At 43.8% G+C, this 72,089-nt stretch overlaps 3 protein-coding genes across 3 annotated transcripts in view; 1 reads left to right on the forward strand and 2 right to left on the reverse strand.

The window, feature by feature from the left end:
- Positions 1-7,203: 7,203 nt before the first annotated feature.
- On the reverse strand, positions 7,204-10,507 carry RPL37A (ribosomal protein L37a). Its single transcript, XM_027678888.1, has 4 exons — positions 10,407-10,507; positions 9,315-9,443; positions 7,990-8,072; positions 7,204-7,347 (listed from the first exon to the last, which is right to left on the reverse strand). The coding sequence occupies exons 1-4, from the start codon at positions 10,407-10,409 to the stop codon at positions 7,284-7,286; spliced, it is 279 nt and encodes a 92-aa protein (XP_027534689.1). The 5' UTR covers positions 10,410-10,507; the 3' UTR covers positions 7,204-7,283.
- A 4,734-nt stretch (positions 10,508-15,241) lies between these two features.
- SMARCAL1 (SWI/SNF related, matrix associated, actin dependent regulator of chromatin, subfamily a like 1) lies at positions 15,242-52,362 on the reverse strand. The gene is made up of 16 exons (XM_027678889.1): positions 51,429-52,362; positions 50,685-50,735; positions 47,788-48,048; positions 46,546-46,596; positions 41,767-41,947; positions 40,684-40,834; positions 37,732-37,890; positions 35,939-36,004; positions 28,116-28,256; positions 22,454-22,672; positions 21,621-21,691; positions 19,348-19,450; positions 18,102-18,284; positions 17,514-17,614; positions 15,882-15,978; positions 15,242-15,492 (listed from the first exon to the last, which is right to left on the reverse strand). Exons 1-16 carry the CDS (start codon positions 52,297-52,299, stop codon positions 15,286-15,288), a joined length of 2,913 nt encoding a protein of 970 aa, XP_027534690.1. The 5' UTR covers positions 52,300-52,362; the 3' UTR covers positions 15,242-15,285.
- An 18,713-nt stretch (positions 52,363-71,075) lies between these two features.
- Positions 71,076-72,089, forward strand: part of MARCH4 (membrane associated ring-CH-type finger 4) — a 103,581-nt gene continuing 102,567 nt past the window's right edge. The window contains exon 1 of the mRNA XM_027678890.1: positions 71,076-72,089. This exon is cut by the window's right edge and continues 825 nt beyond it. The gene's annotated coding sequence lies outside the window, so the exon portion shown is untranslated.

The raw sequence follows: 72,089 nt of genomic DNA on the forward strand, positions 1-72,089 counted from the left end.
TGGCCTTGACTTTCCAACCCTCTGCTTATTCCAGGCTGTAATGTGATGCACTCAGGCTCTCTGGCCCCACAACTCAGTTTCCTCTGTGGCACCTTCCCTGCATCCCCTGCTGAGCTCTTTCCATGAAGAGCAGGCAGGACTTTGAGCACAGGAAGGGGAATCTTAACATCCCAACCAGAACACAAATGCTTGTTCCCAAGGTGGGTCCATAAGATGACTGAAGGCCAGGACAGCAAGTCAGAGGCAGAGCTCTCCACATGCTTATGGCAAGATTGTCTCTGGTGAGGCTCAAGGGAGGTTTGTAACCTGACATACTGATGGATGCCAGACTCCTAGGATAAGGTTTAGGGACACATTGGGGTTTCAGCGGTGCTGCACTGGCTTCTCCCTGCTTTCTTTGCTGGCAGATACCAGAGCAGCACTGCCCTTTCCCTGGGGGAGGGAGAGCTGCAGCCCAGGCCTGAAGCTCTAATCTGTGAGTCCCTGCCTGCGGCAGGCACCACCCTCCAGGGCTGCTTCTGCACCAGTATAAGCGCTGGGGAGGAAACAAAAGGGGAGCAGGGCAGCCTCATTCACTTGCTAATAGGATACTGAAAGAAAGACATCAAATCTACGATTGCCATGCAAGAACACAGTCCAACTTGCCAAAAACAGAGGAAAAAGCAAGACTAGGCAAGGGACAAGAGGAAACAGATTCGTTTTTTCAGAAGCACCCCAAAATCCACACTTTCTACTCAACAGGAGCCCCGGGAGATTGAACAGGCAGTGACACCAAACTGTTGAACACCAAACAAGTACTTTTTTTCAGCTCTGGTTAGAAAAATCCTTTCTTGCAGAGCTGCCATACTTCATATGCTTAGAGCAACAGTGTACAAAAAGCAGGGTTGGGATTTTTTGGGAAAGAAGGTGGAAAAAAAAAGAGCACAAACCCTGCACTGGGAAAGCCACACCGATGAGCTTGTTAACATTTGAAGAGACTGCTTGGCATGATTCCTTACACAGATTCCTGCCAAGAATTTGCAAGAGGAAAGTATATTTAGCAATCCAAGGCATGCCAAAGCCTTGTCAAGAGAAAAAAAACTTTTTGAATATGTGGAATAGCAATTAGACATTTTCTAAGCAGCCATTTTCAAAATGCATTCAGGCATCTAATAAGGGCACCTGAGGCATATCCACAACTCTGCCACACTCCATGCTTCAAAAGACATCCGCTAAGATCAAATACTCAGAGGAAGGATATGTTACCGATGGCAACTGCCCACTTCCAGAGCACTGGGGCCAGTTTCAAGCAGGCAGTTCCCTGTCACCTTGAGCCGCTGGAAATACACAGTCTCATGCCACTGCAAATCATTCAGTAGCATCCTTTAAGGAACCATTTCTCTGAGAAAAGCTGTGAGCCCTGCTGCTCAGCTGGGTAGCAGAGAGATGTTGCCTGCCCACTTCTTTCACAGGAGCTGGACTAGCTCTGTAATGCAATGTTTCCCCAAGTGGAGCTGCTGAAAATACAGGTGAGATGAGAAGTAGGTGGAAGCTTGGACAATACATAAAATCAGATGGTGACTTGCAGCCCGTTAAAGTGGTGGTCACATCAGTCCCCGACTCTGGCTGCTTCTCTTGTTGTCCAACATTCTGAGCTGCGTGCAAAGTCAGCAATAAACTTCATCACTGAATCTCCTTTCTTTCTAGAGAGAGACCTAGCAAATTGTCCTTGGACAGGGTATATTGACACCAGAAAGGTGACTCATCTGCATCAGTCACTCTTGTTTCTGAAGTGCCATTGGAAATCTCCCTGGGATGCAGCATGGAGGAAGAGGCATGAAGTAGCTCAGAAAGGCAATGGGCAGCCCTTGGTTGTGTTCAAGGATGAGGGCAGATGACCATAGAGTAATGGCAAGAAATTTGCTGTTCATAAAAGTTAGAAAACACACTGGGATATGCTCCTCAAAACATGGTGCCCATTGCTTATAACAGTCAAATGCCTAAGAAAGGATTTGAGCACCTGCACACAGCCTGAGTTCACACCACCTTTAAGTCAGGACACAGAGAAGGGGCAACCAACACCTATGGCTGATGTTTCTCATCCCTGTGAGCCCCAGACCCCAACAGTCTTTAATATGTGGCATTTTACAAACACCAATGGTGCCCCATGATCCAACCAAACAGGCTGTCAGTGAGCAGGAGGGAGCAGGAAGCACAAATGGGGTAAAGCCAAAGCAATTATTTTCTTTTGGAAACAAGTAAGTGCTTAACAGAAATCAGAATGAGGAGAGTTGAACTGTGCTTGTTCAGTTTTTTATTTCCAAGTTCCTTTGGGCTCCTGACATACCTTTGGGCACCTGAAATGCCACCCCAATTACAGCTACCATCCTTGATCCTGAAAGAAAAATCCCACGGGACTGACAAATTGCTCTGAGAAAGAGGTCCCCTTCCCACCTGATCTTCAAAAGCAACCAAAATCAACACACCTGCACAGCCACACCTATAGAACATTCAGTCAGATTTAAAGTCACCATTTCTATCAAACTGTTCTCCAATTCCCAGAGCTGTAGCAATCCAGATGGGTCAGACGCTGCCATAAGCTCACACCTTCCAGGACAGGTGCCAGCATCTAAGATAACTCTATCCAAATTCCTGATTAAGGCTCAACAGCAAATGTATGGAAAGCAGTAAGCAAAATTGCTTAGAATTTCTGTTTTCACCCTAGATTCCCAGAGGAAACAAAAAATTTGTAGGATCAACTGGCCAAATCACGTAGTTGTCAAAAGAAAAATTTCTCCTACAATATATACAGCATTTAGACAGAGACCTGACACAAATTCAGTTCTGTTAGAGGTGATAAATGACAGACAAAATCCTTATCTCCAACCTCCCCATTCCTATTTTTACCTCCTGATGTCTTTTGTCACAGATTCCCGTTTCAGTCTAAACTCAATACCGTGGCCTGTTTGGGGAGGGGGGTTGGTTAGCATGAAGAGCTGAGCTGAGAAGCTACAGTGGGCGTAGAGGTGAGCAGAGCCCCTCTCCCGAGTGGAAGGGAAGGCGAGAGGATGCAGCAGCCTCGCAGCACCGCGCAGCAGAGCGGCAGTGTCGCCCGCTGGCCGCTCGCAGCATTGCCGGTGCTCTGACCGCAGCATCCTTACTCCTCCCGGCCCCTCCACCTTCCTTCCTGCTCTCACTTTGGGGAAACCGGTGGAATTGGCAGCCCTGAAGATTTCCCAACACAAAACGCCTTTGCTGAGGATCAGGCCAGAGCACCATGGCACAACAAGCCCAGGAGGTCTGAGGGCACAGCCCATCCATGCAGAGTATGGATGGATGCAGCCTACCCATCCAGGATGCAGGTAGAACCACACAATCCAGATCAAAAAGATCATCTCATATCCTTACCTTCTCTTCCTATTTCCACCCTGCCCAGCTTCTGCCCTCTGCAAATATAAATCGAAAGGGTAATTAACAACTTCCTCAGTAGGAATAGAAGTCACCTTAGATAAGATACCTGTGCAATCACCCTGGGATATCAACATAGCAAAACATCCTCTGCACCTGTCAATGAATGGCTACTTCAGAGCAGTTGAGCTTTATCAGAAACCTGTACTTCAGTTATGACCTCTGCATCGATGAAGAAAGCATAGTTGTGTGCAGAGTCACATCTCTGCATGTGAAAATGTGACCCAAGCACTCCGAATCAAGAAAAAAAAGCAATGAGCAGAACAACACTGTCCTGCTCCTCGGAGAGGAAATGGAGGGGCAGGCACTGAACTCTTCTCTCTGGTGACCAGTGATAGGACCCAAAGGAATGGCCTGAAGTTGTGTCAGGGGAGGTTTAGGTTGGATATAAGGAAAAGGTTTTTCACCCAGAGAGTGGTTAGACACTGCAGCTGGCTTCCCAGGGAAGGGGTTACAGCACAAATCCTGTTAGGAGGTGACATGAGGATATGCAGATTGGTAGGAATGACACCAGATACCTGAATACATGCATTTACTTTAGTAAGGGAAGTTTGAAGCACTGAATTAAAAGGAAAAAAAAAGTTTAGGAAACACGTTCAGAGACGCTGCAGTCAAACTTCTGAGCCACAGACTTTTGGCAGCTTGGGAAAAAGTTCCTACTTAGGTCCAGTTTTGAATTGATCTTTCGAAGATGTCAGGCTCATTAACGAATTATTAATGCTGTAGCTCATCACCACCCAAATCTATTTAAAGCTTAAGCTGGAGCAAGAGCAAGTGATCCCTCTGCTACCTCCTTACTATTTTTCCTCCAGCAGCTACCAGGGTTATTAACAAGACTTGTGTTTCCTGACCTGTATTGTTAAGGACAGGAGATGTCCTGCAGTCACCAAAAAACCCAGACAAAACCAAACCTTAAACCAAACAGACAAATAGATCATGAAAGATGTTCCAGCATCTTGACAGTCCAAATGGATGATTTGGAGGCAATTATTAACTAAAACATCAGCTTTTTGTCCAAGACTGAATGTCCCAAGAATTGGCTCAAAATGAAAATTTATTGTTGCAACTCAGTATGGATTAGGCAACTCAAACATACAGATGTGGGAACCTGCTACCAGACCAAGGGAGAGTGAGCCATAGAGAGCAAAGCGTTCAGGTGGACTAACCACAAGATCTGCACGTGACAGAACACACTACAGGCCATAGTACACAATTATAGGTGGTCGGCGCTGGAAGCACAGGTCAGCAGCTCAGGTTCATCCTCAGCAGAGGATGAGCTGCTCTTTTACCATTCCAGTCTCCACCAAGCCATTCATACTGCTCTTTTTCTCTCCACCTTGCAGCTCATGGCCTAGTTTCCCCAGCCTTCCTCAGAGGCAAATGGGAAGAGGCAGAATAATGTTTTATGTGTTCTCTCCTCCCTCCTTAGATCTGTCCATTCCTCCACTCATGGAGCTCTATGCTATTCCTCAAGGCACAGACATGAAAGACATACCAAGGTGAGCCAGGCTTCTTCAAGTTATTTAGTTTTCTTCAGATTCATCTCAGAGCATTCAAGCAATGAAGTGTGCAATTAACTGGAAAGGAAAAGTGGGTTTTAATGGCTTCACTAGTAAAAAGAGCCACTTAACTACTGGACAGCACTACTAACATCTCCATAGTTATACCTATAATTCCAGTAGTGTACTGAGTTTGCATGGCAAGGGTTTGGTAGCAGGGTGGCTACAGTGGTGGCCTCTGTGAGAAGCTGCCAGAAGCTTGCCCTGTGTCCAACAGAGCCAACGTCAGCTGGCTCCAGCATGGACCCACTGCTGGCCAAGGCTGAGCCCATAGGCAATGGTGGTAGTGCCTCTGGGATTTTGGATTTAAAAAGGGGAAAAAAAACCCCTGCAACAGCAACTGCAGCTGGGGAGAGGAGAGTATGTGAGAGGAACAGCTCTGCAGGTACTCAGGTCAGTGCAGAAGGGGAGAGAGGAAGTGGTCTGTGAGAGACTGAAATTTTAAAGGTTAACGAGCAGCGGGTGCTTTGCTGACAATGTGCAAGGTAACAGCCCAGGTGCAGAGGGGGTGCATGCACACCACCACCAGAGGATAACCACGACAAATGAACTTCTGTTTAGCAAAACACTGTTTTTTGAGCAAGATAAGGGAGAAGGCTGGTAAGAAGCAGATCCTGTGGAGCTGGGATAATGCTTTTTATCAAGCCAATGTCCTTCCTTACACAGCTGGCTCAGGTGTAAAACTCCTTCCACCCACACACCACCAGCTCTCACCACCCCTCGCCTCAACTTCCCCCCAGAAGGTATTGGGATATTCAAATTAACACGTAGGCCTGAAGGTGTTCATCCCTTCTGATGGGGCATAACTGGCCTGAGAGGCAGCTGTCATGTCTTAGAAGGTGTCATAAACTATCAACAACTTACTTCTGGGGCCTTCCACCCGAGACCAAGACCGCACATCATCCACCCTGTTACACCGGACAGTGTAAACCCCACCCCCATCTCTAGGGGAGGTACCTGGGTGTTCCCACCTGAACTCAAACATCAATTAACCCATTGAACTTTGTGTTGTACAGATTCCCCCCAACCCCCACGGATCAAGACCGTGACCTGTCACCTTGATCAACATCTAAACTGCATCAAGCCTCATTACTGGATCAACAGCTGGTTGCATCTTTCCTCTCCACTATCTACTCTTATGTATTTTCATAAGTAGTATCTTTATACTTTTATATTCATTTCTATAGATAGTAACCAAACCAGCTAAATAGCCCCTTTCCATTGCAACCAAATTGTTTTAAAATAAACCGTATATATACATATATATATATATATATATATATTTATAAACACCATTCAGTGTTGTTCCACTCTAAGCCACCCCAAGGGATCTATTAAGAAGATCTATTAACAAGAACTTTGGTTACCCTACCTTCAGGGATGGGTCCTGACAATGCCAGACCAGGTTCCCCAGCACCATGGTGAAGCAGCTGTCACCCTGCAGTCCATGGAGGTCCACAGCGGAGCAGAGATCCACCTGCAGCCTGTGGAGCACCCCATTCTGGAGCAGGGGTATGTCCAAAGGTGGCTGTGACACTGTAGGAAGCTCACACTGGAGCAGGCTCCAGGCAGGACCTGTGCCCCCATGAAGAGGAGTCCATGCTGGAGCAGGTCTGCTCACAGCACTTGTGACCCCATGGCCGACCCACACTGGAGCAGCCTGTTCCTGAGGGACTCCGTCCCCTGGAAGGGACCCACAATGGAGCCATCTGTTTGTGAAGGACTGCACCTTGTGGAAGGGACCCTATGCTGGAGCAGAGGAAGTGTGAGGAACCCTCTCCCTGAAAAAGATGGAGCAGTGTAGTCAGCATGTGATGAACTGACTGTGGCTCCCATTCCTTGTCCATGTGCTGCTGGTGGGGGGGGAGGGAGAGAAAAATCAAAAATTGAGCCTGGGAAGAAGGTAGGGTTGAGTGGAATCAACATTTGGTTTTCTCACTTTATTTCTCATTATCATATGATATGATTGGTAATAAATTAAAGTAATTTACCCAAGTCAGGTCTGTAATGGTAACTAGGTAACTAGATCTCTCCCTGCCCTTATCTCAACCCACAAACCTTTTCCTTGTATTTTCTCTTCCCTGTCCAGCTGAGGAGGGAAGCAATGAAGCAGCTTTGGTGGGCACCTGGCATCCAGCCAGGATCCACACGTAACACAACAGACAGAACTTCCTGCAGAAAAGACAAACATGATTGTACTCCATTATCACCTTTTTATTGGTAAAAGGACAGATCTTGACAATGGGAAAAAAAAGATGTTTCACATGGAAGTAGCTTCTACTGGTCTTTCAATTCCTTCAGTCTTCTGATGGCAGATTTGACTGTCACTGCAGAGGTGGTACTGGAGGAAGAAACAGAGTCATTTGCATGCGGCAGCAGAACAACTGTGCCACTGTTATCTTTTTTTAAAGAAAGCACAACTCATTTCGAATAGTTATCATCTGATTGCGCTGTCAACAGGAGTCTAATTCCACTTCTATTTTCATGACAACAAAGCGTAGGCCTTGGCCTACAGAAGCACATGCAGCTTCACAGGCTACATCTTAACCCAAACTACCCAGTCATGCACCCACCACATGCACATGGTGTGGGCTCAGCTGGCTCATGACTGTTACATGTGGAGCAACAGTGTCTTCTATCAAGATTGTGGGGGAAGGAGAGTAAAGGAGTAGGAAAGAGGACCTGCACAATAAGGGCTGTCATGATTCAGTGCTTTTACAACAAAAGGAAAACATGGTAATAATTTTTTTTTGGAGTAAATTTGGTTTTGCCTATTGCAAAGAATAGCAATCAAATACAATTTGATCCACTGCAATCAAATTTCAACAAAGCAGGCAACACCTCCCATGTCACTAACTCAAGACAGATCTACTTAATGGTTAGTAGATTAAAATTAAAAAAAAAAAAGATAAAAAATCAAAAGTTGTATTATGCCTCAGCTACACAAGAATAAATGTTGATAGGAGCTTCTTCATTTCCTTACTTGTAGGTCCAGGCACCACCAGCTACTGTCTTCATGCAGGATCCGCAGTGCCAGATACCCACAGCCTTCCTCTTCATTTTGGTCTGGAATAAAAGAAAAGAGGGAGAAAAAAAGTCACTCTCCATCAGCTGAAAAAGCCAAACAACCAACTTCAGGCGAGGACTTCAGCATCACACCACAGCATTCCTATAAGCCTAGTTAAGACAGGCAAGGATCAGGGAATCTTTTTACTCTGTTTCTGCAGAACAGGGGAAGTCCACCTGAAACACTTTTTCATTCAAAGTGCATCTTTTCTAAACGGATCATCAAAAATTCAGCTCTTTTTGAAGGAGAAAAATAGCAAGGAGATACCTTGGTCATAGTAACTGATACTCTGACCTGGATTTGGTGACTAATGTGACACCACTGTTCCCAGTACTCCCTGGACAACCCAAGATTGTTGTAAACCAGATACCCTTCAAACAGCATCTAAAGAGTGAATGGTGGGTCTTGAACTCCTCTCTCCTGGGCAAGTATCCCTCACCTTGCAAAGGTGTCAACAGGTTTGCCTAGATCTATGCCTGATTTAGGCAGCTCTGCAAAGGTGGTTATCAACATTCTCACTTCACATGACAAAGATACCAAGTTAAAAAAAAAAAACACAGAAAAACAATAACAAACCAACACAACCCTCCAAAAAACTGATGAAAATACTTTTAAATTCCCAGCCACTTAAAGATACCTACTCTACAGATAACAATAAAAAAATATCTGGACAAAGCACAAGCTGATGAGCCTCTTAAACTGTTGAAAACCAGATTTAACAGTGAATTTTGATTATGTACATGAGCAGGTAAGATTACTGCTTATCACAAATTCTTCCCCCTCCACAGTTATGCAGCACACAAAAGTATGCAACTGCCATCAAGAGTTTTAAGTGGGAAAAAGCAAGCTCTCTTCCTCCTCCAGGTATGCTGTAAAGCTACTGAAGGAAAAAAAAGGCCCAAATCATGTGTTAATTATCAAGATAACAAGTGTGATGCTTTAATTCTGTCAGATCTATTTTATTAGAGATGTAATGGCAGCGCTGCTCAATCTTTTGCATAATGAAACATAATTTATGTTTGTTTTCATTTAACTACGACTAAACATGCATGTGAAATGTGTATTATTGTCTTTTTCATGGATTCTGACAGTAGGCCAAAGCTCACTATACACTAATCACTGTCTCAAAACTAGTCATGTTATCCCTTTTGTATAAAAATTCCTGAAGCATCAAATTGCCTTTCTAGCACCAGAAACAATGTGATTCTTAAAGATTTTTTCGGGGTAAGGAGATCTCTCACCTTGCCACAGAAGGAGCAGGTATACTTGGCATGCTGGCTAATTTCAATCTTCTTCACCATTTTCCTAAGGGATGCACCGTAACGGGTCCCATATTTACCCACAATCCCGACCTTCTTGGTGCGCTTGGCCTGTTGGGAGGCAAACCACAGTAAGCTTCAACTGTACAGAGACTGCCATCTCCTCAGCTGCTTCCTTCTCCTGTCACAGCAGTGACCTAAACTGGGGCTGCTGCCTCCCGCCCCCATTGTAAAAACTGAGTGTTCACAGAATGGGTCAGGTTGGAAGGGACCACAGTGGATCATCTGGTCCAACCTCCCTGCTCAAGCAGGGTCATCCCAGAGCACATGGCACAGGACTGTGTCCAGATCGTTCCTGTGTATCTCCAGTGAGGGAGACTCCACGCCCTGTACTGGGCAACCTGTTCCAGCGCTCAGTCGCCCGCACGGAAGTTCTTCCACGTATTCAGGTGGAACTTCCTGCGCATTAGTTTCTGCCCGTTGCCTCCTGTCTATTGCTCGGCATCACCGAGCTCCATCCTACACCCTGGCTCCATCCTCTTGGCACCGCCCCTTTAGATATCCATACACATTAACGAGAATCCCTCCCAGCCATCTCTCCTCGAGGCTGAACAGGCCCAACTCCCCTCAGCCTGTCCCCGTAAGGGAAATGTTCCAGTCTCCCAGTCACCCTCTCTGCCCTCCACTGGAGCACTAGTTACGAAATGACGCCAGGCTGCCGCAGCCTCAGCCTCCCTCACGGCTTCTGCCGGGGCCCTTCGGGCGGCGGTGTAGCCGCCAGGCCCGAGCACAGCCCGGCTCTCTCAGGAGCGCTGTGCCCCCGCGCCCCTCACAGTGCAGCCGCTGCGCCCCCGGGGCCGGCTTATCCCCGCCGCCCCCCTGGTCGCCCTTCCCCGCTCCCTGGCCGCCTTCCCGCGACCGCCCAAGCGCAGCGCGCCGCTGTGGCAGCCCAGCACGGGGCCGGGGCCCGCTGGGGGACACGGCGCAGAGCCGGGCCCGGCCTCGCGGGCTCAGCGCGGCCGCCCCGGGGCGGATGGCGGGGGATGGCGGCGGACGCGCCCCGGCCGCACTCACCATCTTGCGCCGGCGCCGACGGGGAGAAGGAGCCCCGTGCGCAGGTCCGGGCGGAAGTGACGCGGTGGGGCCGGGCCGGGGTGGGTCCCGCTGTCCCTCCGGGAGACACCCCCTGCCCGGGAGAGTCCCCCTGAACAAGAGGGGGGAGCGCTCCCTGGAACAGAGTTCCCGGAGCGGTTGTGGAGTCTTCCTCACTGGCCCTACACGAGAACCGTCTAGATGCAGTCCTGTGCTTTGGGATGACCCTGCTTGAGCAGCGAGGTTGGACCAGATGATGCCTCGTGGGCCGTTCTGTGACACTATGGAACCCAATGTGAGCGCCAAGCGGTATATGAGCCATGAGCCCCAGCACTGCCGGAGGGAGATGCAGCGCGGGGGCTCAGAGTCCTGGGCTTCCAACCAGGGAGGTCCCACCAGGATAGGAGATGGGGCAGTTACATTCACTGACTTCGTTTTTAAAGAGAAAGTAGGAGGTAGATGTCAGAATTAAAACAGGAACAGAAAACCTGACTGGAACTGCAGAAAGATGATGATGATGATTAATCAGTGAGTACAAATTCTCATCTTGGAACATTCCAGCCCTAAACCAAATGGTTTCAAGATAACCTGACGTGATGGAACCAAAGCAACTTCCTGATTTCCTCAGGGTTATCTACTGTTGAGACAACCAGCCCTGAAAGCCTTTGTGTGTTGATGCACAGGTGACTGTCAGCACCCAGACAGTACCCTCAGGTGTTTGGGGAACTGGAGGCGTCTCCACCACCAGCACCAAAATGTGGGGTCAGCAAAACGAACCAATGCCAGTGAGCTGCAATGCTCATATGAGGATTAGCAACCCATTAACCTCCATTAAGAAATGTAATTAGTTAGCCCAAGAGCTTTTTAATGTAAGATCCAGCTACAGCTCATCCCCTCCTGCCAGGAAAGAGCCAGAGCTTCCCAGTCCACCTGGAGAAACCATCTCCAGGTACTTCTTGCAGGTGCTTTTCTTCTCTTCCTGACAGCTCCATACCCACCCTGGCTGCCTTGATCCATGACAGCCCTCCTCTTCACTTGCAGTCTATTTAGTTAGTAAAGAATTAATGAATCAAGTGTACCCTGCCACTGTGTTAGTCTTTCCCTGGCTGGGGACTGTCCTTTCAGAGATGCTCACAGACAGATGCTGCATCCCCTCTTGGCTCTTGCTTTGAGGGTTTGAACACTCATAGTTTTAATTTTCATGCTGGGCTCCCCATTCCCTGATCATCCCTGCAAGCTCTTCTCCTGGGAGCTGGTAGGCCAGAGCCATGTTCCAGAGGGCTCAGCAGGGCTTTAGGCAACGGTATTTATATCTCCCTGTGTTGAGTCAAAATCTCATTTGATATATCCTAGGAATATATTTGCCCTTTTCAGATCCTCATCATAATGATGACTCACAGGATACAGCTTTGATACCGACGTATTAGAAGATTAAAAAAAAAGGGGGGGGGGGAGAAAGTAAAATGTTCCTTTGGCTGCTTAGGGATGATATGGTTAAAAAAATATAAAGTGTCAGACAACACATCCAGGACAGAGAATCTACTGCTATTCTCCGGTCTGTATCTACAGAGTTAAAAGTTTTCTGTGAGAGTATAGTGCATGGTCATACCCTTCATCTACCAGTGTTACAGACAGCTCTAGCAACAACTAAACACAGCCCCCTCGGATAACAGCCATTCCCAGCACTGCCAGAGTAAACACAGTTTCCAAGTGACTGAGAAGATAATGGATGCAGACAGGCCAGCTCAGCTTTACTTTGATAGTCCACTGCCTTGAACTCTTCCGCACATGAAGATGGCCAGCCTGGGACATGCAGGAGATTTAGTTTGAACTGCTCCAGCTTATTGTTCAGGTATTTTTACCTGTTGTTCCTGGTTTGGCATCCTTCTTGAAAACGCACCTTTCTCCAGTGTGGGTGGGAGCACTGATGCAGATGTACAAGCAGGCGTCCAGCCACAGCAACATGCTCCAAGGTCCAGTAAGATGGGTCCTTCCCTTTCCTCTACTAGGCTTTAGATAATGCCAAAAAGCTGTGTCATCTTCAGTGGGCAGGTGCAAGAGTCCCCAAGAGTGCTGCATATTCCCAAGTCTGCCTGTGGGTCTGTCAGCCTGCACATTACCTTGTACGAGGTCTCTTCAGCAAGCCTTGGAGATCCTGTCTGAGCCTGCTGGCAGCTGCCCAGCCACCTCCTCACCATATTAATGATGGACTAATGGTGCAATTGGGATAAGGCTTGCACAGTCTCTCCAATTCCTTGAAGTAATCACTAAAAGCACTTTCCTGCAAGATTCTTCTTCCCTTTTTCATCTAGTAAGGATAAAGTGAATCTCAAGTGTACTTCAAAAAAACCTCTGTATCTCTGCAGCAAACCAGCTGAGATTTTATAGGTCCTAGCAAAGGAAGAGTACACCTAGCATTCCTCTAACAGGCTGGGATTTATCAACATATGGACGAGATAAATAGAGTTCATGAAAAGCAGAATTCTCCAAGGGTACCTACAGCCTATTTCAGAAAAATACTGTTTTGAAATAGTTGTAGCTTTACAAAAAGGAAAAGAACTACTCCTATAGGAGAAAACAATATGGGTATACAAATAATGTCTTCCATATTTTTTTTTTCAGTCAGCAGACAGCAGCATTTCTCACCCCTTACTCACAACAACCCACTTTGCAAGTAGAAAGATCACTTGTCCTACAGACAGATTGAATACTCTGTGTTCAAGATGACAGGCATTTAAAAATGTCAGAAAGTGTGTCTTTATCTCCTGGCCAGCTGTTGAAGCAAGAGCAGTGATGTTTAGCTCTCAGTCTCAAACCCAGAGATAAAGCATTTCCTCCAGTAGCCCAGTCACACAACCCTCACTGCTGCTCTCACACCCCAAAGCACCTTCTGCAGTCATGAATGAAAAGCAATTCTCCACCCAGCACAACTGCATACGCAGCCTGTGGGGCATTTCCATGACGACAATTGCTGCAAATGGAATAATCAAAGCCTTCAATGCAGGAAAAAATATCTACTATTACCAGGTTGATCTTGCAGCACAAACATTCTTCTCCTCTGCCGTGGAAGAGAGATCTTTCTGTCAGTGTCTGGTATCTGCACAGAGCCAAGCATGCCACCTGCACAGCACATTAGCTCCTGGCCTCCAGGAGTTAAGTGTAAGCCTTCAGTTTGCTTTTTCCCCATACTTCTCTAGAGATTATGGCTGTAAAACACAGATAACTGATACATTTGTGAAATTATATCTTCTCCTGTACTCCTGGTCACATTGGCTTAACACTAGCCCATTTCCAAGTATCTTCTAGGACTAAGACCAGAAGCATGAAAGACATTAATCACACTACACCACCCTGGCAATAATACACAAAAAAAAACCCCAAACCATGCAGAGATGCCTGAGAAGACCAGTTGTGATAAACAAAGCCACTTGCTTTTACATCGAGCCCACATCAAAAGTGGCCTCTAGAGTTTTTGCAGAGGCATCACCTCTGTGAAGTGGAATCAGGCCATGCCCAAGAGACAGCAACTGTGTCACAAGCTCCTGAAAGGAACCAAAGACCAGGTTTGCTCAGGTGCTATTGAGGCTGGGAGGTCAGGCATCCCAGTTCACAGGGCTGAGAGCATGGTAGAGACTATCACAGATCAAAAAAAGGCATTTTAATCACTGCATCAAACAACAGTGCTGCTTTTGGCATTCTTAGTGTAACCTGCACAAAGCTGTAATGGGAGCAAATAACAGGTCCTTAACAGGTACTTATGGAAGTAACTGTTGATTCACCTATAAGCAAAGTATTATGGGAGTTTCCCATTTGAAAGTTGATGTGTTTTAGAAAGCACAAAAAGGACATATCTTTCAGACATTGTAAGTACTTTTTAAAAAAAGTTAATATTTCCACTGCATCACATACTTCTCAAGCTTAGGGTCCAAATGGGAGATGAAATGCTAAGACAGAAAAGTATCAAAAGCTTGGGAACCACAATTTAAAAAAACTTTTTATTTGAACAGTTTAGTCCAGAATCAGCGTCTTACAAAACAAGAGCAAAACTCTGCACATGTCCCCCTCTCCTCACTCACCTGTAGAAATTAGTCTTGAGTCTTCAAGAAAACACCCCTCCCCTCCCTGAGAAGCCAGACTTAATCCCTGGCAGTTAGCACAAGCTTTACTCTCTACTGACACAAGAAGCACATGCCATGGAGCAGCTCTTAAGATTGAGCGGATGAGATCAGAGATGAGAGTGCTCAGGCAGATGAGCCTATCAGGCAATGCACACTTCCTGGCACAAAGTTACACTGCTTAGTTTCAAGGTACCGACTGCTCTTTTCCCTTGTCTTCCCCACGTCCACAAAACATCAAGATCTGTCTGGATCTTTTCTCCTCATGGCCAAACGGAATATCAGAAAGCCAGTTTGTGAGTGACCCAAGTAGGAACGAAGTTTGCCGGTGAACCAACTCATATAAACACATCTCCATCTTGGAGATGGAAGACTGATTGTCAAAAGCACTCTGCAGCTGCTGAGGAGTTGGTTTTCACAACTGTTGTGCCTTGTGGACAGACAACTATTACCTGCTTTTTAAACCAAACAACTGTGGAAGCCAACATGCTGAAACACAGCAGCATGCTACTTGCCCCTGGCCATTCAGTCATCAGCAAACCCGAACTGCAAAACCTGCAGGCTGCCAGGTGTGCACTGCACATCTGTCAGACTGCCTTCTCATTGTTTGAGATGAAACATGCTAGAGATACAGAAAACTTAAAGTCTTTTATTTTTGAAAACTGAAAAATAAAACTTGATTGGTTTTGTTTTTTCTTTTTCAATTAAAAAAGATCTCTTAGTTGCCATCTCTTTTGCTGTCACCATTACACTTGAAAAAACTCCTCAATACGCCGCTTTTTTTTGGGACTCACTGAACATGTTTTTGCTTCTTTATCTTGCAAGACACTGTCAGAGTCAAACTCACAGCCAGCATCAGCTGCCTCTAAAAGCAAAGCATCATCAGCATCATCTCTGCTCTCAGAGAAGGTCCTCTGGAAAAGGTCATAGATGGTCTGCTGCTTTGGATCAGGCTGAGAAAACAGAACAGACAGAGTCTGAATGGACACTGTCATATAAAACCTAGTGAGCAACAATCACAGGATGCTCCCCCCGAGACAGTGCATTTTTGTGTACAGATCGTACTATGTATGATACACACACACACATATCTCATACATATATATACACTCAAAGACATACAAATGATATGGAGGCTAACACGTCTCCTTGCAAGCAGCAGGTTTGGAACATCTCTGTGGAGGGTCCAAGTCAAGACATAGATCCTGGGAGGTGCTAGAGAATCTGGTCCATGGCATTAAAGGCAGAACAGGTGTAAGGTCAGCCTGCCAATCTAGATTACACAAGCCAAAACCCGTTCAGCCTCTCCCAGGGACCACCAATATTCTTTCAGGTCAATTACCTTAGGACAGTAATTAGTGGACTCAGCTGTTTCAGAGAAATTGGTTTCTGAAAGACCAGCTTCGCCCAGCACTTTGATCTTCTCTTGAATCATTGGCCTAGGAGAGATAAATGAATTATTATTGAAAGGAAAAAAGCATCATCAAGGACACTGTCATTTACTATGTGTAGATGAAAAAAAGATATAACCAGGTCTGAAGATGTTTTTTCTACCAATGCCTGTTGATTCCTTAACCTGTCCTGCTCCTGTTTATGATGACTGTATGCTGTCTTGGGGTATCAGTCAATCCAGTTTAAACAAGTATCAGTCAATTGTAAGTAACAAGAAGAGGATTTAGGGCTATAAATATTTGGAGAACACACATATCCAACAGGGAAACTAGTTGACTAAGGCAACACCAATGGTATGAAGCCAGAACAAGAAGGTGCAGCTAAAGGGACTCTCAATAGCCTGTGTGTTCAGTCTCCAAGGCAAGCAGTGGTAATCCCCAACAACAGACACATCAGCATTTCAAGGATAACTCCCAATGTACAGCAGGAGGAAGAATCCATCACTGGCCCAAGAGGCAGAGGTCCCAGCTGCACCTGCAGACTGGACACTTTGAAAGGCACAAAGGCCATGGCACAATTAATGCATTAACCAAATAGCCTTGTCGTCTTGATCTTTTTCTCATCTTTAAAAAGAACGCCACTGTCCTTTCAAGAGCCATATTTCCTTCCCATTAAGCACTAATGACTGCACAGACAGCATTTCACAAATAAAGGCAGAATTACTGTCATTAACTTTCCATGAAATTTAGGCAATGCATCAGTTTCCAGATCCCTGCATTGTAGGGTTATAATTATTTGCCATCATGATATTCTGGGAACTGCACAAGTTCACTGAGTTCATTTGTTCCTTTAAACAAGGTAATAAAGATGTAATTTTGGACTTTAAATGAACCAGCTGGTGGGTAATTTCTTTTCATCGTTTGCAGGTCAGTTCCCTTGCAGCACTCAAGATTCCTCAGATCCTCCTCACCCCCAGATGTCAGCTTCCCCAGCCCTAAGGACTTGTGTCCACTGATGACCCTCATGGCAGCCAAAAGGACTCATACCACAACTATCCAGAGGTGGGTCAGTAGCACTTTTTTAATTCATCTGAAGGGCTCACCGAAGAGCAAGAGGACAGCAACAGTACAGTCCTCCTTCACAGCTCCCTGTCCAAGTACTCAGAAGCCAGGTTGCTCCTCAGACTGAATTTACAATACACTGAACCATTTCCAGTGTCTGCTGAGTCGCTTGAAAATACTCAGCACTTTACAGTACCCTAGCATAGTAATGTTATCTAAGACAACTCCTCCTTATACAGAGGCTGTAATGGTTTTAGATGCATCAGCTCCTCCAGATTTTCTCTTAAGGGCCTATTCTTTGTCGGGTAGCTACTTTTATTCCTTCTGCTTGTCAGCCACTTAGTCATGTCCACTGCAACCAGGCCATGTCACCAGCTCACAGTGGACCCGACTGGCACTTTTTGCTCCTCCCCTCACAGGCTGTGGAAATCAGCACTAACATTAAGCACCTCAGATCACATATGTGACAAACAGTGGAAAGCAGGTGGCAGGAGAACCAAAGCATCTTTCTCACTTCTTACCATAAGTAGTCATCTGCTGTGCCTCTAGCAACCAGGTAGTGAACATTAACGGAGCTGGTCTGTCCAATTCGATGTGCCCGATCTTCTGCTTGGATCAAAATCTTAACGTAAAAACATGACAAATACAAAGTGAGAACTGCAGCATCTAAGAAATAGTGTAAGCACCAGGGGACGGGAAGATCTCATTTCTTGTGCTTCGCAACTGTTTCTTATCTGGATCCTGTTAACACCTGTATCCTCAAACACAGACTAAGCCAAGAACCTGGTACACCAGGTTCCCAGCATCTTTCAAAAATAGAGGGTCAGCACTGAGGATGGACCCTTTCAGGTCTTGGTTTGGCCAGCTGAGAAGAGCTCTGTCAAATTAAGAAAGCATGTTTCCCTTTCATGTTATCTTCTCCAAGCCAGCAAGCTGTGTAACCAGCTTCACTGGTTTAAGCCCAGGCACCTGAGGTTGCAGAGATAGGAGACATCAGAGAAAGCAAGAGAAAAACCCTAGAGAAAGTCCCCTGCCCATTATATCTCCTAACCAGCAACATTTCTGCTCTCTAGGGAGCATCCAACCCCTGTCCCCTCCAGGACACTTACCCCTGGGTTCCAGAAGAGCTCTGCAAACACCACCAGGTCTGCAGCAGACAACGTAAGGCCCATGTTTGCAGCAGTGAGGGAAAGGACAGCCACAACCTGCTTCTCTGAGAACTGGAACTTTTGGCACAGAGACTGCCGCTCGACTGAAGATGTGGAGCCGTCGATGCGAATGTACTCAACGTGCTGTGAAAAGGCACAAGGTACTGTTCAGAGACCTTCTGTCCCCTTTCCTGTATATTCCTTCCATGTCTTAGTGGATACCATTTCCCTTCCCCATGGCAGAATCAGAAAAGTAAAAAGGCAAGTTATATTTTTAAGACTTTTCCTCATCTTTCAGGCAGAATACAACATACAGCTCAGTATACAACATACCTCCCCCTCTGTCCAGTGTGTGACTTGCTCCCATGCCCATTCTTCTCCCAGAGTCCAGCACAACAGGAAGGACAGCAACAAGCTCAGTTACAGTGGAAAGGCAATTAGCTTAATACAAAGCTAACCACTGTCTCTGTACTGAAGTTACAGCTGGTACAACCTCCCCGGCCTCCCTAAGTATTCCCCCATTTGCAGTGGGAGGGGATGTGAAGACATCTCAGTTGCTCTGTGGCAGGCTCAGGACAGGCATGGCAAACCTGTGTGATGCAGGGCCGTAACTCTTCAGTGTCCAATGCTGTCATAGAGCAAAGTCACCACTGCCACTGTGGTTTACAGGTTGGAATATTATCTTAAACCATTCTTCACACTGCCCCAGCAGGACCCACAACTCTTTAGGAGCATCCATGGAAGTCTCAAATGAAAAATTAGCCAAACAACTTTGGAGTCAAGAGAGATGATTTGCAGGTCTGCTGAGTCTCCCTACAGTGTTCCAGTTCAAAAACATAAGAGCACCACAGAGGTAAAGGCAGGCAGCCATAGTGGGCTTGGGTTGCCGCATTCTGCCTTCTGAGGAAAGCCTGGAGGACAAAGCAGAGACTGCCACACAGGGTAATAGTCCTCCAGGAATTCACAAGGTCCAGGAAAGATGATGGAGATTAAAGAACATTAATACAAAGTGCATTCTGTGAGGTATTCACCCTGACAGCTCAGCTCCCTTGGTGAAGGGCACATTCAGAAGCACACCAAGTAGAAATTATCTCTGCCACTAACTTTCATAAACTATCTGACCAGCCATAACTCCAGGGAGCTCTTAAACAGCTCTGAGGCTGGAACAGTGACAAAATTAAGGCAACTCAGTCAGTCAGTCACTTACTTTCTTCTCCAGCTCTGCAACAACTGCATCCAGCATTATCTTGTGATGAGCGAACACCAGGAATTTATTATTCCCACTTTCCAGTAACTCCAAGATGTATTCTCTACATGAAAGAGGAAAAATATGAAAACTCTATAAAATTATGTGCTGAGACAATACAGACTTGGCTCACAACAAATTTTGAAGACACTGCTCATCTACACTCAGGCACTAGGAAATTGGCTAGCATAAAGAAAGCTGCAGTAAAGTGCAAGTAGCAAGTCAAATCTCCTATAGATTAAAAATGACATTGAAGGGAAATTCACTCATTTTTTGATCACCACACCTGAACAGCTGCCTACTTTTATACTTGGGGATTAATGAAAATTAGTTTATTATATCCTACTTGAAACACGACATCCCAAACCAATCAACTGAAGGTCATCTATACTTAATGACAATCTCACCCATCCATATTTTTAACTTTTAAACAATCACAATACAGTAAAATATGCTGTATGCAATTATACTTTCTGCATTTAGTTAGGATTGTTTTTATTTTAGAAGAAAAGATCTCTAAACACATAGATCAGAATATCCTAAAAGTACCCTTCTCGCAAGGGTTCACATTGACAATTTACTCCAGTTTAACAATCTAAATACATCAGCTATTTCTAGGAGTTATCCATATGCATACAGGCTAATGGCCAATGAAAGGCAACAAGTCTCCTTTTAAATGCAGTTAAGAACTGTTAATTAAATGAAAACATCTGGCTTTTCCCATGGACTAATAGCAAAGCTACAGAACCCATGTAGTAACCTGTGTTACAATCAGGTCAGCTGGAGCCTATACAGACGACACAAATGTCATCTTTTCTTTGGAATAGCAAAATTGTTACGAAGATCAGGAATACCAAGTTCTTTGCTAAATACAACATAATTTAAGTCAGCAGCAACTGTCAGAAAACACCAAGCAGGATTTCCAGTGCTGTGTTAAGATTTATCAGTTCTTTGCAGACAACCCCCAGGGTTCATGATGTTCAGATCCCAGTTAATGAGAGTATCATTTAACAAAGAAATCTGGGAGGGAAGTGGGACTGCTGGATTTTAAAACAAACATCAAAGCAAACATTCAGTGTAGTAAGCAGGTGCCAACCAACACATCACAATTATTTTATACCTCATTCCCATATTCCATTTAACAAATGGCAAGTCATTTCAATGGAAGCAATGGAAGACCTGTCAACAAGGGTAAAATATGGGAAGTGCTGATGATCATGGGACAGTACCTAATTTCCTAGATGGTACTGTACTTTAGCAGCTTATAGTAAGTGATATTTTAAATGCTCCTAAACCCTAGGAAAAAAATGGACAAGTTCCTACCAGAGAGTCAAGTAAACAACACTTCATGGTTTTACATTCAGTTCATATTTGCAACTGAAATAAAAACAAGAAAGTCTTCCAACTGCTCACTAACATAAAAGGAAGAAACTCTTCTACAGAAATGAGCACTGGGACACTGAAGTGCAGTTCTGTGCCAAACAGGCAAATTTTGCAATAAGGTCTGAGACTGTGAAACCACACAGTGCACATCAGCTGGTCCTTACATTTAGAGAGCTGTGGAAAGTAAACTGTTTTCATGTTATTATCATACTGCTTATTAGAAAGTTACGCTAAATGACCTAAAGCAACTCCTTTGCAGCCCCAGCAGAAAGGCTAAGGATGAATGGGCACAGAAAGTCACAGAAGGAAATTACTCCTAGGGAAGAGAGTTAAAAGCACACCTATGGTACAAAACTCACTACTGAGGTCCCAAGTGAGCCCTGTGGAACAGCCAAGAATTTCAGTAAGGGCTGTGAGATTCTTCGAGCACATTCCAACTAAAGTTCAGTCTATCTCAGAAGCTTTTTGATTCAGCATTCCTGCTGCAGCAGGACTACAGGATTTGTTTCCTCAAATTCTGTTGGTACTTGTAAGTTTCATTGCTCCCTCCCTCCTTAAACTGAAATAGGGTCCAGATCAGGGAACTTGGTCCAAGTCCCAAACATCAAGTAATTTTAGATGGTTCAAATGACAGTTTAGATCCATATCTGGAATGAAATCAGAAGACTTATTCAGCCTAGGAACTCTGAGAGGAGAAAACGTTTAGTGCATTGTAATTAACATCAATTTTTTCTAGGCTGACTTCAGGCTATGCTTCATGTCCCTGCACTGTTATCTCTAAGGCACTGTTTCCTGTTCTCAGCAGACAAACATTTCACGAGGCAGGAATGGAGCAGTGACACACAGCTTACATGACTGAGCGGATTTTAGCTTCTGCTGTTCTGCTGAAGAAGACGAGAAGAGCTTCCTTCTCCTGTTGTTTCTGTAAAGAGAAAGACAAACGAATTTGAGTCTCAAAAATGCCTTTTCTCCTTCTTGCTCACAGATCTGGGATATCTGCTGCTGCCAATAAACATTTTGCTAGGAAAAAAAACCAACATAAAATGCACAATAGAAGCCTGGAGGGGGAAGTCTCCTACTCACCTCTGGGTATGGCAGATACTCACACATTCCTGACACCTCCCTTTCTACCTCCTACTCAAACTCCTACAAGTTGGATGACAAGTATATCACAAATGCAGCTTTAGTTGAGAAACAGCAAGGAAAAACTCCCAAGTTCTTACAGAACTGTATTAGCAACCTAGGAGCCTAGAACATGCATTTACCATCCATACATGGAAAACAAACAAGAGAAGTAAAGGCACACTTCACATTTTTGGCTACTGTTCTGTTCACAACACAGCTTAAACAAGGCTGTGTTTTGATAGGCTGAATGAGATTACAGGGCTAGACAGAAGAGTAGATACAGAGGCAAGAGGTCTGAAACACAATTAGAAATTATTAACACGAGAGAAAAAAAGAGAGGAAATGGTATTTCACACAAAGGGACAAAGCAGACCACTTACATCAAAAGCAAAACAAGATGAGCAGTTTTGATTGTGCTGTACATTCACTTGAAACTGTGTCTTCACATAAGGTGTGGTTCTGACCTTCTTTGGAACTCAGGTACTGTTTTTAGCTGATGTTTTTGAATAAAGGTACCTGAAATAGCAATGGCTCATCACAAAAATAGTTTCTGACTTACACTTTTATATCCTTTGGCCATCCTTTTTGCTTCAGCTTCCAAGACAGCTTTGGTCTTTGCGTTAATGCCTTCAGGAGCCACCACAACCATTTTGCGTTGCTTTGCTGGAAGCTGGGAAAGCACATCTGATTTCAGACGTCGGATCATGATGGACTCTTCCAGCAAAATTTTCAGTTCAGTTAAGTTGGATGATCCAGAGTAGTCCCAACCCCACGGCATCTGGGAAAGATCAAAGCAGTTATCAGTGACAAACTTACAAGAGACTGGTCTGCAGGCAATCCAAAAGCAGAATAAATGTCCCAAGAAACTGGACAAGGTAAGAACTTAAGGGTCAGGAGGAAGAGATATTTCATAAAAATGGCCGTAAGATAAAAACATACAAACTAATCCACCCAAGGTGAAAAGGTTACTTACAAATTCCCCTATCTACAAGTGCTCAGGGAGGTGCAGGGAAGGGGACTATGCAGAAAGGTGGCAGGGATCCCTACTGCAGCACTACGCTCTGGTATTCATCCTCACACAGCAAGGTGCTGCTCTCCACTTGCAGCTTTGAGCAGGCCAAGAGAACTCACTGGTTTCTGTGCATGCACATTTATCTCAACTTTAAGCAGAGAGACACACAAAAATCTTCTCTAACAGCATGAGGACAAACATCCTTAACCAAGATGCCTTCATAGAGTTGTTACACTTGTCTGACATGGCAGGTCAAAATTGCCTGTATTCCACTATGATCTGACTCTTGATCCACTTCCTGACATACTCTGTTTCTGCCATTACATGTTTGGTTCAAGCTCAAGCAAACCATAAATAAACTGTGGCCCAAAATACATCACTCCAAACACTGTCTCTTCAAAGTATCATCATTTCAAAGCTCCTTTGAACAAGCCCTTCATTTACTCCTTGAAATGCTCCCCTCTGAACCCTATCCTCTAAGATCCTGTCTGCAGGCAATACACATCTGTTCAATTAATCTCAGCTCATCACTTCTCCTACTTGTAATTCCACAGCCTATCATTTGTTCTCTGAGAAAGAACAACTAAGCTGACACACAGTGGCATCAAAATTGGTACATTCCCCAAAAGAAGCATCTGTAAACAACCTTCTTTTGGAGAAGAGACCCATAAGGTTTTAATGCTGAAGCAAAGGCAAAAGAAAAACCTTTCTGCTGAAATTTCACAAATAAGGGCAGGAAATATAGCTACGGTAATACTAAAAACCAAGGTGGGGAGGGAGGTGAAATCTTCCTCACAGCTCTAATTCCAAGTCATATTGGCAGTGTCCAAAAACACAACCTCTGGTCTTGGAATAACAATCCAAAGTAAACCACTGCATATGGATGCAAATTCACTCCTGAAATGCATACAATGGAGGTGTGGGGAGCCTCAGCACCAACCCCTTTGATCTACTGCTCTACTCTTATTGTGCCACATTATTTGCTAAAATAGATTTAACCTTAAAGATCTATATCTCCTTTATTTGTCTTCCCCAAGAGAAACCTGCTGCAACACAGAAATGGAAGTAAAATAGAAAAAAGCTCCAAAGTATTCACTGCACCCTCCATCCTCTCACAGAATGCATAAGACAAAAACCAAATCATACTAACCATGGGGTTAGTCACATTTCTGACTGTATTAAGAGGTGGTGCTTTGATGAAACAGGGATGAGAACATGCTGTGGGACAGGAAGAAGAGCAATCAAACAGCTTATAGGCAAGATATCTTTGATATCAAAGATATCTGGAAGTGAACATTCCTACTTCAGGTTGAGATAAAACAGGACAATCTGCAGTTCTATTGCCATGTTGTACTGATGTGAACCATTAACTGACTTCAGATTCTGGAACTTATGGCCACCATTAAAACTCATTTGACTTAATCTATTCCTACATAATTATGGTACCATCTGATTAGCTACAGTTGGTTCATTAAAGCAAGAAACAATTCAAACCCTAGACACAAAGCCGTTTTAAATCTTGTAGAATTAAAACTTTGGCTCTGACAACAGCACACTGGTGTACAGCTAGAGGTAATAAGCCCACCTGGATCTCAGCCAACCCCTCAAAAAGCCAACATGGGTATCACTGCTCTGCTTCCCTGAAACCAGAAGTGCAAGATACATCCCTCAGGTCTGTGAAGAGCCAGCTCAAGTCTAGCTGGGCTTATTAGCTTTAGGCACTCTGCAGGAAAGCTGACAATGCTAAGCCACAGTCTTTGTGCTCCCTTTCTGCATTACTTCAGGCTCCATGGGCCCAGCAGAGCAGCTGTACAGAACCAAGGAGGAACCACTGGGCTGTGCCCAGCCTCCTAAGCCCACTGCCCACACTGCTCAGTGCACTGGTAGCTACACTGTAGAGATAACTCAGATTAGGCTACTCAGCGAGACCTACTGTGGGGTCTGGACACTCCTCAGGCTGCCTCATTCTACTTATGGAGCCCATGTTTGTCCACTTTCCACTTCCATAACAAGCAAGTAATACATATGCTTTGTGTCCATGTAGCCCAATTAATTTCAGAAGAGCAACATCATCATCAGAGAAAGAACAAGGCACACAGAGAGCCAATATACCATCTACTGAGATATTGTAAGCTCATACAGGCAGAGTCCCTACAGTACATTCAGATTATATATTTCTTTCATGGTGCTGGAACAATTTGCAAACAAGGAAACATGCTAGCTCTGTGTTGCACCTAGTGATAAAAAGATAATTATTTTTGGAATTATTAGAATTAAGTTTAGTATACCCTATTGTGGAAAAGAGAAAAAAAGAGGGACATTTATTTTGCCAAAATACACATCTGGCTTTGATCCATAACATTCCAGAACACATGCTTCCAACTGTGATTTTCTTACCAAACTGTTACAGCATCTTACATGAGTCAGTAAACTTATTACAGTGTTAGCAGAAGCTGCCAAACTCTTACAAATTCAGAGCATGTGCTCAGATAGAAATTATTTAATATTTGCCAACATCACCCAGTTCAAAAAATGAATTCACAGCATGTATTTTGGGAAACAGACTTGAGATAGTCTGTAAATAACAGGTAACATTTCACTTGTTGTATTTTTAAGAATACAGATGCTAGGAGGTTGAATTACAAAATTATAAACTTTAATATCTTTTCTAATAAAATCTGCCAGATATTTGTAATTTTCTGTCACAAAATCTATTATCTTGAAACAGAAACGAGTCAGGCTTTAGTTTTAGGTTGAATGGTTTGGGTTTGCCAATTTTTCTTTAATCTTATAATGCAATCAGATTTATTATTAATACCAAAACATTTTTACATAGCACCTTTCATCCTGACAGATCTTCAAAAGCCTTGCAAAACCTCTCTGGTTCTGTGCAATTCCATCTCCACTCATAAAGCTGCTATTTTCAGGACAGAAAGAAGGACATATTTAAGTAATGACAGCAGAAATACCACAACAGTTCCACAGAGAGGATGTAACTCCTAACACAGTTTCAGGTTAGAGCTGCAAAAAGGAACATGAGGAACAGTCTACAGTCATGAAAGAACAACTACAATCATCAAAACACCTTTTAAATTTATTCATTGCTGAGTGGATCTATGGCAATCCAATATTCAGCAGTCCCATTTTTTCCTCTAATACTATGCACATCTCTTCATTTCCACCAGCCCCACTTCTCCAAATAATCAAATTCTTTCAAGGTTCACTCTATCACTGACATTAACTGCAGCAAAATATCTCAGGTGAGCATGGAGAAGACCAGCAACGTTCAACTGTTTAGTAGAGACAGGTCAAACAGAGAAAAAAAATTGTACTAGAAACCCTGCTAAGGTTTTGAAGGGAAGCTGATACAGACTGTGACCTCCATGCTGAGTTTCACTGCAGGTTGAAAACTCATTTACACAGAGTACACTGTTACAACCTGGACCATGTAAGACTATTTTATTTCTTATATCCAATATCCTACCCGAGGTCTGTGTGCCTCATAACTGAAGCAACGGGTAGTCATGCAGAACTTTACCCCTAAAGGGTTTATGAAACTTCAAACCTATTTGGACTCACATGCTGCAAATCAACTTTCCTTTTTACTGCAGAAAACCAACAAGATTGAACTGTATCTCTTTATTTTTCTCTAGGAAGCATTCTGAACACTACTCAGAAAGGAATCTTTCAAAAAAGACAATGAAGCTCAGCAGAAGATGTGACCCTTTCCCTCCATATGATTACCTACTATGGATGGAGTCTAGGACTCCAGCTCTGTATCCATGATTCTGCATGCTAATGGCCTTAATCTAATCAACGGCATCAGCACACGAGTACCAAAGCCAATTAATTGCTCCTCTGGGTTGCACATTTGAACATACATAGAACAACACTACACTGGCTATGAAAGCAAAAGTGGGTATTCAGACCTAGGAAAAAAGGAACTCGAGAATTTTATGTAAGACTGCAATAAGAATCTTCTTGAGGAAAACCTGGTATATGTTGGCTACCCCAAACAGAAAAGAAAACAAACACAAAAGCCCAACAAATAGCTGTAACTATTTTCATGGCATACAGTGATGATGTTCAGTTCTTCCGTAAATATTTTTGAACGTGAAATGGTCATTTAGTGTTTCCAACCACTCTGCTGCAAATAGTTTCCCAGTCTTACAGACAATGAGGCACAAGAAGTTAAATGGATTACTCAAGAACAAAGCAGAGTGTACAAGTTTGTGCTACAGGTGCATCCTCACACTGCCAAGCCATTCTGTGCCACGTGCTAACTACTACATGCTTGTCCTGGAGGAACTGGAGGGCAAGACAAATTAGAGGGGTCTTATTCCAAACCAGAAGTCAGGGGAACTTTGGTTTCCCCTTTTGTGTCTATGCAACCAGCACAGAAGATCCCTGAGCCTCCTTGTAAAACAAGCAGCAGCAAAAGCTGTTCTTTTAGCAGTGTGTGTTCCAATATACACAGCAGCCCTAGAGATGGCAAATCCAAGCACAGCTGAGTTGCCCATACATTGGCAGCAAGGCAGACACCTGCCATCATGGCTGCAAATGCTGGCTTCCTGCAAAACCAACATCTTGCAGTGGTTGGATTCAATGACTCTATGGAAACTACTGCTGAGCAACTGGTTTCAAGATATGCTGGGGATCACATCCATTTCCTGAATTAGAAGAGTGGAATACAAAGATGGACTATAATCCTCATTTTTACTTACCTGGAGGTATAAAATCCAAAATCCCAAGCAACATAGGCCTTTATCAAAGTGACTAAAGCAGACTAGAAACTGGATTTTTGGTTTTGTGATTTGTAATCAATTAGCCCAAAACTGCAGCTGCTTAAAGCCCCCATATTACTCTGCCCATTTAAAACACTCTGGGGGGAAGATTTTATCAGAATAGGCTCCTTTCACCAGTTATGGCCATATTTGTTTCTTTTTTCCAAGCTTTTATTTCTATGACTTCCATGGCAGATTTTGACAAGAAACATTACCACCTCCATGTTTCAGGCCCACCACTGCAGGACCCAGATCTTCTCAGCTTAAGAGCTTTCAAAATGTTACTCTGCAGAGAGACTTTCACACAAGAAAAGATGTAACATCAGACAGAAAGAAGAAGGAAGAAAAGAAAAAGCCTCCACATTTTGAATAAAATACAATGCTGTTTGCAGAGTCCCAGTCTGCCACTTTCCCCACTGAAGTACCTTTCTGGCATCACAGTAGCGTAGCCCAAAGGAGTGGAATTGTGGGAAAAAAGATGGCTGGACAGCCGCGATCTGCGTGTAGAGCTCCACAGGCCGTGACATGGCAGGGGTTCCTGAAAGCAGGATCACTCTCTTGGCAGCCTGGGAAAGCAAAACAGCATCATTATCATACAGCTTACAATATAAGAAAAACCTAAGTAATCACCCCAGTCCCAAAAAACCCCCAGGCCCCTGTTCAAGTACCCTAAATGGAAGAGTATTTCACCTTCCACAGATACTTTCAGCCATCACTATCTGCAGACACTCAAGGACAGTACTTAAAACTTCTAGGGAGCAGGACAAACCCTACAGTTCCTTATTAAACATCCACATGCTTTTAGGGAATGGGGCATCCATCTTTATTACAGTACTTTCTGAACTGGCATTTACCCACTAAACACATTAATATCTTAAGCCTGGCTGAACATTTCATTTGGCATCAGATGTCATAGGAACATGACACACCCTCTCAGGTACGTCCCCACCTCCAAAATAAATTCTCTCATAATAAAGTTGCCACAACAAGCCATAAGCAGACTGTCTTTCTAACAAAAGCAGAAGAACTAGGATTTTTTTTCTTACTTCTTTTTTCATTTTTTTTTTACATTCTACTACAAGGAGGAAAAGATGAAGCTGTCTGAAGCAGGACCAGAAGATCTGACAGCCATGGTGAGTCCAGGCACAGTTGGCTGGATGCTAGAACATGACTCAATAAACACAAATCATGCAAGAAGACTGTAAAACATGCTGTAGGGGAGACAGGAAGAGGGTGGGAAACCTGTACATAAAGTAGGTGCTCCTAAAAAGTGAAGGAAAAAATTACACTATAGACATGAAAGTCTCCAAGATGCACTTCTACTTTCATACTTTCACTATTAACTAATTCTATTATTAGGTGAGAGCTACGAATTTCTACTGCTATAAATTCACATATAATACTTAAATTACACATGCCTTGCGATTTCCTGCATGGTTTAACGCAGGTTCATTAAAATAACAAAGAAATTCTTGAGTGACATCTGTACCAACAGCTCATTCACATTTAAATGAAAAGGAAAATGAAATTCTTTTATCACTTCACTGAGATCAACAAGCCACCCAGCTCTATTCAGCTGTTTCATGCACTCGCCAACCAAATCTGGTGGAAAAAGAGTTCACAGATCAGCTACCGGAAATTAATTTCAGAACTCTATCAACTATTTATATACAGGTTGTGATCAGTGTGGGACTTGCCTTTTCTAGTCATCCCTATTAAATGGATCAGAAAGAAATGTGACCACCACTAGGATCAGACAATTCCCATGAACATTAAAAAAAGCAGTATGTTTCTTGAACTGAGTAAGAGAGTTCCTTTGGACATGTCAGAAGGTAAGAGTTAGTTTGCCCAAGACAGAGGTCCCTATGCTACTCAAAGGAGGAAGGAGTCACAGAGACTAAAGATATCAGATGCCATGAGGAAACAAAGTGATCAGGCATAGGTCAGCTTTTAAAATTAAGGTAACACTGGAGAACAACTGAGCAGAACCTAGACAATATCTGATGCCTTGCAGAAGCCTTTGAAGAGCAAACTGACACCACCCTGAGAAATCTGCTGAAACACAAGACAAGCCAGTCCCATGAGTACAAGAAACCTCCATATTAAAGTTGTTCCTCCTAGGCCAACAGAAGGCCATCACCAGAAAGAAAGAAAACATAGAGGTCATGCAATTGCAGACATCTCATTTAAAATAACTGTGGATCAAGCTAAAGAAAGGAAAGCACACTCAAAACAGACCAGGGACATAATAAATGCAACATAAACCCAACTGTGTTGAAAGGTTTTATGCCATTCTCAAGGCTCTTCCTCTTTAGAGGGTTTCCCTGGGAGCTACATGAGATGAGGTTGGAAGACTAATTCCCCAGTAGTCAGGGGAATTAGTCAGGCTCCTTCCCCAATCCCTAAATAGGTGTCAAAAGAGAAAATTATGAAGTTACAGGTTACTTGAATTCTAAACTTTTCCAGCTGCTGTTTTGCTGTGTGTCACCTATTTCTGAGCAGACAGGGTATCTATCCAACCACTGCAAGCTCGTACTAAGGGCTGTGACACATCTTCTGATTAACCATTTTAAACAAACTGAAAAGTAAAAAACCCCGACAATAACAAAAAAAATGAACAAAAACCCCAAAAGACAGTGACTCTACAAGAGCTGGGAAGAACTTCAGAAATTAATTCCAGAAAACTGTGCAACATAGGTGGACTAACTCATTATCCCAAAGGTCCCTTTCAGTTTTAAAACCCATGACAGATGAAGCTCAAGAAAGAACAGAAGAAAAGAAATCCTAAGAAGACAAATTTCCAAGTGCTAAAGGCTGACTTAAATTCTGGATGAAAGAAATGGGTTTGATTCCCATTTTTTTTCTAGTGGGAACTCATTTTGAATAGATGCCAATAAAGATTTGCTCCTGCAGAGATGTCTCTGCTGATCACTGCTTAATTCTTGTTTCCTGCTGAACCTTCTGTGCTGCCAAGAGTGAGAGCTTAGCCTCTTCCTTCTCAGGTCTGTAAGAATAATATGGAACAGCACCACAGAAAGTAAGATTGCAGGGACCAGAAAGGACTTTCTAGCAAAATCAGATCTGTAAGCAACTGATATATATTTCCACATAGAAGAACTAACATTAGCTGCTCAGTTGAATTGAGGTATGGAATTCACGGAGCTACTGGAGACCTGGTTTGCAGTTCTCATTTACTAAGTAAGGTGAGACAAATATGGCTTTGTAGCATTTCACAATACACCAGCAAGAATTAATTCCACAGGTGTGAGAACATTTACAAAAGTCACTTTTGAAAGTCAAAGAATAATTTGTAAAATGATGGCACTTACTTCAGAGGTCAAAACGCAGCAATCAACCAATTTGAACGGAATAGGTGAGGAGGAGGGGTTATGCGACAAACAAATAATTGAACATGCAAAGAGCCTCATTAACATACAATGACTGTCTCTGTGTTAAATGAATTTCACAGCATGAGCTCTGCCATATGCTAACAGACTTGACATACTTTTTTAAGTAAGTGTGGCTGGTTCTGGCTGTACAATTACTTGTGTCCCCAGTTTTTGCTTACTGTGCCATTTTGAACTACTTAGCATAAGAATAGCTTATCCTCTGAAATGAAATATCTGAGGGGGGCCATAATGTAATAATCACCTGATGAAGTAAAAGATTTGATAAAGGGAAAGAGTAGCAGCTGTTTTGAGGAATCTGTTTCTATAGGGCTGTGGATTTCATAAGATGATCCTACAGTAGTTATTCCAAAAAATATAAATACCTTTCCCTACTCTTAAGTGACATCTAGACAGACAATGTGTGTCAAACAGCAGTGATAAGCTATGACTGAAGCAAATTACACTACCTTCTTATTCCAAGAAGGAAGGGAAATTGCAGGGTAAGAGCAGATCTGAAGATGCAGCCCTGAGGGCTTCTTCAGTTTCAAGATGAAGTTCCTTCTCTCAGCAGGTGACAAGGAAAGGCTTATTTATCTAATCCATACAGATCTGTAAGACTTAAAGACAACTGCTGTTTATTTCCCACTGGAAAGGGAAATTTGTGTTTTCTCCTCACCTTCTACCTTCAGCATTGACCTGTTTCCCTTCATTATTTTTAAGTTGCTCTATTAAAACAAGAACAAAGGGTGTATTTTACTCCCCTAACAAAACCAAGGACCTTTAACCCAAACATCAGGATGTGCATCATGCTGTTAACTGGAATAGCAGCTCAATGGGAACAGTCACATTATTAATATTACTCAAATGTTGGAGAACAATGCCCATCGAGAGCACAAAGGGAATAAGAATATTTAATGCCACTGGAATTTTTTATTAGATATTACCTTTTATTTCTCAATTTATAACCCAGTTCTTCACTAGTTACTGTCATGCTTCCAAAAAACTCATCCATTTTCCATTGGGACCTTCCCTAGTTTCCACTGCATTGCAGTACTCCATGCAACTACAGAAGAATAAAGACCATGCAGCACTTTGACTGGTCAAAAGAGGTAGAATCCTTTTCAATCTGGTCCCTAAGAGATCCCACTACAGATCAATGAAAAACTTCTGTTTTGCCGTTTCTTCTCCATCTACATTGTTGAGGCTTTGCTGTTTTAAGATACTGGTAGCATGTATGCTCCCTCTCCTATGTTTATGTCTCTGGGTCAGTCTAATCTTTGAAGGAAAAAACAAAATACTTATAATAGGTGTAACACCATTGGCACTCTCTGCCTCTAAGGGAGGCAGATGCACGGCAGAGGTGAAGGGTGCAACCAGTATTATCAGTACATCCAGGAGAATTTAGTCACACAAACATGACACTACAGAAAACAGCAGGTGACAAGTAGGTCCTAATACCAATTGCCATAGCTTTCAATTAAGGGTAAGGACAATCCAGGCCTAAACAGGACAAATCAGGCCTAACCACTCAATCAAAGCCCAACAGGATGAAGCCATTCTCACTTTGATGTCCATGGAAACAAGACAAAAGGACCACTTTGAGCACAGCAACTTCTAGCCCTCTTGAGTACTGTGAGAGGTGCTGCAGCTGGGGACAGATTCACGCAGCTGCTGGCACAGACCAGCCAGTGTGAAAGCTGGCTGACCTTGGAAGCAGGGGTTTTGCCACTCCATCAAACATCAAAGGACTTTTTTCTACTACAACTTTCAAACCATCCTGCTTCATAATTTTGTAGGGATGCACACAGACTGTGTACAAACTCTGCCACCTGCTTCCACGCAGGCGGATAAAGCATTCTCCTCCATGTACAAGTCTGCACACCCACAAGTTTGCACATCCACTGGGAACATGAAGGGAGTAAGAAATCTGGCCTAAACATCTTGCTGCTGCTGCCATTTCACCTTCTTACTGTTTGTGCAATTACAAGTTCCTCTCAAAGTTCTGTCCAGTAACAATAAATTGGGCACAACATGTCTATATACTTACTCTAAGCTAATGACAACCTGGGGCAGGCTGAGGCAGCAAGCACAGCCACTGCATACATCCAGTCATTATAAAAGTTCTTCTGGTCACAGCTCCCACTGTCTCAAGCAAAACTTTTCTAAATCTCTGTCAGGGTAGCAGCCAAGTATGTCAGAAAAGATACAGAGTACTGCATACACAGAGTTTGTGGCTTTTGTTAGTATTAAAAATATGTCCAGAATTCCCAACTGACAAACTTAGGTCACATGTTTAATACATCGCTTTCCTTGAGAATTCCATACCACACTTGTACTGCAATATATACAAGAGAGCAGGAAAAGATGAATTATTATTATTGAGTGGCTAAAAATACCATTTCATTTTGAAAACTGGTCAATGTCAGATATTAAAACTATAATGAGGCTTTAAATGCCGTAACCGTGGGTTAAATATTTCAGACGTGGAGATTCAGTTTGGCTGTCTAACAAGAGAGATTTAAAATTAATATCCAAGGTAAGTCATCTTTATTATGAATGTACTGATTTAATCTGGTTACTGTGAAGTTCTGTATGAACACTTGCAACAATTTATGTATTTTATTTATTATTCAAATGGAGAAGTCACAAGAGCAAATTCTATCAGGATAACAAGTTTGGATGGAAGTGACAGACATATTCCTGGCTCAAAAACATTTTAACTGAGATCTGTCCAGTGTCATTATGGACTCATAAATCTTTGTAGCATGTAAGGACCAAGGGCGGGGTTTTTTTATGTCTCTAAAAGTTCAAGGCTAAGCTTTCATGCCTTAGGATGTTGGGAACCTCATAGGAATATAAGCAACTATGGCAATTTCAGGCAGTTTGAAGTAGTATAATGCTAATAACAGTTAAAAGTAGCAATGCTTAAAAGGCAGACAGCCAAGGCAGGAGATAGCTCCAGGGGCTCTGGATACAGCACTGGCATGGCTTCACATTGAGACCTTAAGGTAGGGATGAGGTGCTAGAAGCAGTTTATCAAGGACTTCCCTATAGATATCCCTTTTTTTGGTCTCTTCTAAGAGCCCCAGTACTGCTCTAATCCTTTTAACATAAAGAAGGCAAGCAAGAATATTATCCACAGCAGCATGTTTATCAATGCCTCTTTTTCAATAATTTCAAAGTATCATGTAAAATACTGAAAATACTCCCTGTTAACCCATTGACTGTTAACTGTAAAAATGACAATACAGTTGTTAAATCTAGTATTCAAGTGATGAAAGCTCCTGATATTTTGGCAGTTCTTTATATACAAAAGCATTGGTGTGAAGTGCTGTGCCAGTAGCGAACACAGCATCGCTCACTAGGAGCTGAAGGCAAAGCTGCCAAAGGGGCTAGTTTTAGAGCAAAATGCCTATGTTGGAAATGAAGGAGGGCAGAAAAGTGCCTATTAGAGCAAATACTCAGGTCAGAAGTATTTGCTTGTCAGCAAGCAGAAGAATAATATTTACCTGAACATCTAACACAAAATAGCTGGCACTGCATGCTGAGTGCAGGTGAGATAATGCACGAACATGAAACTCTTAATGCTGGAATTCAGTTTCAGAAGCATCAGTTCTCAATTCTTTAAGACCAGTGATGTGACAGCATAAAACTGTAAATTCTCAGTAAGTGCATACAGGCAATTAACCTCTGCCTAACAGCTACCATCTTTCATTCTCATATCTTGTAGCCTGCAAATAATTCTGACAAGCTGATCCTAACAAAGCTTCATGTAGGAAAGGATAAGGCTGCTTTTTGAGCATTTTGCAATGAGGTAAATTTGTTATTTTCCACCGCTTTCAGACAGATACCCTAATTATTGTATTTCAAACTACTCTTAAAATTGGACCTCCTACTTGGTTTCCAAACATTAAAAGTCTTGAAGTGATTTGAAAACCAAGAGAAGACAAGAGTCAGGCCTTTAAGGAGAACAACGAAATTATTCAAGGACAACCACTTTCAGTTTGCCATTAAGAATCTTGTTTATGAAAGTTGGTTGCTATAAAGCCATCACACATCGAATCTTCTCTTTATACATACTTGCTGATTAATTGCTGAAGAGGAACTGCATGTACCTTCTTCTAATGTACAGACTCTGCAGTGTCTAGAAACTACCCATAACTTTAATCTGTATCTGTTAGAGGCCAGCAAGGAGAGTTCGATTCTTTGATCCCAGGATAACAGGAAAACATTAGAATTTGCATTTTTCCTGTTATCACATAATTGACTACTGCCTCCCTTCTGTGGGCCACTTGTCTTGCTAACCTCACATTTTGCCATTTCCTAGTAGTTCTGTACATGTAACCAGCAGGAATGATCCTGAGCCCCAGCCACACAAATACATTGGAAGCTTGCAGTAACAGACTAGAGCCCTAAACCAAAGCCAAGGAAGGGACCTAGGCAATGTCATTCTTATAAACAGTAGCAATTTGTGTGCCAAGAAGTAACTGATGATTATTTTCATTAAACAAGCTGTGTTGACATCACTAGACTCTTTCTACTCTTTCTGAATATATTTGGTAAGTTTTGATATTCCCTTTCTTCTGTAACCATAAAACTCATCAGTGGCAGTACCACAATGAAATCAAGGGAGCTTCTGAAGTTGTTTTGTTAGGTCTTGCCATCTAATATTTGTATAGAAACAAGGAGTAAAGCCAGAGACAAATTTTGCTTTTGGATCTACACTTTTAGCTGGATTTCCCCTTGAACAATGCAAGAATTCAGCTGCTGGCTCCTAAACCTGGTGAATGAAGCAACACTGCTTCGGGAGCCTGGCCTTAGCAGTTTGATCCTTCGAGGTTTGCCACCAGCACACGCACCTTGAGTAGAGGCATGGCAGCTCGGCATCGTGCAGTTTTTATGTTCTTTAGGAAATGAGATTCATCCTGAAACAAAACAGGAATGAAAGTAAGTCAGTTCTAATCCATAGTACAACTGCAGGTTACAAAACAAATTGCCAGTATTCTCAGCTATCTAGTGTTACAAGCCTCTCATGTCAGAGGATATTTCAGGCACTGGGATAGGCACATCAAATTCTAAACAAAAAGGATGGAGAGTAGCAGGCTTCCAACATTCAAAACTGCAACTGCAAGCAAATGGAACAGAAACCAAACCTGGCAGCCATGAATCATAAATGACCGCAAAAAAACATGTGAGAAGAGGGGGCTGGAGAGAGAAGGAGAAAGGAATATTATTTTCACCACTGATACTCATTTGCCCCTATGTATCCTTTAAATGCAGCAAACATAGGAGGCCTCTACAGTGCCAGTTCCCTTAATAAGGGGTGAATGAAAATGATAAAAAAAAAAAGAAATCCAATTAAGACCCAACTGTTCTGCTGATAGGGCTCACCAGGTGGGTAATAGTTTCCTACTTAAACATCACCCTCAAACAGGCTTCATTTCTACTGCTGTAGCAAGGCAGAACTTAGACACAAAAAATAATCAGTGCCCTCCAAAGGTACATTCTCATCTTTCCACGTGTGTAGAGGCAAGCAACCATACATGCAAAGACAGTACAACTGCTTAGCCTCTCAGGCCCAGGCTTCTCCCTCCTGATTAACAAATAAGCTACATTAATGTTCCCAGGCATCAAAAACACTGGAAGAAAAAACGGGAAAGCTCAGCACTCAATAGGACTATTCTCTTCTGTAAAAACATCCACAAGGTCCAAATTTGAACATATAAACACAGAGAAAGAACATTTGCCAGTTCAGGGCTGGTAAAAAGTTCCAGGGCAGTAGAGCCCAATTCCATCCCCAGTCTACAAAAGCAACAGAATTTCCTGTCAGAGAGTGTGTAAGGGAAAAAATATAAAAGTGAAAAAATCAATTCCCTCATGAGTAGTTTGGTCTCCAAAGAATTCCACCTATTACCACGTTCTCATCTAATGCTGAGAAACAAAAGGATTACTATGTTCCAATTGTCATATCTTTGGACAGGTGCATGTGCACTGAAAACTAGACTAAGAACATCAAACACTCATAGTAAGCTACCTATACACTTTTGCTCTCTATTGATCCAAGCTGGATTTGAAACACTAGATGTTTCGAATTTTTAGTAACTGAAATCCAGAAAAACGCCTTTTACTGTGGCTCTGTAAAAGGATAAAAAATGGATTTTGAAGTAATTCACAAAAGAAACGATACAAGTGATCAAAGAAGACTTAATGCAGATTGTCAGTGGAACACAAGCAAAGGGAGATTTTTTAGATGCTTTACCCACATACTTGATTGTTGAGAAGTTATCTGGTTTACTGGATAAACAGTAACATCACCCTGAAGTCCAATCCCCTTAAGATACAATTCCAAGACTATTGTGTTGACGCACCATATTAAACACCTTTCTCTCCAGCAGAGGACATGACCAACCACAATGAAATCAGAGAGGCACCATAACCAGTAAAAGCGAAAACACAGCCTCAGGAATCAGAAAAAATTATTTCAAAAGGTTTTAGAAAAACCTCCTTGTACTCAAGAAGACAGCTGTGATCAAAGCCACAATTACAAGACAGTTTCAGACTCAAATAAGGCCCACTTTGCACTTCTCTGCTGCACAAGGGTCACCCCATTTGCAGCATACAATTAACTTGGAAATTTTAGTGTACCACTTACAACAATAACTACTTGGAATGTGCTCTTAAGTTGCTTGTCCATCTTACTGAGAAGGTCAAAACTGATGATGTTGATCAAGCTTCCTGTTAGGTTGTCTTTGCCAGTCACTATGACATTAGTGCTATCTGGACTCAAGGATGGAAGCCACCTGTGAAATGCCTGGAGGAAGAGGAAAGAAATTAATTGCATTCTAGTGCTTATCTTCATTTTCAAGATCCCAAAGCAGTTCACAGAATATCCTCATGAATACTTAGAACATGGAGCCACCCCATTCACCACCAGACATCACGTGAGAGCACAGTAAGGGTAAGCAGCCTTCCCCCAACCACCCTACTAATGTGAAGATCAAGACCAGAATTCAGGCTATAAAGCAAAATCTACCTTCCACAGCTAGGAAAGCTCAAACATTCTCTATTCTTTCTTCTTACTGAAAAAATAAAAAGCAAGACAGACAAAAGAAAAAGAAACAAACAAAAAACCCCAATAAAACAAACAAACAAAGCCCCTGATCTGTAGTAGAAATGTGGATAACCTCCTGACAATGTTACCTGCTATGCTCAGAGCCAGAGAATGATGCAACCACTACTTACAGGGAAATTTAGTTTTCCTACTCAACAGGAAACCTCAGGCTGTGAAACACAGACTTCTGAGCAGTAAACATCTATTACTATAGCAATGTTTACTCCACAGTAAAAAAGGATAAAGTACAACTCATCCAGATCAACAAAACTCTTCCACTACCTCTTCTGAAAAGGTCTACAGAAAAAAAATAACAACTTGCCAAACAAAAATAAAAAATGAAAAGATCAAGTTGACAACACACCAGCTGCTCTATGACAGCAGCTGAAATACATGTGGTAATAGTCATTCAATCAACCTCCTGAAATGCTCCACACACCAGAGCAAGATATCCTCCCCCAAACCCATCTGTTAGCCACAGACCACCCACCATTTCCCTTGTAATTTTGTCCCAAATGACACCAAGCTCTCTGCAACATTTGAGTTCTGCTGATGTTGCACTGCAGAAAACTGTCTGGGACTTTGGCCATCAGAATCTGGTCCCTACAGAAATGTAACCAAGTGCTGATGAGAAACAGCATCTCTGTCTCTAAGCCCATTGCCCAGTACCCAACACCCCAACCATCATTCCTCTCCACTGTTCAGCAACCACCTGCAGCAGCAAGAGGAGTTAGATGAGAGCTTCTCACATTTCTCAGTATGTGAAAAAGTAACAATTAACTATCCTTCACCACTTACTATAAGCACCACAACCAAAACAAGCCAACATGCAGGTTAGATCCCAACCAAAAGACATGTGGCTGGCGCCAAGTCAAATCTTAAACAAAGGTGGCAGCAAGAGGAAAGTATCTGGAAGCTCCTAATTGTACTGCCCTCTCCTAGTTCACACCACAAAAGGGATGCTGTATTTCTCACATGATGCTGACCTTCGTCCACAAGAGGTGCTTCGAAACTGCCCTGACCATTAAATAATCAAGTTTCAATTCTGAACTCTAAATGCTGCAGCACTTCTCACCCAAGAGTACCTTGTATCTTCCCACTAGCTTCCTATGACACCCCGAGTATGAAGTCACTGAGTGGCCTGAGCCCAAAAAGCCAAAATAAACCACTGATAACACTAAGATGAAGAAAATTTCTGCCAATTTGGCTCCAGAAAGCTTCTAGCATTACAGTAAAACATCTGTGCAAGAATGAACTGAGTAGATTAGAGACTATAATAAACCTCACCTACTTCCACTTTCTGTGACACATCTTCCTTACACCTGCATCCTTCACATACTCAAAAAGCACCACATCTAAAGCAAATGACCTAACAAAACATACACAACAGCCTCCTGGGGAGTCAGGATTAGGGGAAGGAAGAAGAAATCAAGCACTCAAAGAAACAAACAAACAAAAATATTGCTTAAATCTTTTGAAGCAGAACGGAGAAATTTAGTTGCAGGTGCCCAATAATTCAGGAAACCAAGCCTCAAATTGTTCCTGGTAGATATCCCACAGAAGCAATGGTGTTGTCCCAGAGGTCTAGAGGCCTTGAAATTTCAAGTCTGATGAGCATCACTCCCTCCTCCCATTTTCTTTTCTTTTCAGCCCTACATTTTGTTGCACTACTGGATGTGAAAACACACACCAGGATGCTCTAACAACCTGGTTACAGCACAAAATCAGCAAATCTCAATCAATACTCTTCTCATCAATGCAATATTCCAGGAAAAGCAAAACTCCCACTCCCTCCTGCTCTGGCATGAATTTACTGACCTAAAACCTCTGGCTCACCTTCTTCTCCCACAGTGAGCGTCTCACTAGCCTATGGAAACCCAACAGTGTACAGGCCATGGCAGTGATTTATTTTGAGATACATTCCCAACCATCCAAGCTTTCCTGGGCTTTGATCAACATTAATTAAGGACTCAGAGGAGTCAGCAGCATACAGTGGACAGGCCAAAAGACGTAATATGACACACACTTAATGATGGTGATAATGGGGCCTTTTGAACAGAGCAGAGAATCCCAGCATCTGGGCCCCTGTTCCAGCCAAGGAACTGGCAAATACTGCTACAATGGGCTTGAATACAAGACAATTGCTTGAATGTAACTATTATCTTTGACACTGATGAGTAAAATGCCCCCTTGGAGCCAGCTGACTTGTAGGAACAAAGTTAACAGAGGGTCAGAGGAGATACTTTCTCTAGTTCTTCCTCTTTCCAACAGATCAGCTGGACCACAAGAAGAAAAACGGCCAATAAAACAAAATTGGCATATACCATATAGTCAATGCTAAGCAATTTCCCCCACTTCAAGTTTCTAAATCAGTATAATTTTTAGTTTCTTCGCCTTAATATTTTAAAAATTTAACTTTTACAAAGTGCAATACAGTATAACCATCTCACAGGCCCTTTACTGGCCACCTGCCCATGCTCGAGCTCACAGTACCTCTGCCCATGTAAACCTCACGGAAGAAGGAGTCACCACCAGCAAGGGCCATTCCTTTTGGTAATAGGCAGCAATGCAGATCGCCTGGATGGTCTTGCCCAAGCCCATGTCATCCGCAAGGAGTAAACGTCCATTTCTCAAAATTGCGAAACTGGGGAAAATAGAGGGAAGTAAGGGTCAAGAATTGCGTTACTATCTGGCAATCAAGATGAGCACAAGTCATCACCAAGCCTCTAATGTGGATCACCTGGAAGTGATCTGGGTTCTTCAGTAAACCTGGATTTTCTCCCTTAGTCTTAACACACATGAGCGACTCTCACATATCTCTCACAGCTTGGAAGCTTCTGAGCAGAGTGGTTCAGCCCAGTCCTTAGACACTGATTTCATATGAGTAGTGTCAAGACCACACAATTATTTAAAGCACATTCGTTACATGGTATTACATTCTGTCCCAGAGTTCATCCTGGCTGAGCTAAGAAATCATTACCCATAACAATGGCAATTTAAGGCCACTAAGAACAGACTTTCCTAGACTGTATATTGAAGTCAACAACAAACAATCATATATGATGGGCACAGGGTCATTTAAGAGTTTATCTTTACATACAATTACTCATTTTGAATCTGTCAGGGCCTTGGTCCCATTTCCTGGTCCCTTCCCTTGTGTAGTTAATATTCAAAAAACAACAACAACAAAAGAGATGCACTCATAAAAAAATATTTTACCTTACAAAATAAAAAAATCATATGACAATTATGTACATACTGAATCACAAGGAGATCAGAGATGTATCATTTGAACAATTTTTTCAGACTAGCAAAATGCTACTTTGCTCCTGACTCATGATGAATTCTATCTAGAAACAAAACAGATGTGTCACTCAAAAATTCCACAAAAAAAAAATCCCAACCAAATAAACCATACTATACCAAACAACCAAAAGCCCAGAATGCCAGAGTATAAGAGACCAAGACTGAAGAAATGCGGAGCCTTCCATGGAAGACAATGCAACCTGGGCACCAATATAAACTAGATAATTCTAGGCAAGGAGTAGCCCTTAACAGCATGCAAAAAGGACATACTTCACACCTTCCCGCTGAAAGGGCATGAGGCTCGTCACAATTTTGGAGTCCACTACTGAAAGGTCGGCATCAGGAATGTCTGTGCGTGACAGGCATCTCTGCAGCTGAGCAGCAAAGGTCTGTATTACTGCCTGGGGCAGTGGCTCCACTTCTACTGACACGAGGCTCTGTAACACTTCGACTGCAAAGAACAGAGCAGTTTATTATTGCAAGGGGCAACATACACACAACTTACATTATGGATATCAGGACACAACCTCAACCTCATCAGCAATATTATTTTCTGTCCTGAAACAGCTCACAGAAATCACTGCATCATGCACAGGTGTTAGCCTGGCCTCTTCCCTGAAGTCTATTTCAGAACCACACGATGAATCACATCTCCTCCCCTCGTATTTAGACTTGGTTATAAAAAAAATGGAACTCTGACGCCATCATTCTGAGATGATTGCTGCTAATACAGCTGGAGCTGGATTATTCACACTGAGGGCAGCTTAGGGCACACTTTACTCAGAAATGAAAGTATGGATTTGAACAAAAGAGCTCCTGAAGCCTAGAAGGCAGGGGCATCTTTATCTTGACCTTGGGATTCTGCATTAAACACCTCTGAGGTTTCCACCATGTCCAAATCACCAGGAGTGACCCAAGACAGTTACCGAAAGAATATCATATGTGTTCAGCTTTGAAAAGTCTCTTTTCCTCCTGTTCCCCAAATTCACGCAGGTTGAGTTCTGTCTCCACTTCATCCCCCTCATTTACTACATTTGGGTAAGAAAACAGGAATCACCCCAGGAGTCAGAGAAACTGCTTTGTACCACTGTCAGCAGCACTCTGACAGCCATCCTTCAGTAACAACAGCACCTCCCTGCTCAGCTGCTGTCCACTGCTGTTGTCCTGGACAGAAGCAGCTTGCAGGTCAGAACTAGCCCACAGGCAGTCACTTGAGTTCTTCAGTATTTAAGTTGTTTCTCCCATGAAGCCCCTGAACTTTACCTTCCCAGTTGAACTAAAGGGATCCCCAGCCTCCATTATGCCAAGACCTTGAGGCCTTCACCCATGCATCATAACAAACAAAGCATCTAGGCAATTCTCCTCCTGGACAACCTTATTTCAGTTCCCTCCAGCAGCCTCTCTATCCCATCCCCCCACAATAAAAGTATTTCTTTTTAATCCAACAGTGAATTTCCATGAAAATAAATACCTGTTTAAAACATCCAGTGAACTGTGACCAGGAAAACATATTTAGTAATTTTTGACCAGTGACTATGAAACAAAAGACACCTCTACACTAGGAACACAAATGCACGTGCACAGATCTTCACTGCAGGAAGCAACTTTCTTTTTTATTTAGTGGTTGGTTTGTATTTGAAGTCCAGAAGACATAAAAAAAACTGTTTGGAAAAACAACTGAAACAAGAACTCACTATATCAACAGTAAATGCGTCAGAATTCAGTTAGGTATTTTTGTTTCAGTTATCTCCAAGAGGAAAGCAGCAAGATGGACCCCTGCCATATAAAGGGGAAAAGCAATTACAAGAAATATACATATGAAAAGATTTCCATTTGTGGTTGGGCAATGACCAAACTTTTTAAACTCTCCAGTTTAATTTATACTTCTTCAATAGCAGGAACTCTCTCCACCCGAAGTACAGCAGAAGCTTGTTATTACACTCACAGACTGAGCTGCGTGTTAGCATAATTGCTACAATTTGCTCACTGAAAATTCTGTTGCTATTGTTCTGTACATGAGCTGAGAGAGTGATTAAGATATATCTGCCACCAGCATGATTCATCCAACAGACATTTTTTAGTGAAGTAACCTTTATATAAAGATGACTGAGCAACTAGGCAAAGAGACATTAACCTCTATAAACAGTTCCCAGCTAACAGATCTCTCTGCTGGAAATGGCAACCAGCCTTTTTAAATTCTCTCCTCTTTTTTTATTCTGATGTAGGCAAATGAACAGGCAACAAAGCAAATGCTGTTTCTCTAAAAGGCACGTGCTAGAAGCCTCAAATGCCCTCACAAATTACACCCTGCAAGATTCATGGAAATTTTTTTTCTTTCCTCAAATCTGTGGGATTCTCAATACTTCATGTAACGTATACGACTGCCAGCCAGCATGACTGAAACTGTGACAGACTGGGATGTGATGTGTTTGCTCAGACTGCCTAGCACATGCTACAGGATCAGGCCCTTTGCACATACAAAAGGCCTTTTTAGCAAATTGTGAGTGAACACCAGCTCTCACTGAAATCAGGACCTGTCAGCATCCCAACCCTGCAATTTCATAATAGTCTTCACCAAGACACACTCTCTTGTTTTCAAGACCTGGCATTCCTACACAGCCCCACTGCATGGCTTTCAGCTCTACAGCCATTACTAACGTTATTAAGGCATGCATCATAGAAGCATGCATATACTCAATTATTAAACATACTTTGGAATCCTGTGGAAGCAGGAGCCCACGCTGGATAAAAACTACTCTAAGCAACAGCTTTTCATTCTGAAACGCTCAGTCACATTTTCTAAGAATGTGTGTAGAGCACCTTGCTTATCGTCTTCCTGAAGCTTACCCCAACCAAATTCCACAGCCACATACGAGTACCAAGGCAAACACAACTGGGATGAAAAATAATAATCATAACACTTAGGACTTGTGTAATGCTATTCATCTCCAAGCACTCTATAACTAAACATAGAAGACTAAGAAGCAGATGTGCTGGAAGCATGCTGCCGAGACTGGATTATTCTGCAAAGTTGCACCCATTAAAAAAATAAAAAATCACTGCAACACAACAAACCACAGTTGTACATTTCAGTTCAGCAAGTCACAGTTTCAGCAGGATTACACAGATGCATAAAGGCAAAATGTAGTGGGCAGAAACTGATGCACAGAAAGTTCCACCTGAATATGAAGAACTTCTTTATTGTGCAAGCGACCAAGAGGTTGTGGAGTCTCCCTCACTGGAGAAATAACCACAAACCATCTGGACACAATCCTGTGCCATGTGCTCTAGGATGACCCTGCCTGAGGGACATTGGACCAGATGACCCACAGTGGTCCCTTCTAACCTGACCCATTCTGTGATTCTGAGTCTACTGATCAACTTCTACCAAGAAATTAACTCTGTAGTGACACTATGTGCTTAGATTCCACTTGCAAGGAAAAATAGGATGCTTTTTTCTTGCTAAGCTTTCTTTTAAGCATCCAAACATTTTAGTAGAGTATGAAATTCAGCTTCAAGAATGCCTCTGCTTCAAGCAGATCTGCACAATTCTGCAAGAGAAACAAGCAAGTCTTCTTGTTTGCCTCAGAATCAACTCATCTACAGAAGCAACCTGAATTCTAACCTGCTGCAGACATCAATTAAAAACTTAATAGTTGTGTGCTGCCTGCAAAGCCATTATTACCAGCAGTAACATATGAGGCTGAACAAAATCAACTAGACAGCACTTAGACTGTAACTGTAGATGAACTAGTCATTACAGAAGTCATCATCTGACTTGAAAACCTAGTGCTCTGATCTGAAAAACCAAATTTACTGGGTGTGAAATGAACTAGCATACCACCATGCACACTACTTAAGGAAATGGAAGCAAAACTGCCTGATACATGTTTGTTTTCTAAGCAAGGGGTGGCTGTGACAGTGTATGAATTGATATACAATATATACACACAAAAGAGTGCAAGGTGGGTGATATGGTTTGATGCTGGCTCCCTGCCAAGTCTCCAAACCTTACCACCAGAAGTCCCCCCCCCCCCCCAACAAAAAAAAACCTCAGGGAGAAGAGGGAGAAAAAACTAAGAAAAACCCGAAAACGAGAGAGAAACAACCAAAGTGATATATATAAATATATTTACACTTATATACAATTTCACAAGGGAAAGGGAAAGGGGAAGGGGAAAAAGGAACAAAACTAAAATAAAATATATATATATATATCCCAATCAGTAGCCCGAGATCTAGTAACTAAAGAACAAAAGAGTTAGCAAAGAAGATATCTCACTACTCTCCTGGGACAACCGAGAGTCGCTCCGGAACGATCGCCGGCAACCTCTGTCTCCCAAGGTCGGCAAGGTCTAACCAGGCCTCGCTCCCCAACACGGCAGACTCAACAGCAGGGAACCTGCACCTCCAAGCCGCCGGAAGGAAAGAGAGCGAAGGCCTCTCCTCCTCTCTTCTTATAGTCTGGCTTACGTAAAAATCGTAGGGAATACTGGGTAAATCTGGACCCTTCCTTGGTTACAAACTGGTCACCAAGGAAGGCCTAGCCCAAACCACCACAGTGGGCTGGCACTGAGGGTAAGGGGAGCACAGCTAAAACACATCAGTTTGACAGAATTTCTGTAAGGACAGGTAGGCTTGGCAGTCACCATGTCAACCTCTTCAAATGTGGCAAGTGGAAACAAAGGAGTCCATTCTACTGTAACTCCTTAGTTCAAGCAGAGCTGCTTTACGTTATAAGCAATAAAAGTAACTTTGTGATAGTAAATACACCCATGCTTTAAGAAGTGGTCCACAAATTCAGTGCAGAATCTGACAAAAGCTAAAGCTACCTTCCCAATGGGCCCCTAAAGTACTGCCATGAATAGCACACATTATTAAAGTTTTGAGTCTGGGCAAACAGTGTAAATGTTTGAAAAAACAGGACAACACTGGCCTCACAGTTTATTAGCAACTTGTCTTTCCAGAGTGAAAATAAAGAAAAAATAAAGTTAGAATTCATTTGCCTCCCCAGAAAATAGCCCTCACCAGGGAAACGCAGCTACTCACTTAGTTTGGGGTAATCCTCCAGCAGGAAATTCCACTTTCTGGTGTTCACATCTGCAATAGTTACAGCAAACACTGTCATAAGTCTCTTTCAAAAAAGACTGAATTCTCTGTCCTTAAGAACCTGTCTATTCATCTATATCTTCTGCTACAGATTTCAGAACTGCTTTAAAAGAATTGTTACCTTCAAAATCAATTCTCCTCTGTTTGCTTTCATGTTAAGCAAACAGTTTGGAGAAGATTTAAAATTATGAGCACACATCTAGATCTGGTATCACCAGAGCAAGCCAAGGTCAGCTCTCCAAATGAACCACTGTAATAAACCCATCTGCTCAAGAATTTTGGCAACCCCTTTCTTTTCAGTGCAAGAAGGGATGGAGAATGTGCATGAAGGTTCCCATTTGTTAACCAACAAACTCTGGCTTCAGTCAGTAGAACAGTCACTTTCAGTTGTACCTCTGTACTCTATAGTTGATGTGCTCAGGAGAGTACAAAGGAAATTCACCAATTCAACAATATCCAAAATGTAACATCATGCCAGACCTATCTGGCAGGTTTATCTCTGAGTAGCACCTGGCTATAACATCCAGAGAAACAGAGTGAATCCAGAATCAGCTGAAAACTGAGCCAGGTGAGGCCCTGCTCAAAGAACGAGCAATCTGGAATTTGTTCTCTATGCTGCCACTGACCTGCTGTGACACTGTGCAGGTCACCTCATCACTCTGTGCCTCATTCCCCAAATTACAAGGGGAAAAAAATTATATTTACCATTGAAATCGGAATGCCGACATAAAAAGTGCTCTACAGTTACACTTGCCTCAAAAATATTGGTAAAACTGCTGGTAAATTAAATCTGCCCAGGCAGTTGCAGCCATTATACACCAGAGTAAAGCAGGAGAAATAAGAGAATGTCCAACTGCATTTGATAATAAAGGCAAGAACTTCACACGGTCTCTGTACTGCTGGCAAATTATCAGCACATCCCACCTCAATAGTAAATGTCATCATGCTGGGTTCTGAAGTATCACCTTGGCTAACAGGCCCAGGAGACATGTTCTGCCATGGGATAAAATGCTGGACACAGATACAGCACTATAACAGAACTACAAGAGCTCTCAAAATGTTCACCAAAGCACAATCTCTTATGCTCTTTCAGAGGGATGTACTCTCACAATCTGTCTTCTCTGAAGCAAGAGCAGCCCCAACAAGGTCATTAAAAAAAAGCAGAAAAAACATGAGACTCACCATAATTTCTGGAATCTATCTGTTTGAACACTCCAATCACTTCTGCAGAATACCCAATATCAACCTCAAATCGCAAGCGTGAGATCAGCACACACTTCCCTTTGACAAGGGCTGAGGGTTTCTTCCAGTTCTTACACATCTTCAAGAGGGATTTCACATCAACCCCACTGCCAACGAAATGAGAGCCTGATGCCAAGCCAACTGCATTTTCTCCTTCCAGTGGTGCCAGAACTACTGACGAAAGTTGATTCGCTGCTTCCACTAGGGATAAAAACATGAGATACAAAACAGAATGAATGACAAAGAACATCAATAAACTAAAGGTTTATTGCACAGGATACTTGGGGAAGAAAAGGGACAAGAAGATAACAAACCATGCACCTTCAAGTTGAAAAGGAATGATGATTCCCTCCTTTCACTCACAGGGACAAAGACTAGAGAGAGGAATGGCCTGGAGGAGCAGATTGGTGGGATTTTCCACAGAGAATACAGTCATGGCAAAGGGAACATATGACAGTAGGTGAAAAAGGCCCTGTCCAGCACTGTCACTGCATTAGGCTCCTTCTCTGTCAGCAATCCTAACATGTGGCTCGCTAAGCCAGGGCAGAACTACATTTTGCAGTAAATTGCACACAGCCATACAGCATTTTCACTTACAAAATCACGGGGACAGGGGCATGGTGATCAATGGCACGTGCCTGAAAAGATGGGAAGGTGCTTCTGTAAACAGCAAAGGAGAAAGATCTAAAAATACCTGCCTCATGTCAATGTCTGATAGGCAATCTCATCTAGGAAGAACACTGCATATTCACAGTGCTGCAGGAAGGAAACTAGTCCAAATTCCTAAATCTCTTTTGTTACAACTTAAGTTCATCACCCTTTATTCTACTGTGTCTTACAGTTAGGCTTGTACTGTCTTGACCAGCCATCTGCACTCCTGCCTTACCCATCGCTAGCAACTACCTCTGTCACGTCAGGGCATGGAGAGAGAAGGGATGGAGCATTTTACAGCTGCTAGTCTGAGAACACAGCTATCCACATAATAAATGTGCCACTTATTCCTGTGTTGCTCAGCCAATCTATACCCATGTGTTGTCTCCATTATTGTAACTGAACTCTGATGGTTAAGCTACAGGAATAACTTTTCTTGTATTTTTTACAGCACCAAAACAGTGCAATTTGTCCTCAGGACTCCAACTCACAGGTACTACAGTAACACAAAGATTCATGAACATATCCAGAGCCCATTAGACTCAAGATCAGGAGATCACTAAGCACATTCTGCCTCCATGTATTTGTGGAGAGACAGCTTCCCCTATCTGGTAGCTGTTTAGAGTAGATCCAGGTGAATCCAGTCCTTTGAGCATTGACCTGCACATCATGATCCACTCTGCTTCTTTTTAAACAGTCCAGCTAACTGATATGCAACAAAATATACAAAATTTAAGTTCAGAGGTCAAGATCTGAAATGGGAGAAGGAAATTCAGACAGTTTCTTCCTAACCAGTTAATAAATATACCGTTTGGATTTAATCCAATCTTATTTCAAGATAAGTGACTTCCAAAATAAATCAAAGTATTTGAGATTTCTACTCCAAATAAAAAGTTTAAGAGCATCCTGTGAAAGTAATTTTTAAAGCAGAGGAATAGGAAACCACCAATTTAGACTTTCTCCTGCAAATGCACTAAGCAAAACATTTCAGATGCTACTGGTAGATCTCACCTCTACAACTAATACTGAAAGAAACTGGGAGGAAAAAAAGTATATTTTATTCTTATTTCAACATTTGTTTCTAGCCTTGACTGCATGTTTAATTTATAGTACAAAGAAAGAAAGGTGATACAAGACCACATTATTCAGAAGAACTAAATAAGGAGTGGGAACTTTTAAAATAATTGTTTTACACTGTCAAGACTTCAAGGCCCTTTTAATTCAGTTCCCTTTTCTCAGACTATTTTTCCACAATTTCATTGCCCAATATTGATCACATATTGTCTTCACTCGTAAACAGGAACTTTCCACAGAGTACTCATATATTTGATAGCTTTAAAGAAAAATTTCTGATTTCTAAAAGCCATCCTCTTCGTTTGCAAGCTCCTTGGTGCAGACTCTGCTCTCATCTGTACTCGACACAATTCAAGCACACCAGCAGCATTTAAATTATAAATGTGTGGCAACCCACATGGGAAGCTAAAATACCAGCACTCAACTGTGGCTTTTCAAAGTGCTCAACACAGGCCTAATTCTGTTCCCACTGAAATCAATAGTGATTTATCACTCACTTCAATACAGTGTGCTTTTGAAAAGCTTACCTGAAGTGTTTGCCTCTATCATCTCTCAATCTTTACAGAACAAAATGACAGAAGAGGGAAAAAAAGATAAAGCCATCCTTGTTATGCCAAAAAAAGGCAAATCCATTTTCAGTCTCACTCAAAGCTCTGGAGAGTTACCCTTTATCCTTTTATGACACACAAAAATTAACAGGAAAAGTGTTTCAAAAAGAGCTATTTAAAAAGAAAATACATGAATGGGTGCAGAAATTAAGCATTAGCCACTGGAACACACTCAATTTTCAATACAAATTCAAATGAAGTACCAGCACAGCAGATAATTTTCCTACGATCTTCTTGGTTGCTGAAGAACTCAGCAATGGCAGAAGTTTAACCTGTGCTTGGTATTTAGATTACATGAAAAATTAAATTATTTCTAATCAACTACAAAGTGTCAGGAAAATGCTATGAGCTAGGTGCCTAAAAGATAGGCATTATCTTTGAGTAGCACTACTTTTATTATCTAAGACAATAACAAAGCTAAATAATAACTATGGAAGGCAGGGGAAGGGGTGTGTGGGTCAAGATTTCAATCCTTTTTTATCATTAAACAACCAATTTACTTACTGAGACTGCTGTAATCTCCCAAGCTGAAATTCCATTTTTTCATAGCAGGATCTAAAACAGGGCAGAATATGAATCATTTGAGGTAGAAAAAACTGGTGGTATGCAATGTTCATGTGAGGTAAGAGAATTAAATCTACTCATGTAAACTTTTTGCCACACATCTAAAAACCAGTTATACCCAATTATAACATTTCACAGCTACGTGACACCAAAAAAAAGCCATAGGGCATATCAGTATCAAAACAAGAAGAATGCAGCAGCCATTCACAGGGATCAGCAACACATGGGGGAAACAAAAGTAAAATATAGCAAATAAAGGCGGGGGGAAGATCAGAAGCAAGGCAAAAGGTGGAGATTCCACTGCTTTCAGTAACCCAGTTAACAGAATCAGCTTATCAACTCTGAACTACAGCAGAAGTGACCCATTTTCCCATATCAATTTATGAATAACTTCTCTTCCTTCACTCCCTAAAGACTCTGACCAGCTGCTGCCACTAAATTTCTCAGAGCACTGTTCATAAAGCAAGGCTTCTGATTTCTTTTCTAAATCGAAGCTCAAACTATTTATACCCAGAACTTCTATCCCATTTCATCTGTCTTTATTTTTTTAGGCCCCATTAATACCACCTATTCCACCCCAGCAATAGGTGCACTGGTAGGTGCATATAGCAACTACAATTGCAGCAGATGCCAAAACTTCAACCCAATGTAACACAGAGATAACAACAAATAATCAATTCTTACCGTAGGCTTTGCTTGGTACCTTCTTAAACACAGTAATTAGTTCAGCATTATACCCTATTTCGACCTGGAATCGGTCTTCCCCATATTTCACACATTTTCCTTTTGTAACATTATTTGCTTTCTTGCCAGAGGCAGTTTCAAAGGTAGAGTCCACACCAGAAGTGTTGGTCACCTTCTGCATCCTACCACTGACCTGAGATACAACACCTTTCCCTTTTCTTTCTGTCAGTCTGCTTGTGTTTATCGGCATTTCTGAATCACTTGGGGCGGCACTGCTTGATGGTAAAACATATTTTATGGCAGATTTGTTCAGACTTTGTAAATTTTTACTACCGTCAGGGTGCGTGTTATCAGTTAACGTAGGATGAGATGGTTCTGTGGAGTTTTTGAAAGCTGGGTAGCATTTGGACTGCTGGGAGGTTCCAAGATTAATTAAAGCTTGTTGTCCATGTTCCTGACCACCAGCATCCAAGTAATGTTTATGGGAATAACTCAAAGAATTTGGGATCGTTGTAGGGAAATGCTTAAGGCCACTTGCTTGTTCTGAGTCCTCTGAACAATTCTTTTGCTGCTCCCTTTGTGAACCAGCCATCTGTTGGTTTGCAGTGTAATGGTTATAACCTTTCTGAAGATAGCTCTTCTGCTCCACAGGATTGTTTGGATTCTGTTGGTGCTGGCCGGTGAACCTGGCATGGTTGTTTTCTTCCTTCGAGTTTCTCTGATTGCCTGGGCTCTGTTCTTTCACCTGAGGTGCAGCAATCCCCACCTGCCCAGCTCTCTGGACTGCCAGCCTCTCTGCTCTCCGAGCCAAAGCTATCCGCCGATTCTCTTCAATCCTCCTCTTTTGTTCCTCTGTAAGGCCTGATGACATCTTCAACAATTCAAATAATAAATCTGCACCAACACTACATCGGGAATTAATCACAGAGGCCGTCTACTAAAAAAAAAAAAAAAAACACCCACAAATAGAGACAGGAAGTTTCAACTCAGTTTCCCCAAACGATTATTGTATTGATAACTCAGTATTATTAGTGATTGAGTATTACTGTATCTGATCCTACACAAATATCTGGTAGTGTAGCAAAGCTGTCAGACCAAGGCTGAGCCATTATCAGCAAGTAGATGGTGACAACCATTGATGCCAGAAAAAGGAGAAACCCCCTATCCCACTACAGTTCTGAACACTCTTGTCTGCAAATCCCAGCAGAACTGATGAAACAGCAAAGCACAGGAACACATTGCACTGCAGAGCCAGCTCTGCAAAGGTAAACGCAAAGCAATACATCTCTGCACAGTGGTTGTGGAAATGTGTCCTATTTCGGGTACCCATCAGCAAAGATGGAAGGATGGCCATCCCCTCTATTCACCTTCGGCTCTCTGGGTACCTGACAGAGCGTGGCAGACACATACTGAACCCCAAAGGGCAGAGTCGGCTCCTGCCTTGAGAAAGGTCGACCCGCAGCTTACGGATAGAAGTGAAGCCCCGGTTCCCGCCACATCTCCCAGGAGCCGGCCTCCATCTCCTTCCCGCCTTATGCCCCGGGGCCGCCCGCCAGCTCCAGCCCTCCATTCACGCACATTCCTCACCACCCTGGGAGCGGGGAGGTCGCTCCCTGCCCACTCCTCTCCCATGCGCCGGGCAGGCTCCCGTCCCAAACTCCACGGAGGTCGCGGCCCGCGGCCCTCTCCCCGCCCCCCCCCGCCGCCAGGGACCCCCCGCCGCCCCGCGGGGTCCCGGCACTGCCGCCCGTCCCCGGGCGCGGGGGCTGCGCCGCGGTGCCCGCCCGGCCCCGGGGACTCCGCCGCCCCCCGCTCACCCGCCAGCGGGCGCAGCCCGGGGACCCGCCGAGGGACTACAGCTCCCAGCAGCCCCCGCGCCACCGCCTGGCGGCACCGAGCGCCCGGCAGCGCGCGGTGTGACGAATGCAAGCGGCGCGGGGCGCGCAGGGAGCTGGGAAGTGTAGTCTGGTGCTGAGGGCGCCATGTTGGGGCTGCTGAGGCCGTCACGCCGGAGCAGGCGGGGGTCCGGGGGCCGCCCCCGCCACCCGCTTGCTCCTGTTCCGTTCAGGGCCACATACGGGGTGCGGGGAGTCTGCTGCCGGCCCCTGGTCGAGGGTTTGCCCCGGCCAGCACCTGGTGCTGCACAGACGGAGCAGGGCACCCTCGCTGGCTGCCCCTGCTGAGTGGGTCTGGCACACCAGCGTGTGTGGCTCTTAACTGGAGACTGAGTGGGGAGTAAACGCTGGAGGTGATGTGTGAGAAGGGGTGACAGCGCTTGTCAGCACTGAGGAGGGAGTCCACCCCTGGGTGTTATGAGCAGTAGCTGACAAAGGTCACTCTGACATTTTTGAACAGTGGTGATCACAGAATCAATTAGGTTGGAAAACATCTCTGGGATCATCGAGTCCAATCTATGACCAAACACCACCATGTCAACTAGACCGTGGCACCATGTGCCACATCCAGTCTTTCCTTAAACACTTCCAGGGATGGTGACTCCACCACCCCCCTTGGCAGTCCATTCCAATATCTAATCATCCTTTCTGTAGATAAATTCTTCCTATGTCCAATCGAAACCTCCTGTGGCACAGCTTAAGACTCTGTTCTCTTGTCCTGTTGCTAGTTGCCTGGGAGAAGAGGCTTAAGCCCACATGGGTACAATCTCCTTTCAAGTAGTCATAGAGAGTGATAAGGTCATCCTCGAGCCTCCTTTTCTCCAGATTGAACACCCCCAGCTCCCTCAGCTGCTCCTTACAGGACATGTGTTCCAGACCCTTCACCAGCTCCGTTGGCCTTCTCTGGACATGCTCCAACACCTCAATGCCCTGCCTGAATTGAGGGGCCCAGAAGTGGACACAGCACTTGAGGTGTGGCTTCACCAGTGCTGAATAGAAGGGGCAATCACTTCCCTAGTCTTGCTGGCCACACTATTCCTAATAAAGGCCAGGATGCCACTGGCCTTCTTGGGCACGTGGGCATACACACTGGTTCATGTTCACCAGCTGTCAACCAACACCCCCAGGTCCTTTTCCGCTGGGCTGCTTTCTAGCCACTGTTCCCCCAGCCTGTAGTGCTGCCTGGGGGTTATTGTGGCCAAAGTGCAGGACCCAGCGCTCAGTCTTGTTCAACCTCAGCCCGTCGATCCAGCCTGTCCAGATTCCTCTGCAGAGCCTTCCTGCCCTCCAGCAGAGCCACACGCTGACCCAACTTGGTGTCATCCATGAATTTGCTAATGGTCAGCTTGATCCCCTCATCCAGATCATTGATAAAGATGTTAAACAGGACTCGGCCCAACACTGATCCCTGGGGGACATCACTAGTGACCAGACAGATGAGGGGATGTGCCTGGAGGCTGGAAGAAGGCAGATGTCGGAGCTATCTACAAGCAAAGGAGGACACATGAAACTACAGGCCAGCTAGTCTTACTCAAGACCCTGGGAAAGTAGTAGAGTGAGTCTTCTGAGAAACTATTGCAAACCAAATAAAGCAGGTGACTGGGAAGGCCAGCACAGATTTACTAAAGGCGAATCATGGCAGACTAACCTGATCACGTACAGCAAAATAACATTTTTTTGTCTACCTGAGGAAGTAGCCTCCTCATGGACGAACTGACCAGATACAGACTGGAGGGGTGGTCTGTGAGATGGATAGGAAATTGGCTCACAGGCCACATGCAGAAGGCAGTGATCAATGGGTTTTATTCAGGCTGGCAACCTGTCACAAGAGAGATCCCTCAGGGATCAGTACTGAGCCCCACACTGTTCAACGAATTGTGATGGAAGAGGTTTCATCTTGATGTGAGACAGAAACTTTTTTCATTGAGAATAATCAATCACTGAAACAACCTCCCCAGGGACATGGTGGAGTCCTCATCACTGGAAGTTTTCAAGATCCAATTGAACAGGGTGATAGATAACCTCATCTAGGCTCTCTTTCCCACAAAAGGTTAGACCAGATGGTCTTTTGAGGTCCCTTTCAACCTGGGCTCATTTATGATTCTGTAAACACCTTCATAATAAGGTACCTTCACTCATATTTGCTTCAAAGTTAAAATAAAAGGGCCTCCCACAGTTCTAATTACACATGGGTCTGGATTATACACATCAAGATGCCTTTCCTGGACAGTCATGATCCCCATGTGCGCGACCAGAGCAGTAACTGGGGAGAAAGCAGAGGAAAGGCCCTGGGGAGCACCAGAACCCTCTCCCATCTCAAAATTTTACTCTGCCCAGTGGCAGGTCCAGAGCTGCTACCTTGTCCCCAGATACCATTTTCTTCTGCCTGACAGACCCTTTGGCTGGAGACACTGAAGCCAGCTGGCTGTTTCACAGTTTATTCATTCTTCTCTTTGCTGGTTAATTAGAAAGGGTTATCATTAAATTGCTTCCTGATTAAGCAGCAGTGACTGCCATTAGTCAGGAGCTTGTCAGCCCAAGAAAAACAAGGCAGGCAGCAAGAACAAGGTGCGACTTGACACACACCACAACACGGAGTGCTGTTACCTGGGAATCGCGCACACACAGACGTGAGCACGTCACATCCACACGGGCACTCGCAAACACACCGCTTTTAAAGAAATCCATAGGCTAAAGAGAGATTGCGTCCAAGGTTACATCCCATCATCCCTTAAGAGAGAAAGTCAAACCTTTTTTCAGGTTCCAGGTCCCCTCACTGCAGAGCGGTTTGCTAGGAAAGGATGCTCAGCCCCACGGTCTCTGTCCAGATCTTCCTCCTTTGCCCTTTCTTCCCATGCAGACTCCAGCTGGCTACACAGAAGAGAGAGAAAGGAATGGACAAGAGACCTTTTTTTTCTCCTCCTTGTCGCATTTTTAACTACCTAAAGCTAAACCAGATCCCAGTGTCACATATGGGCGAGAGAGAGAACATGCAGAGCATAATCCTGCAACTGTTTCCAGCCACCTTTTCCCTGCCAGCAGCTATCGAGTTCCAGGTCTCTGTTGATGGCTCCTTATGCTTTGGGAGATCTAGGGGAAAAAAAATATACTTGGGAAAAGTGAAGAAAAGCCCCTGCCAGGGACTGTCCCCAACTCGTGAAAACGTTGAGAGCAGAGCATCATTTGCAGAGAGCCCTTGGGTTGCACGGTCAGGCAGACACAGACAGACGTTGAAGCATTTGCTCCATATGGCACAACTTCAGCAAGCACAAGGAACAGCCCGGCCATGCAGAGAACAGACCTACAAAATGAGAAGCCATTTGTGAGCAGTTTGCTGGTAGCACTCCAGGTGTCCCTTCAGTCAGAACATGCTTCCAGCAGTGGCTTGGACTCATCTTCCACATACTGGGTCAGGGAGCAGAGATGCAGGGTGAAAATCCTGTGAAGACTAGGAGGGTTAGCACACCCCAGCTCTGCTGCAGAGGAAATGGTTCACCCCCCGTATGAAGAAATGCTCCCACCAGTGAAAAAACTTAAGGAAACCAGGTTCTCAGTGCTGTTCTTACCAGGATCTTGCTGTCGCTTGGGTCATGCTCTAAACATCTCCTTATGGGCTGGGTTGGCTGGTCCTGACTGCTGGCTTGGAATGAGCCAGAACTGCCTGTATTGTACATCTTATATGAGCAACAGCTAGTGTCTGGAATACGAGTCACCCAGGACTCCAGAGCTATTCTGGAATCTCGTGGATTGTCCTTTGAGAGGTTTCGAGCTGCTCTTTGGAGGTTCTACTGCTGTCATATTGAATGTATTTGCCCCATTTCACCACCTTGCCAACACACCTTGGTGGTTCTCCACATGAACAGGGCTGGCTTCCTTCCTTCTGGATGTGTGGCCAGCCTGCACTCTGCTAGGGCTGAATTGCATGCAGAGCTGCTGTCTGTAGCAAAGATAGAACTGGAAATCAGCCCAGGCTAATGACCCTGAGATGCCCCAGCTTCTTGCAGGGTTTTGGTAGCCCACACTGAGCTCAGAGACACCATAACCGGTGCCCAAACGTACCAGTCTTTGACAAACTGTGGAGAACTTGTAGCTGCACTTTCTCAAATAAATTTATCCCTTGCTCTTGAGCCTTATAAGTTTCTTCCCAGTAAAATCAGTCAAGTGGCTGGACTGGGGACATACAGGTCAGCTCTTCAGAGAACATCTTGGGGCAGGACAGTCAGAGAAAAGCCACTGGACTGGCAGAGCTGCTTCTGGTTTGAGAAGTCTTTCTTTTGGGCTGCTACTCTTTATAGGACCTGTCTTCTGTAGGCTGTGGGCTTGTGCTTCCTCTGCTCTGGTTTGGGATCCTCAGCAGGGTCTAAGCTGCCTAATGGGCAACCAGAGCCCTGGGCTTGGAGGGCCAGGGCAGGCTTTGTTTTGAGGAGATGTGAACCCTGCATCCTCTACCATTCTCTGGATTTCTTTTCTTACATAACTATTAATTCACTCTACTTTCCCTCTGCCACTGAGGCACATCAAGGACCATGGCCTGCTGGCCCGTCTGATAGCCCAGGCCCTTTCCCTGAGCATCTTTGTAGGACCAAAGACAAAATGTGGAGTTTGCTGAATCCTGCTGCTCTTGAAACTCTGATGAAAGAGGATCTGCAGAGGCTTTTCTGTGAGTTTTTCTAGCATGAGAAGGTTGCTCCCCTCCTCTGACTGCCAGCTCAGTGAAGACCACTTCTTTTCCCCTGCTTTTTGGCGACCCAGTGCAAGAAAAATTAGTCACCCTCCGTTCCTTTGAAGCAGCCTCTTTTATCTACACAGCTTGTTCTTCTCTGGCATGCTGAAACCTTCCTGCTCTTGTTTATAGTACAACCCCTCCAACAGATTGCAGGGTCTCTTTTCTGCCTTCTGTCCTTTTTGGCTGGATTCCTCTCCCCAGCTCCAGTCCAGAGCAATGGTCTGCACAGCACATGGTCCCGCTCTGCTGCCAGGCCACTGCCTCCCCACAGGGCTGCTGCAAAGCTGAGCCGACTCGTGATCTTTTGTGTGATGCAGCCCAGGTGTGGGGGGCAGTTCATTGGCACCCAGAACAAAGATTTAAAAGAGAAAAACCCACATATCGTACAGTGAGATGCAAACAGTGTTTCCAAACCTTCTGAGTTGCCAGCATTTAACACAATGTGTGATCCAGCTGGCGTGAGGGCACTGGCAAAGTGGACTCTGATGTCTTATGCTTAAGATGAGGGCAGAGCACATTCCTCTGCTCTACACAACTGGTTGGGGTTTTTTTGTCCAGATGCTGAACAGAACTTTATCTTCGTGAAACACGGTTGAACTGGCAGAAGGGTCCAAAGTTAGATGGAAAGGCTTGTGTGCACACAATTTAACTGCATAGGCTGTATTTCTTTAGGAAATGAGGTTAAACAAACCAAAGTTGCATTCCTAGTTCTGTTCTGGAACTTAAATTACTGGCCTGGTTTTCAAGCTCAAAATGAGCAGCTAATCCTATGGCCTCAGTAGTGATGTGAAGCCAACTTTTGAGGTCCTGTTTGTTAATGCTAGCCACAGTTCTCTGCCCTTTCTTCTCCTGGTGCATGAGAGACCCAGAGATACAGAGAAATCCTTTAAGCAGTAGAATCAGAGGTCACTGATGTTAAATAATTAACACCAATGTAATATTAATGGTCCTTTGTCCTTTCACAGGAGCAGCATCTTTCCATGAAGGATCTCAACGCACATTCCAGACCAAGAGGAGTTGGCAAAGCAGCTCTGGAGCTGTGTGTGATGCAGTCTGATGACAAGGCTTCCAAGAGAGAGACCCAGGCTTGTGGCATGCTCAAGATTTTCCTAAAAGCCCTGAGCTTACAGTGGGTTGTGATACAATTGTTTGACATCCTCTGCTGTGACTTAGATGGGAGCAGCATAAGACCACTGCTTAGATTAGAAATGTGGACTCAGTGCAGGACTCTATTCTACCTCAGACTCCACTCAACCAATGACGCAGGAAGGGTTGCTCTCATCTTAGAAACCTCCGTGAGTGCTTGGAAAGTGAGCCAGAATCTGGCCTTGACAAACAGCGCTCTTAAGCACACGCTCCACTTGAAGTGTGTGCTTAAGCTTGTTAAGCTTGCTCCTTCAACAGAGAAGACTTTCCTTTATCTTGGGAGTCTCATCTGCTACAGAAGGGGGAAGTCACAAGGTGATTTGTTTGTTACATTTTGTATAGCAGCCTGATCTAGAAAACACTTGCTGTCAGCTGCGGTATTTTGCTACCAGCTTGTCTCAGTGCATTCCACTGGGCTCCATGGGATAGCAATTATTCCACAACAGGGAGTGCTCTTGAAGTGTCAGGGCAGTGCGCTCACAAGGTGCTGCTGCAGTTGCCTGTACGTCTCTTATTATAAATAACAAGGGTCATAGGCAATGGGAATGCACGTGCTTTATGTAGGGAAGGTATTTTCCCATTTTGATAGCTAGATCCTGAGAAGCAGTAATAAAGGTTCTGTTTAAAAGAATGTGACTACAGAAAGCAGATGCCCATCAAGTTAAATAAGGAATTTAATTAGCCAGCATTTTATCTTGTTTTCAGCAACATGATGACAAATCGCATCTTAATAAAATAACATTAGGGAGCAGCACAATTCCAGTGCTTCAGGAAATGAGAAGCAGTATAAGTTATAGGCCTGTTCCCACCAAAGAAGTCATTCTCATTCAGAAATCTGACATGCTGTTAAGATGGATAGTGTTTTAGCAAAATGGTCTTCTGGCATTTAGAAAGATTTACGCCACTTTTGGCTTTAAAAGGCTTAATACAGTGTGGTGAGGGAGAAGGAGTGGCATGAATAGCTCAAGGGACTGGTAGTGCAATTAATATTTTTTTATTCCTGTGGTGGCACAGGTATGCAGGGTTTTCACAGGTGAGTAGAACAAAGTTGCACTTTCCCCAGTGGAGTTATAACTAAATATTTAGATGTTATACATTGTACCACAAGTAATGAGTTTAATGTTTGTCATGTAGGCAAAAACTCAACTATAAGCTCACATGTGATGTTTTGTGTAAGATCCAGAGGACAGTTCTTACCTAACCTTGAGAAGGGTTCATGAAGGATCCACAGAAAGTTTGCCTGTCATGGTTTGAGAAAGTTTGTCTAAGCTCAACTTCTGGGACTCAAGAAACTGCTGTTGTTTGGAATACTTATGTCCAGTAAAAAGGATTACAAATCACAAGAATTATAACAATAAAAAATGAGGAGATTTAGCTTAATAGTACAAGAATAAAGGAAATACTTGTCCCATTCAGCATGGTTGCCCACTGAATCCTTTCTTTTGCCTGTACTAGGTGTCAGACCCAGGTTTTAGGTGATAGATTGTGTGATCATGTGATTATCACATAGCTGTCCACTATAAAATGCACATTTTGATTCTAGGTGATATTGTGGGGCAATATATTTCCCTTGCTGATCATATGTTTTAACAACAATTATTTCTGATGGTCTTTGACATTTTCCATCTTTCATATTCAGTGGTTGCTCCATAGCTCTTATATTAGGAAAGGAGAAAAGTGCAAGAGTTGTCTGATTGGATCTCCTGTCATGTGAGGGTGCACACATACACAGACAGTACACATATTGAGTTTATACACATGCACATATTATAGACATACAGATATATGTACTTGCTGATAGAGTAATCTCCTGGGTTCATGATTTAGTGTACTAAACTGAGATTATGCTGTTATTGCTGAGAACAGAAATACCTCCAAAGTTCATTGATGAATTGGGAGTTTTCTGCCAGGAACTTCTTGGACCGCGTTTAGTTGGGATGAGGGTTGAGAGCTGTTGTTCTCGGACAGCTGTTCATTCATGTGTGTGAAATGAGTTTATGATTCTTGATCTGGGTTCTAGAAAACAGGTGTACATGCTACAAAACCTACCTTTGGTATTTAGACCCTTGCTGTCTAGAGGGATGGTGATGAAGCTCTGCTCATTGGTGTGGGGCACAATTGAATCAAAAGACAGTCAGTGCAGAAGTGTGGGTTGGGAGTGGGTCTCCTCTTTCAACAGGCAAAAAATTCTTTTTAAGATTATCTTGCAGGAGCCTGATTTAAGGCCAATTGTGGAAGAGTGATGTTTTCTTTTCAGTCTATCAGTGGAAAAAATTTTGAAATTTACTGACCTGGAAAATTCAAGCTCAGAAGCAGCAGCTGGGTTTTCAGCAAGTCCCCTGTTGTCCATCTGGATTCACTGTAACACGGAGAAATCAAGCATTTCCTCTGAGGTCAAGTGAAGTTTGGAAATGGCCACCATTTCCATGTCATTTTGCCAGGATGGGTGGTGCTGTCCCATGCTCTGAGAGTGCTGCTGGCTGTCAAGGTCTGTAACCAGTGGCAGGGATGACTTTCTCATTTGCAGAGCTGTTTGCAGAACAGGACCCTGAGCCCTCCTGGAGAGAGTTGTGAAGCAATGCACAAATCAAATCAAGATGCTGACTGAGATTGCATCACGGCACCATATCATGCTGACAGAATTTGAGACTAAAAGCACTGACATTCATGTCTAGCAATGTCTAATGCATCATATGTTTTTAAAGTGACAACTGAGTCCTGGAGGACAAAGACTAACCCCCATCTGCCCTGCAAATACTTTCCAGTTCACAGACAAGTTAAAGACTAGGTCTTGAAAATCAGTGCCTGAACTTGATCTTTTAACACAGAACAGGTAGTTCCCTCTGAATTTGCAGATGCTGTCAGGTTTTATTCATGGGCACGACACCTTGCAGTATTAATGTTCCCTGTGGATGCAACCAACTTTTTTTTATAGATTTTCCAGACTTCCATTAATTACTTAATTGGCACACAGTGGTATAAGAATTGAAGTGTATTCCTATAGGGCAGTCATACTTGAGACAGGCACCAAGCTATTTAAAAGCAGAATTAAAAACAACTGGGAAAAACATTTCCAGTTGTACCTGCTTCATCCCCGATTTCAGCAACAAAGCTGATATATTGCCAGGTAGTGATCCAACTACCTGGGATTTGTCCAGGCTGAGAACTTATTAGTGCTTATTTGAGGGAAGAGGGAGAGAGAGGGAGAACACAGCTTGTATAAATCAGATTAAAGTATTGACAACTCCTAAGTAATGTTCATTCCAAGAACAAGCTCGCTATGTGATAACACCACAGCTATGAAAGAAGTGCATTTTGAATGCATGGCACTCCGCAAATACCTGGCGTTTGAGTTCTTGAGGCTTAGGTCCTAGAAGAGAAAACAGGATTGCTGAAAAAGTTAAGTACTCTAGATGGAGATTATCTGAACGATTTAGTATCTGAGAGACTTAACAGCCACTGGATCTTGCTTGTAGTTGATGATTCAGAACCATCTTGGATCAGAATAGAGTACAAATTATTACAGCTGATACAGACTAAATGAAAAAATCTGGGTCTTGGCCCAAGCCTAGTGAGCAAAGAACTCCCCCGTGTACCATGATTAACCTTGGCTCGCACATTCAGTGGGTAGGCATGGTTAAATGCAAACCTAGAACAAACTCCTGTTTCTCCTCACAGTGTGGTTGCTGGACGTCACGACCATGAAATATTAATAGTCAGTGTGTGTTAAGAGTCCCCCTCTCTGTCTGATCCGCAGATGATGTGCATCTGTCTTTGATTTCAGCCACTGAGCTCTGCTCAGGCTGCGGACACAGGTGCTTTTCACTTGGGAGCCCTCAATGCACCCGGCAGCAGGGCAGCTTTGCCACTGGTGTTGAGTCTGGGCTTGGCAGATGGCTCCAGCTTCCTGACTGTAACCCTGGCATCTTGCAACAGCACTAAAAAGCCCTGCGTTATTTTTATTTGATACATTAGTCTTTTTTTTTTTTTCTCCCACAAAGCAGAACATGAGCAATGGATCGAGCAGGGTAGCAGGAAAGAAAGAGAACAGCTACAGTTGCAAGCAGACACCTTTTCAGTGGCTCTACCAGTATCCCAACCCCTTTTCGCCATCCCTCTTTCACACACATGCACACAGAGGGAGTTGAGCAGTGGCAGATGGGGAAAGAAAATAGATAAATAAAAGTGTCAGTAGGATGGATTGGTTTGCACTTGGTCTCCTCTCATCTCCCTGAATATGTCTGCTGGTATGTAAAGATCACACAACCAAGGGACTTAGCACTGACCTGGAAAATTTATACCACTGAACATAAAAATTAATCAAAAAGAGAAATGTAGGAAGGAGGTGGTCAGGGAAGAAAACAAAAGGAGATTAATTTTTTTTCCTATACATCAGGATTTCATTGGGACAGCAAATTTGTAGGAGCACATAGTGCCAATGCTACTGCAGGATCAGCTCTGCCTCAGAGAAAAGAGACTGGGTAGGCAGTATCCTGTGCTGAGATCCCTCATGGTTTTAATCCTTATCTGCCTAAATGGGAGATCCCCAAAGGGCACCAGAACCAGACAGGGGTGAGCTCAGCAGAGTCCTGGCACATGATGGCTTCAGATAGAAAAGACGCCATTACTGTCTGCAAGTTCTCCTGATACCATACACTCAAACCACTTCAGGAGGGGGAGGAGGATGTATCTCAGGGTACGCTGGGCCAATTCTCCTGTGATTTTCCATTTTTCCAGTAAGCCTCAATGCCTGGAGTGAAAGCCTTACCCAGGACAACAGGCAGATTCAAGGGTGGAATGAGGTTCAAATTTGACCTGTGTTTTATGCATGGAAACCTTTCTCTTTAGAACATGCTGGAAACTTTTTTCCTAAGGCACTATCTATCCTCCAGGGCATCCTTGCCTCCTTCTCATTGCTAGTTTCTACACAAATGCAGGATCTTTGGTGCTTAGTCACTCTACTCTTCCTGCTGTTTATTGCCTCCAACGGGCATAATTCTCTGCTTAGGAGACCTTTGCGAGTTGCTGTGGAGGAGCCGTGGGCTGTTGTCATTCCGTTTCCAGGGGGCAATAAACAGCAGCATTCAAACTTCCATGGAACAAAGATTGTGTGATTATTCAGTCATAAAGAGAGGGAAGAAAAATAGATATATATTGCATGTGTGCTTATTTGCACATCACACAAGAATGTGCAAATTGCTCTCAGAAGAGAGTCTTGCTATGAGGTAAAATAGATCCCCATGTGACACTTCGATGCTGACTTGAATGGGGGAATTGTCCTGCCTGTGCCTCAGTTTCCCTATGGAAATCGAAGTTCTTCCCATCTAGCTTAAGTGCTTTCAGGGCCAGGAATTTATTTGTGCCCTCACAGGGCAGGTCAGGAAGGCAGGGATGTGAGTTTGGGGATGATGCAGGGAGAGAGGTGTTTCCTGGGGTTAACAGCTTGTGTTTTCCCCCTCTTCTTGAATGAGAGCAAGCATTTGTCTGGGAGGAAGATTCAGAGAAACCACATTAGGCTTAAGATGGAAAGGACTGGTGTTAGAGTCAGCCCATCCACACAGATGCATCTGACCTGAGGGTTAAAAAAATCACCAGAGAGAGCCAAAGCATGTTAGGAGGGAGAGCCCCTTTAACAGCAGGGAATTGCTGCCTACATGCAGACACTGGCTCAGAAGCCAGTTATTTTGAGGGTTTCCTTTTGGGGTCTGTGAGACTGAATACTTCAGTCTAGTGGGACCATGTCATTAGGAGCTGCGTGACCCCAAAGACCAGAGGACATTTCCAGTGCATCAGCACTGAGGGTTCAGCCCACTGGGAAACCCAAGCACTAAGCACTTCATGAAGGTGTTCAGCACATGGCAACATCCATTCCTAAAATACTCCTCCACAGTAAAATGTAATTACAAAACTCTTTAACTACATAAGCTTCTAAATCAATTAAGTATCTTGGCAAGAAAATGTGTATGGTTTTGAAATCTTCCTTTAATTAATATAAAGTGTGTTAGGAAGCAGTAGATCTAGGCCACCACTTGGATGTAACAGTCTCTCGCTTTATGTGGTCCTGAGGCCTTGGGAGAGTGTGTCAATGTAATGCTTAAGCTCCCTTTCAAATGCTGTGTCTGGGCCACATGCAAGGCCAAGACTTCCCTTTCAAAACAAGGTTTCCATACTGATGTACTATTGGGAGACCCTCCTTTAGCAATGCAATGGTCAAAAATCAACTCCCATTCCCATGGGTTTAAATCCACTAACTTTTCCCACTCACAGCTCTTTCATTTCTCTCTGCTTTAATTCCCGGCAGCACTCCATCTCCAACAGCCCTGCCTTTAAATCCACACTCTCTTCCTGATGGAGCCTTCAGTTCGTTCATCAACAAACACTGCACTTGTCCTTTGTGCAAAGGTGCAGGGTGAAGTCACCAAGGAGAGTGATACCTGCCAGTGAAATCTTTGTGCACTTTTTAGAGACAGTTGTGAGCTTTCCTGTATTTCTGGTGTGCAGTGGAGGATATTCAGGGCAAGAGAGAGAGAAACAACGTGGTATCTTAACAGGCTCTGGGTCAGCCCAGTGTTTTGTACCTGATATTTCCCAGCAGATCTGGAAGTCTACTGACTGCTCCTGCTGTGAAAATTATGTAAAGCTGGTGCATGTGGTGGGTGCTTCTTCAGCACAGGGAGGCACTAGGATGTCCTCCTACAATGTACTTCAGCGTGGGTCTTCTTCTCATGTGTGGATCTTGGCCTCTGCCAACATGGAAACTCATCTATTGCTGATGAAACTAAGAAGATTATCTGGCTGCTGACTTTACTGCCTGAATTGTATTTATGCAGCATGTGTATATCTGCCTGCTGATCCTAAAACAAACTGCTGTAGTTAAGGAAGTTATTTGGGCAGCCTAACATGTTAAATCCTAAGATATGTAGTGGTAAGAATTTGGGTAAGCAGTCTCAAATATCCATTTATTTATTATACTGAAGCAGAATTTTAGCTCAAGAGGGATCTCAGCTTATCACAGGATTCACAGGATTCATATCCCGGACATCCTGGCATGATGTCACCACACATGACCCCCTTTATACCAGGAATGGGTCCTTCTGAGGACAGACGTTCAATCTTCCCGTACAAAATTGCTCCTTTTTTCTGAAGTTGAGTATGGCAGTGTTGTGCCACATGATGGTCCTAAGGGAAATCCTCAGTGTTACTGTGTCTGATCATGAATCCTTGTAACTAAGCAAATGCCTGATGACACACATCCTTTCCATTCACCTGGATTTGGAAAGCACGGCATATCTCTCAGGATCAGCCCCTACTGGGCTTGTTTAACAACATTGTTTTTTCTCTAAATCCCCTGTCAGACAAGTGAGAGCTAGTTCTAGGGCTGTTGCATGTTGCTAAAATAACATACATCTGAGAATGCAATTAGAGACTTGAAACAAATTTGACTTGACTTAGGAGAATAGTGGAAATATCCAAGGGATCTATGAGTATATACTTTCTCTCTCTTTTTTTTTTTTAATGCCTAATTTCCAGGTCCTTTTAGGTTTGGGATTTCATGACAACTACTACATCCCTGGATAGTTAAAACCACTCAACATTTGGCTAAATGCCTTCTGAAGATATCCTGAAACACACCATCTATTGCAGCTGCTCTATTCCAGTCACAGATCTGACTAGTCATCCAAGGGGAGAAGGAATTCCTTTTGTAGGAGGTAGTGTAGGACTTGTTACCAGGAAAGCTCCATGTTTAGGGTTGTCTAGTCCTGAAGAGAATTGCTGTGGCATTGCAAGTTTGAATTTTAAATCCAGTGACTAAAGGAGGAAAGGTGGGGGCTGTCCTCATAAGCAGTAGTATCCTCTTACTCACGTTCTCCTGCACATTGACTAGCCTCAAGCCTGCTTGTAGAGAAGGCTCAATAAAACAAAGATGTGAATTTCTTCCTGAACACAAGTAAAGAGATGTGCAATTGTACTACTTTGCTTTGGCTCCTGTTGCTGGACATGCCTGATTTTTCAAAAAAGAAGCAATCCTTTTCTTCCCTTTGTAGAGAGCAAGCTGCCACAGAAGTAGAAAAATTTGCTCTCTGTCAACTCAGAGACAGATCATGATTCTTGCAGGAAGAGAGTGAGTGGATGTTCAGTCTTTGCTTGGGGAAAAAGCAGTAGCACAGGAACTCCCTATGTGCAGAGTGCCATGATTTTTGCTCCAAGGCAAAAGTCCAAGGCAGCAGATATACCAAGGCACAACACTCCAGAAATTATTTCTGATGTCCTTTGAGAAGATCATTCCAATCAATACAAGGATTATTTCTGAATGCTGGGAGGATGCATAACCCCCACCTGATCATCCTGGCTTCCCAGCAGCAATATCCTTTGCACCAGCACATTTGCAACTGCCCAGAAAGACCAAAGAAAATGTGACAGAGCTCCCTCCAGCGCCTCGCTCCATCTGCCCACAAGCTTCTTCAACTGAGTTATGGTAATTACATCACTTGAGATTTATTTAATATCTCCATCCAGGAAAAAGAACTAGGAAGTCTGGCTGTGACAAGCAATCAGAGGGTACTCAGCTGATGAGCAGCTCCCCATCAGTGAGAGAGCGGTAGGAACCTTCAATGTGTTGGATTTAAGTAATGGTTTGCCAGAGGGATAGGGCCCACGCCACGGCAATCAAAGCTCCTCTGCACCATTAAGGAGCTGTAAGTGGAGCAGGAGGCGCAGTGCAGCTATTGACCGAGTAGGTGGGCAAGAAAATGGGTTTAGGTAACTGTTTACTTCCTGAGAGATGGAAAACACAAAGGAATGTTTCTCTGGCAGCTTTCTGACTCCCTGATCCTCACTGTCCAAATCAGCATTTATATTGTCTGTCTATCACATACTTGTGCACAATGACCAGTATGCTGTGTTCAAGCTGTTCTACTGCAGTCCACACAGTGCTTTCCTGCTTGCATTTGCCCTCTCACTATCTCTGCCATCTTTTTTAAATCCATGACCTAACAACATTAAAATAAAAAAAAATTGCTGATATGATTTTATATCAGGCTGCCACATAGGCGGATCAAGTGTTGCTGCAGCTCTTTCTTCCTTCCTCCACTCCCTCTGCTCTGAGTGATGACTTGTACAGAGAGGTTTTTTCCTCCTTGTTGAGGCGGTAGCTGAGAGCCAATGGGCCCACACTCTGCTTTAGAAAGCGGCATTAGAATGTCTGCTGTGAGACCAACCTGCAGCTTGACACCTCAATCCTTCCAAAACAAACAGGCCTGCAGGTCTGTGCTGAGATGCCTGGGCATCTCCCCTTCTGATTTCCCAGTCAGTAGCTTGAATGTAACCAACCAAGAGGAACCAGTTCTCCACTCTTAGCTGATCAATCTGTCTTTTTGTTCCTCTTTCTGTATCTGAGGAGGACAGAGGTGGTGTCAGAGATGATGTCTCCTGTATGTTTCTTTCCCATGTTAACCTCTAGCCTGTTAGTGGGCTCAAGAGACACAGCATCAAAACTCCCAGAAACAGGCCCTTCTGCAAAAGGAGAAGGTGCTGCCCATTATTTGCTGCACATTGCTTCTTGTAGAGCAAATTTAGGAAGGCTGCATTGGCTTCCTGACAGCCCCTGACTCTCACTGGGATGTTGCCAAAGTATCTAGGGCCAGCTCCTTCCAGTGAGAGCGTTTTAAGCAAGGTGCCTTGATCCATACCAAGGGACCTGAATGCTGCATCCAAGTGTGAAAACATTGGCAGCTGTCCCATTTACTGAAACAGGAATAATAGTACCCACCCACCTCTGGGAAGTATATGGAGCACCCCTGTTTCATTATTTCTTTTATTTATTTTGTCACACTTATCAGCCATTCAACTGTCTGGGCACACAACCTATACATTAAAACCCAGAGTGTAACACAAAGATCTCCTCTACCCTGAGCATATCCTTTTTGTAAAACCAGGCATAGGCAGGAGGGAAGGATGGAAGATACTTTACATAAGCAAAGGATGACAACAATATATTTTTCTCCAATTCTGTTATTGATGGAACCATTCTGAAAATGTTAGCGACATCAAGACAAGAAGATGGGAGCAATAAAAATCAGGGGTTGGGTGGTTAGTAGGAGCATGGACACAGAGACTTGGCCTCTAGTCAGCCTGTCACATGCTCAGGAAGTCTCTAAAAAGCTCTCTCCATTATTATTTCTCTAATGACCCCATTAGACACGTGTGAAATTCTGAGAAGCTTTAAATATGTTGTAGAGAGCCACACTGGCAAATCTGCCCAGTTTTTCTGAGGAATGGCAGGCTGCATTGATGAATGTTTTAGAGCATCCCAATGCGTAATTTATTTCCTGGAAATTAATTGCATGTGCTGGTTTCATTTTCCTGTAGTGAATAATCAGTTTTGCTCCGTTTTTAATTAGGCAACAACATAGATTCTTCTGCTAATCATGACACAGTGGTCTATGTATGTCATGTCTTTTTCTAAGGGAAACAATTTCAAAACATTTTCTAGGGCCCAGCACAACTTTTAAGAGACATGAGATTATGTATCAGTGGTAATGCTTAGGTCACTGCCATTGAAGACCTCATGCACAAGACTAGCTAGAGAACCCAGACTGGGCATTGGTACCTCCTATGGCCTCCTGAAGCAGAAGTTTAAGGAAATCCTATGGAGAAAACAAATTAAGGAGCCTGAAGTTTCAAGGTGTTGACATGATGTCAAACCTGGGCACCAAGAGGTGCATCCCATCTGGAGAGCGTTCACTGGTCCCTGAGCTGAGACATTGCACTGACGTTAGCCACACTGCATGGACTAGAAGCCTTCAGATCTTCTTTATCATTGAGTAGTTTTGGTCCACATCAAACCCAGCACCTTTGTCAACTGTTCCGCCTGGGATGGCAAATATGAAGTCCCAGTGAAGACCTAAGTTTCCCCTTGTATTCAGAGGCTGGATGGGTCTGTATGGACACATATAGGAGGACAATGTGGAGAAAGCCTCTTCTGCTGATGATTGCAGGGAAAAGCTAATGGCGTTCAGCAGCTGCTACTTAAAATTTTCAAGCAGGCTGAGAGAGTAAAAATTATCGGCCTTGGCATCAATTCGTTACTTGCAGCAAAACTCTTCTAATTAAGCAATAGTGTTCAGTCATATTTACCCTTCATTGGGCTACAAGGAACCCATATTTCTACTGCAATACATGCTACTGAAAAAAAACAAATTATCAGTGAGCAAACGCTGCTGGAGTAAAATGGAAAAATAATATCATAGCTATTAGACCGTGAAATCCTCTGTAACTAATTAATCTGCCAGGGAAAAGTTTGTTGGTGGGATTTCGGCTTCCTGCTGGGAACCTGTAAAGCCGGCACCACTGCCCGACACATGACCGAACGCACGGCCGCCGCCACCTGCCCCTGGAAGTTCCCGTGTTTCACAGGTCCACGCAGCGGCCGGAGGGAGGAGGAAACCAGCCTGGAACACGCTGGGGCGCAGAGGCTTCGCTGCCTTCCGGCTCCCCCGAGGCGGCGGGGCCGCGTCCCGCAGTGCCGCGCTCGGCGGGGCCGGTGCGGGACTCCGGGGCCGCCGCGGGCGGGGGGCGGGCGAGGAGCGGGCCGGGAGCGGGCCGGAGGCGCAGCGCAGCGCGGAGACGCCGCGCCCCGCCCGGCGGAGCTGTCCGCGCCCCGTGGTGCTGAAGCCGCAGCGCCCGCCCAGCCCCTTCCCCCGCCCCTCCTCCCCTTCCTCCCCGGCGTGGGCTCTCGCAGGCAGCCGACAGCCCGGGGCATCAAAGGTTGGGAAGGGCCCCATTCCTCCCTTGATTCCTTGATTTTCCCCCTCCTCACTCCGCCTTTTTGCTTCTTCTTTCCTTTTTTTTTTTTTTTTGAGCCGGGGAGGGAGGAGAGCGCGGCCACGTTCCACCCCTCCCTTCCTGCAAATCCCCGCTCGCACTGCAAACAATCTGCCTTCCCCATTGCATCCAAGGGAGGTAGCAACAGCAACATCATCACGGCAAGCCGGATGGGAGAGCGGAGAGGAGGCTGCTGCTGAGGGAGGAAGGCACACACGCGCACACCAGCTCGATGTTGCCAAAGCGGTAGGAGCCGCACGAAAAATAAGCCATGCTGCCCCATGTGTCTGGCGCATTGTGCTTTATCCCAGCCTTTTAGGAGGAAGAAGAGAATTATCTGCTCCGATTTTTTTTTCCTGACAGCGAGAGTGCGACAGACTTGCGATGGTTGAATGTCAATGCCTGTGAGAGAGAGCAACAGTCAGAGGAGGAGGACAGAAGGGGAGGAAAATGAAGGTGGGGACGGTGGTGGAGAGAAAGAAGGAGCCTCGTCCAATGCATCAAAAGGAGGTTCCTGCAATTGCTGATAGAGTCCTGGCCGCCTCGCCATCCACAATGGTCTGTACAAGCTGCCAATGCGTTTGATGACGTTCCTGTTTTGTGAAAGGAGGAAAGGAAACGTGACCATGTAAGATCCACGTTTCCCCGGTCAATTACATGCGAAGAATAGATTCGATTTCGACGGGGTTTTTTGGTCCAGGATGGTAACAGCTTAGGGAATAATACAGCCGCCTTCCCTCACCAATTTCGCTCTGATTTTTTTTTTGTGTGTGTGGTCCAGACAGCTGCTGGAATAGAGAAGGTCAGAATATATAAATATATATAAAATATATATGATATATATATTATATATATAAAAATATATTTGTCTCAGTACATCTGGGATTAAGCTCATTGAATGCTAATTATTTCTTTCAGGACTTTTAATATTTACAATGAAATCTTTTAAAGGCAACGGTAAAATCTGAAGCCACCTGGGAGTACAGTGTTGGAAACGTAGGGTGTTTTCCCACAAACAATGTGAAGGTCTTTTTTGTCAAAGAGGCAATTTTGATAATAACAACAGCTACT

Source organism: Neopelma chrysocephalum, unplaced genomic scaffold (genome assembly GCF_003984885.1).
Source record: "Neopelma chrysocephalum unplaced genomic scaffold, ASM398488v2 Primary Assembly neopelma1_44, whole genome shotgun sequence".
Taxonomy (NCBI): domain Eukaryota; kingdom Metazoa; phylum Chordata; class Aves; order Passeriformes; family Pipridae; genus Neopelma; species Neopelma chrysocephalum.

Excerpts from the sequence above, each read along its gene's own strand:
- RPL37A (XM_027678888.1), bottom strand. Across the intron at positions 8,073-9,314 it reads CCTGCTCCTTCTGTGGCAAG|ACCAAAATGAAGAGGAAGGC; the intron begins GTGAGAGATCTC and ends CTTTTATTCCAG. Across the intron at positions 7,348-7,989 it reads GGTGGTGCCTGGACCTACAA|TACCACCTCTGCAGTGACAG; the intron begins GTAAGGAAATGA and ends TTCTTCCTCCAG.
- SMARCAL1 (XM_027678889.1), bottom strand. The coding sequence starts at position 52,299 with ATGTCATCAGGCCTTACAGAGGAACAAAAGAGGAGGATTGAAGAGAAT. Across the intron at positions 19,451-21,620 it reads GCTAAAATCCGCTCAGTCAT|AGAATACATCTTGGAGTTAC; the intron begins GTAAGCTGTGTG and ends TCTTTCATGTAG. Across the intron at positions 18,285-19,347 it reads TTGCAGAGCTGGAGAAGAAA|CACGTTGAGTACATTCGCAT; the intron begins GTAAGTGACTGA and ends GCCTTTTCACAG.